The sequence below is a fragment of the Musca autumnalis genome, unplaced genomic scaffold (assembly GCF_047663935.1).
Source record: "Musca autumnalis isolate F117 unplaced genomic scaffold, ASM4766393v1 scaffold_3, whole genome shotgun sequence".
In the NCBI taxonomy this organism is placed as follows: domain Eukaryota; kingdom Metazoa; phylum Arthropoda; class Insecta; order Diptera; family Muscidae; genus Musca; species Musca autumnalis.
Window position 1 is genome coordinate 97,382,010 of NW_027411866.1, and position 72,089 is coordinate 97,454,098.

Here is a 72,089-nt window from a genome sequence, read left to right on the forward strand (position 1 = left end):
TCGCGGATTCTTCGCGATATCTCAAAAATAAAATACGTCAGATCCTTCCCTGGATAAATACGAACATTTTAAGACAAACGCAAAACAAATCGGTTGTAAATTGGTCGAGTTTTTGATTCACGTACGAACGTCATTTGAGTTTTATATAATAGACTAGCTGACCCGGTCCGCGTTGCTGGCCCGTTGTTTGGGTTCTCCGTGTAAACTTTAGTTATCTATCCAGCATTGATACAGCCATAAATAGGCATCCCTCTTGAAACTTCATAATATAAATCAATGTTTTGACATAAATTCCATGTAATGGTATCCCCCAAATTTAAGATATAAAATCTCTTTTATTATATCCTTCACCATAAATTGACAGTTTAAAGCACTTTGTGACCCACATATAATGATCGGTGCACGTCAATTAATATTGCTATATATTGCAGAGAATTGTCAGTATAGGTCCACGTTTTGATGTAGCTCCCATAGAACGGTAGCGGCTGATTTTCGCTATTTTTGAGGATTTAACATCATTATCACACCGAAATGGCTAAAATTTGGTTTTAATGTAATTAGAGAGGAGAGCATAAATATTCGTATCGACCGAAAGACACGCCTTTTTATTTGCTCTCGGTATGCAACAGTTATAGGTTCACGTTTTGATATAGCTCCCATAAAGCAGTACCTCCCGATTTTCGATAGTTTGGAGATATAGTCACTTTTGGGGGTCGTAAGCAGTCTTGCAGAGAATTTTCAGTATACGTCCTCGTTTTGATATAGCTCCCATAGAAGGGTGGCGCCTGATTTTCGCTATTTTTGGTGGATTTAACCACTGGATAGTGACATCTCAAGTTATCGGGATTTTACTGTATTCCAAAATGTGGAGTTGATCGCGCTATCCCACTTATTGTTTATTGTTCACCGTTTATAGCATTTTTTAGGCACGCAAAATTATGTATATTATCTGAAATAATAAATGTTTGAACATTTTGTGATGACCGCGATATTTCACTTCCGCGAAGACCATTCAGGGTCAAGACGGTAATTACAGTAGTATAGCAAACAATCTGTAAACAATACGTACAAAAATATCATGGACTTAAAAAAAAAAAAATAAGGAGAACCTTCGGTCCCTACACTTAGCCATATTAAAATAGCTCACAACCGCGCTATCCCACTTGTTCAAGCTAGTGTTCACAACATTTTTGTGTCACGCTTACTAAAATTATGTATAATAATTGAAAGAATACATTTTTGAAAATATTGTGATGACCGCGATCATTCAGGGAAAACAATCTGTAAACAATACGTTCAAAAATATCAAAGATTTCTGATTTTCTTAAAAACATTGTAGGGAGGACCACCGGTCACTATTCTTAGCAGTAAAAAACAGCTTAAGACCGTTCTAATTAATTGAAATAATACATTTTTGAACATTTTGGGATGACCGCGATTTTCACTTCCGCGACGACCATTCAGGGTCAAGACAGTAATTACCATAGCAATGCAAACAATTTGTAAACAATATATTAAAATGTATCTTCAATTTCGCGGTTTTCTTAAACAATTTGTGCGGAGGACCACCGGTCACTACACTTAGCGGGGAAAAAAAATTGATTACGACCTATTCTCAGACCTGAAAACTCCACATACAAAATTTAATAAGATTTCCCAATCGATTTTTCGGAATTTCTATATAGTGACATCTCATGTTATCGGGATTTTACTGTATTCCAAACTATGGCGTTGACCGCGTTATCCCACATATTGAAGCCAGTGTTATATCGGTTTTGTAGTCACTAAAATTTACTAAAATTAGGTATATTATCTGAAATAATACATTTTTGAATAATTTGGGATGACCGCGATATTTCACTTCCGCGACGACCATTCAAAAAAATATATAGCCTATTTTCACCACCGGTGTTCCCAGTACATTATCTGAAATTTTCAAGAAAATCTATTCAGCCGTTTTTGAGTCTATTCGGAACATACAAACAAACAAACATACTAACATACACACATTGCCTTTTATATATTAGATAAGAATGACTCAATATTGACAATTTTACATCATATATATTATTATTGGTATATTTTTATTTTTCTATTTATTTTTTTAAGGTAAATTTTTATTTTTAACTAGCGGACCCGGCGAACTTCGTCTCGCTATTAAGGAATAAAATTTCATACAAAAACTCAATTTTCGATTTTTCCAATTTTCCGACTTTTCCAGAGAGATTTTCCAAAATTTTCTTCCGTAAAGACCTTCTCCTCGAAAATACGAATAAGTGACAAAAAATTTTACAGAAATCGGCCTAGCCGTTCTCATTTTATGAATTACTATACATTTGTTACACCATTTTTATATATATAGATAGATTATTACATTTATTTCTAAGCATTTTTTTACAGATTATCAATCTTAAAAGTTAAACTATTTATACTTTAATACATTGTATACATTATTTCTTAAAAACTAATCACTTTCAAAATCCAAGTTTTTGATCTGAATTAGTTGGTAGCATTGGATCTTGCATATATCACGGTGTGCCTTAACCAAATTTAAATGGATGGTGCTTACACCTGGGAATGTTTTGCAGATTCTGAAACTACAATGCTCATAGATGAGAAATATCAAGAAACAAAAAAAAATCGCCAGAGGGATTTTCAAATAGATCGCGATTTAAGATCACATTTTTAGGGGTTCTTTAGGTTTTCACGATTTTGCTTGGAAACCTCAAGTCCTATGTAAATTGGCCTAAGGAAAATATATTAGCTGTGAAAATTGTCCACAAGATTGACCTGTATGATATTTTCGTAGGTTTTACCGTTTTTGAGATATAGAAGTTCAAATTGAGACAATGCACTGACTGTATCGCCACCTTATAAAGCAATGCCATTACTTCAATTTCTCAAATTAAACTTATATATCTTGAAAATGGTACAACCTAGGAAAAAATAAATCATATTGAAGACTAAAGATAAAAACCTAAAAATTTGAACTGAACCTCTATAACTCAAAATTTTTAGAACCTACGAAAAACGTAAAGGTCTGTCTTGTAGAGAATTTTCACAGCTACAACATTTTCTTTAAACTAATTTCGATACGACTTGCGGTTTTCAAGCAAAATCGTGAAAACCTAAAAAAAACCCTAAAATTGTGTATATTGATCTCGATTTATTTAAAAATCCCTACGGCGATTTTTTCTGTTTTTTTTTTATTTTTCTTATCTGTGAACATTGCTGTTTCAGAATCCGCGAAATCTTCCCATGTGTAAGTGGTTTCCATCAAAAGTTAGTTAAGGCGCTCTGAGCATGATATTGTTTTATAAGGAGGCGATACAGTCAGTGCATTGTCTCAATTTGAACTTCTATATCTCAAAAACGGTAAAACCTACGAAAATATCATAAAGGTCAATCTTGTGGAAAATTTCCACAGATACAACATTTTCTTTAGGTCCGCTTACATAAGACACGCGGTTTCCAAGCAAAATTGAGAAAACCTAAAGAACCCCTAAAAATGTGAACTTAAATCGCGATTTATTTGAAAATCCCTCGGGCGATTTTTTTGTTTCTCGATATTTCTCTTCTATGAGCATTGTAGTTTCAGAATTTGCAAAAACTTCCCAGGTGTAAGCACCGTCCATTTATAATTAGTTAAGGCGCACCGTGATATCGATGGTTGATAAAAGTACTGCGAGACAAGCTCGATATTTTCGGATCAGAAGAAAATAACAACCTGTTGAAAAGATATCTCATGGTTTCTTCACAACTCATTTCTCTGGTGTACAGTAGCCTCTAGTTCCGAAAGTCCTTATTTCTGGATTCCATGGCCTCCTCAGACAACATTCCTATGGGCAAAGCTGCACATTTATTTATATCAGCACCATGCACTAATATTTTGTGTATGCTTGAAGGTATGTAGAACCAAGGATATAATTTAAAGAAATGAATGAACGTTTCCTCCGTAAATTGTTTAAATAAAATGCATAGGGCTGTCTTAAAAAGTAGATTGATTTTTGTGTACCAAAGGTAATGTCCATGACTCACGTTGATAACAGTAATTTGCCAGTTATCATAATTGCGAATAAAGGTCTCTTACATCTGGAAGTGGACACTGACCCCCCGTGATATCACCTGGGGAGCTGCCTTTAAAACCTGGGAAGTGAGCTAACATGTGCCATGGGTTCACCCATAAGAACGTTAAAATTTGGGTCCAAAAAGCAATATGTTACGTTACATTTGTTACTCAAATGTTACGCCCCGCATCAATACAAAACTACCTTATTAGTACACGCATAATACAACTTCATCATGCATACATAATTTTAACTTCAACGCACATTCTGTGAGTTAGGTTCGGGAATAATTCACGATCACAACAGTCAGACAGATAAGATGTTGGGGTTTCGTCGCCAAGTTTGTGGAGTGCTGGCGTTAAACGAAATATAAGACAAGACGTGTGGCATTGACCGCCGCAGTTACTTAAACCGAATCTAACAACAGTCGTCGGCCCTGCGATTCGTTCGCTCCTTGGGATTTTTTCGCTTCGTTACCTAGCCATTCCCGACTTTTCTCTTTACAGAGTAGCACAGCCGTTCGAAAACAGCCGAGTACCACCATTCACCCGAACGTCATCCAACCGAAAACCGATTGTTCTGCCGAGCCGAGTATTGCCAAGCGAAGTATCGCCAAGTATTGCTGATTCGAGTATTACCGAGCGGTGTATTGCCGAGCCAAGTGTTGCCGACTGACTGTCAACGACCAACCCCATCCAGTATGTCAATGTCTACTTGATACCGAACACGCTGATAAGGTGTACGAATCAGCTAATTAGAACTATCTGGAAGAACGCGTGCCCGACGATTGGAACATGATTTTAGTGTTTCCCGTCCACAAGAAAGGAGATACTCTAACTATAGGGGCATAAACATTCTTCTTTTCGCCTACAAAATAGTGTCAGGGATATAGTGCGAAAGACTATAGCCTATGATCAATTAAATAATTGGAACATATCAATGCGGATTTATACCTGGAAAGTCCACCATTGGCCAGATATTTACGTGTGGCAAATCCTAGTGAAGACCCAATCGATGCAGTTCGACACCTACCACCTTTTTGCCGATTATAAGGAAGCCCTCGACAGCCCCCTACGCCTGATGACATTCCATGCCATGTCTGAATTTGGTATCCCCGCAAAGCCCATTCAGCTTTGTAAGATAACTTTAACTCATAATTGGTCTTCAGTTTAAGTAGGAAATAACCTCGCCGACCAATTCAGTACCAAAAGAGATTCCAGACAAGGAGATAGTCTTTCGTGTGACCTGTTCAAAACCCTGCTATAAAAGGTTATACGAGATGCAAATGTCAACAGAAATGAGACAATCTACAGCAGCAGCCACATGTTACTTGGTTTTGCTGATGATATTGACATCATGGGACGATTAGTAAAGGAGGTAACTGATACATTTAAGAAGTTCGAAGTGGAATCAGCTAAAGTAGGTCTGGCGGTAAACTGCGAAAAGACAAAGTTGATGGTGTCGACGCATACTCGTAATGCGTCCATAGAGCTCGTACCAACTGTTGACGTTGGTTTTAAGGTAAACACAACAAACAACATCAGTTGTGAAATAAATAGGATAATTATATTAGCCAACAGATGCTACTTTAGCTAAGTAAGCAGTTTAACAAGTAAAAAAGTATCAGTCGGCTTTGCCGACAGAGATATACCCTCAGCCTGTGTGGATTGAAATACTTTTTTTCCCAAAAAAGCTTATGTATTTAGGGGGGTTTTCAAATTTTTGGGCGTATGAACCGACAAAAATATGAATAGGATTAAAGCGCAAAATTTTGCGGGAATATCGATAGATAGGGCTTTTTTACCATAGCCTAGGAAAAACATAATATCACCACAAACAGGAAGGACCCTCGAACAGACCCTTAACCACACAAAAATATTGAACATTTGTGTGAGTGGTACCCCAAGGATCGGACAGATAGGGCCCAAGTTTGAACATAAACTAAGTTTCGACAATATTTAGAGAGCCAAAGTTTGGACCTAATCGATTTTTACGTCAATGAGATATCGCGCGCACCATTTTAGCGAATATTTTCGAACTTTTGTGGGGGAGGTACCGGAATGAGTGGACCTATAAGCACCACCTTCGAATTTCATCTAATATTCGAAGAAATATTACGATATCCAAAGTGTTCGAGCTCTCCAGTCACTACATATGGTGCCATAGGGTTTTTTTTACAACTTTCAGGCTGTTTTCTCAAGAAGTATGGACTTGCCACTAAAAAACTTTTACTGTCGTAATTGAGGCAGCGAAAGCAAGTTGCTTCAAAAAAAAAAAAAACAAGTAAAAGTCGTTAAGTTCGGCCGGGCCGAACTTTTTATACCCTCCACCATAAAATAGTCTTAATTAAAATGGGTCCTTTCACAAGTTTAGGTAGAACAACTTTTCGACAATGGATAGACTCCTACTATTGCTTAAATTACACTGTGAACACAAATGTTGGGGCAGAGATAATTCCTTTTGGAGATGAAAGCCCTTGGTGTGTGTATATTAAAAACCCCGAAGGACAGATGCGCCGTGAGTCGAACTTCCGCGTTATGGCGTGATGAAGTTTTTGCAAGAGACCCTGCAAGCCATCATGAATTAGCATAATATCTTTGTTTGTTGTTTTTGTAGAGCACTTAAGCAACAGTGAACAAAGATATAACGCTAGTTCCTGATGGCCCACAGGGTCTCTAACAAAAATTTCATCACACCATAACGGGGAAGTTCGACTCACGGCGGAACTGTCCTTCGGGGTTCATAATATACTCACCAAGGCCTTTCTGCCCAAGAGGAATTTTCCGTGCCCCAGACTTTCACTTCCATTTTGTTGCACAGTGTTATCTAAACTAATCTAAAAAATGTGTTCAGCTAGGTGAAAGGTACCACCTACGGGGCTATATTAAAAAGTCAACCTATCTTTAAAATTTTTGGCGGAAAAGTTTTATAGCTGCAGGGAATTTCAAGAGTCAAATTGAGGGTAGTTTCATCAAAACAATGTAGACCCTCAAAAATGGACCCATGTTGACGAATTTTGGTGAAGAAATTTCGTGACCACTGAAAATTCCCGAAAATCGGGAGGTACAGTTATATGGGGGGATATACCAAAACATGGACCTATATTGACGATGTTTTGAATAGACAAAATTGTAGTTAAAATTCTCAAAATACCGATCATTACAGCTAGTTCGGTTAAAAATTGAAGCTAAAATTCTCAAAATACCGAAAATCGGGAGATACCGTTATATGGGGGCTATACCAAAACATGGAACTATGTTGACGATGTTTCCTTGGAGATGTGTTATGACCACTGAGAACTTCAAATGTCAAATTACAGCTATTTCGGTTAAAAACTGTAGCTAAAATTCTCAAAATACCGAAAATCGGGAGGTACCGTTATATGGGGGCTATACCAAAACATTGACCTATGTTGACGATGTTTGGTGGAGATGTTTCATGACCACTGCGAACCTCAAATGGCAAATTACAGCTAGTTCGGTTAAAAATTGTAGCTAAAATTCTCAAAATACCGAAAATCGGGAGGTACCGATATATGGGGGCTATACCAAAACATGGACCTATGTTGACGATGTTTCGAGGAGATGTTTCATGGCCACTGAGAACAACAAATGTCAAATTGCAGATAGTTCGGTTAAAAATTGTGGCTAAAATTCTCAAAATACCGAAAATTGGGAGGTATCGTTATATGGGGACTATACGAAAACATGGACCTATGTTCATATCCTTTGAGATATAAGTTTGTTGATCACTAGGAATCCTAAGTGCCAAATTATAGCTAATTCGGTCTGCAAATGTGGCGAAGAACGTCAAAATACCTCAAATCCGGAGGTACCGTTATATGGGGGCTATACCAAAGAGTGGACCGATATAGCCCATCTTCGAACTTGACCTGCCTATGGAAAAGAGACCCACGGGTGCAAAATTTCAGCACTCTATCTCAATTATTGCGGACGCTAGAGTGATTACAACAGACGGACAACCGGACAGACGGACATGGCTAGATCGTCTTAGAATTTTCTCCTGATCAAGAATATATATACTTTATATGGTCGCAAATGATTAGTTCGATGTGTTACAAACGGAATGACAAACTTAGTGGTATAAAAAAATCAAAGTGATTCGGGAGCAGATCTTAAATGAATTTATCAAAAAAATTGTGTGGCAAGTACCCAAAGGAGTGGACAAATATAGTCCATATTCGATCCTGACCTATGTATATCTGGTAGATATATTAGGATGTGTAAAGTATGGACCAAATCGGTCACTCCCTTCAAGAGTTATAGTGCGCACAATTTTTCCGAACATTTTTGAACTTTTGTGGGGGAGGTACCTGAAGGAGTGGGCCGATATGGTTTATCTTCGAACTTAAACTAAGGTTGCACAAAATATTACGAAGGCCACATTTTGGACCGAATCGGCAGATCCGTTCGAGAGTTATCTTGCGCTGCAACCACTACACATGGTGTCATAGGGTTTTTTTTCACCTTTCAGGCTATTTTCTCGGGAAGTAGGGACTTGCCCCTGGCTTGTACCGTCGTATGAAGGGCAGTGAATACAAGCTGCTACAACAAAAATCAAAACGATTCGAGAGAAGGCCCTAAACTGAACTTTTCCCAAATTTGTGGGGGGTGGAGGTACCCGAAGGAGTAGACCGATTGAGTCCATATTGAAACCTTATCCATGTCTGGTACACATTTCACAATGTGCAAAGTATGGACCAAATCGGTTACTCCCTTGAAGAGTTATCGTGCGCACACATTTTCCGATCATTTTCGAACTTTTGTGGGGGAGGTACCGGAAGGAGTGGACCGATATAGCTCATCTTCGAACTTAAATTAAGTTTGGACAAAATATTACGAAAGCCAAAATTTGAACTGAATCGGTTCATCCGTTCGAGAGTTATCGTGCGCTCCAGCCAGACAGACAGACAGACGGACGGACATGGTTAAATCAACTCCAAATTGTCTCAAACACATTTCGTCCAAACATACTTGGGGTCTAAAACCATTATTTCGATCATGCGGATTTTGCCCGTATGAAAGTGTATATACCCTTTCTAGCCTAAAGGCTGAGGGTATAAAAACAAAGCCACGTCTCGTGAAACAAAAATAACGCTTTACAAAACACTGATACTACCCGTGCTGATGTATGGGAAGCCTGGGTACTTGCGCAAGCAGACAAGGTAGTGCTTGGTGTGTTTGAGAGGAAAATTCTTCGAAACATCTATGGACCAATCTGCGTTGACGGTGAATATCGACGTCGAGTGAACCACGAGCTGTAGCTGCTATACAACGACGTCAGTATAGATAAACGTATCAGATGCAACGATTACGTTTGCTAAGCTATATCATAAGAATAAGCGATTACGAACCCTCTAAAAAGGCCTATAAACAGACACAGAGATTTGACATTCACATGACGTCGCGTTTTTCGATACAGGATTGGCCGGGAACCAAGCAACAACCAGGACCAATATATTTGTGCTCAGTTTGTCACATCCGCATCTTCGCCCAAATCCAATCTTCGGTAAGATGCAATAGATGTCGGGAGTGGGTGCTGAGTGATTGTTCTGAACTTGTCCATGTATGGTACTACAACAGGGACTTTGTTGCTTAATGCTGCGTGAACACAGACACCAGTGAGTCGTCGACGTCTGATTACGCGATTCCCCCGCAACCGTTGTTGTTTCAAACCTGAAAATGCATCCTTTTTGAAATTATCAATTACCATAATCGCGAATAAAGGTCTACGCGAGATCGATCGATTTACAACTATTAGCACAATTTAAACATGTGTTCCCACCATACTTTCTTTCCACAACTACCGAGTACTATGTTTTGGTTGCCTTCTTCCTAGTTTTCTGCTGCTGTCATAAAAAACTCAAACATTCTCAACGGTTCTTATTTGACATATGTGAAAATGAAAAGAAATCTCTGTTTGAAGCACTCTTTAATGTCATTTTATGGTTTCGTTTTGGTATCTTTTTAATGCGCGATTTTAACAAGAATCACACTTTGTAGAGAACGCCCTCGTTCTCCAACCCGCCAACTGGGTGGTGTCGCCACCAACATGGCAATCACTATGCCAATCACCAGCGAATGTCGTCTCAGGCTGAACATACTCTAAAAACAACCATAAAATTCAAAAGAATCAACAAAGAAATAGAAATTGAAAAAAAAAAATAAGAAAACACACAGAAAAAACGGCTCCATTTCACATCCAGAAACCTCTTTTTATGGAATTTGCGCACACACCAGGTTCGTTAAAAATTAAAGGTGTGTGTTTTTATTACCTCTCCAAGCATTGATGAGGTTGATGGTGATGATGACGGTGTTGTCGATATATCGTACGTTGGTCTAGCGTGTGCTTTTAACTCAAATCAATTCAACTTGAGCTTTCAATTTTTTCTACTGGAGTTTGTTGTGTTTGGTAAATTCTTTGGAAGAAGCTCATAAATTATTGAAATTCCCGACGAAACGGATACATTATTCCAAATGTCATAAATTAAAATTAATACCGATTTATTTATTTCACCTTCTTTTTTTGGTTTCCCTTTGATTTTCCTTCATTTTTTGTAGATGTCCGTTGTTGCGGTAAGATGTTCCTTCCTCTAAGAAGGTTCTTTGTCAAAACACAAAAAAACCGTCTTATTATTTTAGGATTCTACAAGCCACATGGAAGCAACATAATTGATTTTTGTTTTGACTTCTTGTCTTAACCCACTCCCCCAAAACCAATAATAATCAATTTATTGGAATTCTTTGATGAGAATTTATTGATGGGTTTTGCGGTTACCATAAGCAAATCATGCAAATTATTTGAACTTTGGTTTCTTTGTTTGTGGTTGATAAAAACCAAAATCAAATATCTTCACCAATCCACCAATGTCTGAGACGTTATAATTTGTGATTAAAAATTAATTTTGGGTAAATTAGTTTATTGATTAAAAAATAAATTAAGTGAGGAGATTTGAATACCATTTATATTGTTTAAATGGGTAATTAAGATTAATTTTAATGGAAAAGCCATAGTAACATACTGAGTGGAGGAATATATTTGCTCCAGTCGTTTGTCATCTGCATCGCAGAAAAAATGAAACGGTTAAGTTTGACCCGTCCTACCTCTTTATACCCTCCACCACGAATTATTTTGAAGTAAATAGCAACAATTAGTTTCCTTTCGTTTATGAAAGCACTAAGCACTTCCCGCACGTTAAGGTTTATTCCTTGGTGGAGTCGATTATCTTAACTGACAGGAATCATATTATATTGATCATTTTAATTGTGGAGGTTTTCTACTAATTGAGATTCCACTTTAGAACGAAATATGTAGCAAAACCCTTTAAAAGAGCTCATATGGAGCGTCATCGTTGTTCTTTCCTAAGCACTGATCAATATTTAAAATTTTCCGAATTCGGCTTTCGTATTCTCTGACCACACACAAAATTGGAACCCTCGAAATAGATAGAATTGGGTAATACCGGTTCATGGGGATAGATTAAAACCTGGATATACACCTGGATGTATATGGATAGTTCTTTGCGATTATATTTTCTATCTTCTGGGAACACAAAATTCGAAATACGGAAGAAAAGTGTGTCTAAAATCTTCAAAAATTTTAAATCGCGTGGAACCACTATATTGTTCTATACCAAAACGTGGACCTATACTGTCTGATTTTGGGTAGTGGATGTGTTATACCTTTTATAATGGTTTAAACCCCTAGCGAAGACTAGGGTACCGCTCTATGGGGCTATATGAAGACGTGGATTTATAACCACAAATTTCTTGTAGAATATTGTATACACCCAACGAAGGCTAAATGCTAAATTTCAGCCAATTTGTTTGAATGTTGAGCCTCAAACTTTAAAATACCAAAAATCGGGTGATACCCTTTTATGGGGTCTATATGAAAATGTGGAACTATACTGAAAATTCTCTTCTAAAATATTTTATTCCCCCTATACCAAATTTTGTCCATTTCAGTTGTATAATGACCCCGTAATTTTCAAAATATCTATGGGGCTATATGAAGACCTGGACTTATATAACAAATTTGTGATGGTTTTGTTTTGTACTCCCAACGAAGATTAAATACAAAATTTCAGCCATTTCGGTGGGATATAGAGGCCACAACCTTCAAAATACCGAATATCGGGAGGTACCTATACCGACAAATTTCTCCCCAAATTGTTTGGCCACTAACAACTCTATATGCAAAAATTCATCAAATTTGGGCCGAAAAAGTCGATATAAACATTAAAATATCTGAAATCGGGCTGCACATTTAAATAAGGACTATTTCAAATAGTGAGTGGATGTAGTCAACAATTTTGGTGGAAAAGTTTTTTTTATATAAAATCGGACGGTAGCGGTATATGTCGGTTATTCTAAAACGTGAACCAATATACATAATTTTTGATGGAAATATGAAATGCAAAATGCCAAATTATATCCAATTTAGACTGAAAAGGTATCAGTCAGCTATGCAGACAGAGATATAGTCTCAGCCTCGGACCTGAAGAAAACATGCACAAAGTCGTTAAGTTTTATCCTCCACCATGAAACATTCTTAACAAAATTGGAATAATTAGTTTCCTTTCGTGTTCACAATTTTAGGTGCAAAACTTTTTCGACCACGGATACGCCAAATGCTTACATTATCTATAATTACAATTGTTCCAAAAATATCCCAGACGGGCCAAGGGAGACTTCAAACTTTAAAATAACAAAATTTATCGTTGTTTATCGCCGAGTCCGAACGGCGTCTCTTAATACATCACTTGTAGAGAAGTTTTACATGGCTGAAATACTCAGGAAATGTCGCCAACATTACTGAGGGGTATTTTGTCACCGTTGAAAATTTGGTGTTGCCTGGCCGGGGAGTCGTAGCGTTCAAGGCGGGTGTGCATACCAATGCACCACGGTGGCGCCCGCTTAAATTATCTAATCTAATCTAAAATATGAGTTCAACAAGTTTGTTCCTATCATGACCTATCATGATATTTTTTGGTGGAAACATTTTGTAACTGCAAGGAATCTCAAATGTCAAATTACAGTTGGTTCCGTCAAACAATGTTGCTAAGACCAAAACGTGAACCGATATAGGTTCCGACAACTGAGAACCTCAAATCTCAAATTACGGCTAGTTCTGTATAAAATTTAGGTAAAATCCGAAAGTACCAAAACTTGGACATATATAAACAAATTTTGTGACCACTAAGAACTTCAAATGTCAATTTACAGCAAGTTTGGTTAAAAATTGTAGCTAAAATCATCAAAATCCAAAAAATCGGGGGGCACTGTTAAATGGGGGCTATATCGAAACATGGACCTATGTATATTGACAATTTTTCAAATGTGAAATAACAGAAAGTTTCGTTAAAAATTATAGCTAAAATTCTCAAAATACCGAAAATCGTAAGGTACGTTATATGAGGGTTATACCAAAGCATTTGTTGAAAATTTTTGGTTGAGAAAATGTGGAACCACTAATAACAATAAATATCAGTTTGGTTAAAAATTTTATCTCAAATCTTCAAAATACCGAAAACCGGGACGGTTATATGTGGGCTATATTAAAACGTGGTATACCAATATATCCTATCTTCGAATTTGACCTGCCTATGGCAAAAAGGCACCACTCTGTTGCAAAAATATTGCTTTCCATTTCAGTTATTTTGGACGCTAGAGTGACTACAACAAACGGACAGTGGACATGACTATATAGACTCAATTTTATCCTGATCAAGAATACATCTGTGGTTTTGTTGGAAAACGAAATAAGTCCAAAAATCAAAATTTTCAGGAGAGCGAAAACAATATTTTTTGTAATATTTTCTACATGTCTATGATTTTGTTTTGGATTTTTTTTACATATTCATAGAGTATGTCAATAACAAGCGTTACAGTCATACCGAACTTACGTCGGGAAATAAAACAATTATTTACCTACCTACCACAAAAACGCTCTCTGAGCGTCCGTATTACCCAAATACGTTGAGTCCAAAATCACTTTTAAAACACAAAATCCGCGACCAAACCTTTTTTAAATGTTTCCATTCGTAAAATAAATAATTTTACTTCGCAATAAATTGTATTTCATGTTTTGTTGGTCTTTTGGTTTCAAAATACAAAACACAGATATACATACATACAAAACATATTATAAGTTCTGTCATAGTTGAATTTGTTCAACTTGAAATAAAATACGCTCGACGTACTTCGGTAGTACATATGCATATTCTTATGTGCCTTTATATACCCTAAGCCTTTAGGCTAGAAGGGGTGTATACTGGGGCTACAACCAAAAAAATACCACCACATAGACGTGTAGAGTATGGAAAACTATTATGAAATACGGTGTAAATTTTTCTCTATCGCGAAAAAAGTTTCCGCACCAAATGCATTTAAGTTCAGTAATGCATTTTTTAATTTTATCTGTTAAAACAACATATTTGCTTTTCATTAAAATTTTTATTTTTTGTAATCTAATTTAAAATCTTTATCAAACCGTTCTGGACCAATTTGTTCTCAAATCTCGCCATTTCGGAGCATATTAGGAACTTTTGACATTATTGCAATTTTTGGTTTTTCTTTATAAACTCGTGAATTTTATGTTTATATTTTTTGTATCTGTCGGACAAGAGAATATGGGGTCATTTGCAACGAATTCGCGAAAGTTACAGACTGTTTTTGTTGACTTTGCCTGTGAGAATTGTATTTTTTTCTATAAATATTTATTCAAACAAAGCAAATTTAAAAATTTTGAGTAGAAAAAATATCACAAGGGTTTTAGTTATCGCAGTCGGCGCGGAAACTTTTTTCGCCGAATCGATCTTAGAAACGCGTTTTCGTTATCAGGACAAAATTCCCCACACGGTACTGGTGTGGTATTTTTTTGGTTATACCCCTAATGTCCAATAGGGCTATAACCAAAAAATACCACGCCAGTACCATGTGCGGAATATTGTCCTGATAACGAAAACGCGTATTTTAGTTCGATTCGGTGAAAAAAGTTTCCACACCGACTGCGATTACTAAAGCTCTTTTGATATTTTTTTCTATTTAAAAATTTAAATTTGCTTTGTCTGAAAAAATATTTATAGAAAATAAATACGATTCTCACAGGCAAAGTCAACAAAAACAGTCTGTAACTTTCGCGAATTCGTTGCAAATGACCCCATATTCTCTTGTCCGATAGGAACAAAAAAACATAAACATAAAATTCATGAGTTTATAAAGAAAAACCAAAAATTGCAATAGTGTCAAAAGTTCCTAATATGCTCTGAAATGCCGCGATTTGATAACAAATTTGTCCAGAACGGTTTGATATTGATTTTAAATTAGATTACAAAAAAACACAAATTTTAATAAAAAGCGTATATCAGCAAAAATGTCTAAAATTGTCTTTTCCATTTCAAAAAAATCAAAAAAAATTTTTGATACTACATCAATGATTTTTGGTACATAGATTAAGAAAAAAATCGTCATTCCAAATCTGTTTTCGTTACCAACTTTGATCGTTGCGCGCAAATGATATGACCGTTTTAATTATGCTAATTAGATAAAATTCTAAAAAAATCGCGGCTTAATATAGTAAGCTTTTATATCCTATTATCGTTAACTGAATTCGTACCCTTTTCGATGATGCAAAAATAAATTTGAAAAGTCTCAATGGATTCGCGAAAAATTAAATTTATTAAATAATTTCACGTATTTACAAACATATATTTGAAACAATAGCGCTTATACTTACAAAAAATATATAAAAAAATTATAGCAGCATCCAGACATTGTGAGGAATAAAATGAAACCTAAGTCGTGAAGTTTGGAGCTATATTATTCGTGTTATTTGCAAAAATACAATGAAAATGTGACGAAAAAAATAAAAATTATGTTATTCTAATTTTATTTTTTTATGGTTTTATAGGAAATGTTGAAGAAAAAATGATTGAGTTCTTCGTCATTTTCGTCCAAATTTCACGCAATAATGAAGATATTCCGTTGCAACAACTTTTTCACTTATAGTTTTCCTATTGGCGAATATTTTTAGAACATTATATTAAATCACAAGGAATTCCAATTGTGGCATAACATTAAAATAATGTTATATTGAATATTACAACATTTGAAACGCATAGAAACCGCGTAATAGTGGAAATCACAAGATGCGCATCCGATTTTCCAAAACAGCGAATCAATCCCTCTTATTTGATATACACTTTGTGAAATTCCATTTGACGACCACGATGTAGCATCAGTTGCATGTAAGGGTGCAAAAAACAGTAAAATGCCCATAATTTCCACGAAGTACATTTGCATTTTATGCGCATCCGATTTCAATGATCACCATTAAAAAATACATCATCCTATGTCATTTCAATGCGATCCATCAAGAACCGTGGATGTAGCATCGCACTCAGTTTTTAGAAAAAATCTATTATATCTCCGGATTCGCGAACGTTTTTCAATATCTGTTTTCGCACATTTTAAATATGCGTTTTGCTCTATTTATCTAAGTAGGAATAACACATCTAAAACGCGTCTAAATACGCGATATTTTCAAAAATATTTTTTTGCATATTTTCGAAATTTGAGGGGTATCATATCCGCCGATCTAGTGGATGGATTTAGACACGCAAAGGCTTGTTAGATTCAGAACGTAAAAAAACTAAACTCACGCGGGTTTCCACTGAAATCGAAAGGCATTTGTAAGTTTTGAATCCAAAAAACTGGTTTTTTAAAAAAAATTACGCACAAAAATTTCGACTTTAAGCTGAGATTGTTGTGAACCTTTGAAGGCTACACGCCCTAGTTATACATCAAAAAATGCGTAATCGCGAGTACTACAATCTCATAATCAGTTTTTAAACGAGTACAGTTGCGCGTTCCGATTAGAGCAAAAATTCAAAAAACCCAATTTTTCAGTCTTCAAAATGTCAGCATCCGTTTGAGATTGATGCGGTGGTTATATTAAAAAATCATACATTAGAAACTTCATCTCTGAAGTGTATTCTTTAACTTCTTCTTTGAACATTATACTCTACATTGTATTGTAAAGCCACTAATTGAAAATTGACTTAAAAAAACTCGTTTCCTTCAACGATTTTTTTCTATTTTTTTACATTAATATGACCACAGCTTCCGCTCAAATTATAATTTGAAGAAATCCATCGGTGAATCGTGCTAAAACAGTTTATTTTACCTAAATGCGTTCAAAAGTTATGGTATATTACAACAATTCGCGAGATGCAATACCCCATACCTCAGTTTCAACAGAAGTAAATTTTCTACAAAAAGGCCGATATGTCATTATAACAAATAAAATTAAAAATGCGTTACTGAACTTCAATCCATTTGGTGCGGAAACTTTTTTCGCGATAGAGAAAAAATTACACCTTATTTCATAATAGTTTTTCATGCTCTACACGGCTATGTGGTGGTATTTTTGATATTTGCAAAAAGTTATATCCCTAGTGTATACACTTTGATACGGCCAAAAATGTGCCTCATCGAAATAACGGTTTTGGACCCCAAGTATGTTTGGACGATATTCGTTTCAGACAATTTTGAGTCGATTTAGCCATGTTCGTCCGTCTGTCTGGCTGGCTGGTGCGCACGATAACTATTGAACGGATCAACCGATTCGAACCAAATTTTGGATATCGTAATATTTTGTCCAAACTTAGTTTAAGGTCGAAGATTGGCCATATCAATCCACTCCTTCGGGTACCTCCCCCACAAAAGTTCTAAATGTTTCTGTAAAATAGTGTGAACGATAACTCTTGAAGGGAGCAATCGATTTGTTCTAAACAGTACACATCGTATTTTTCCTTCCATACATAGATCGGGTTCGTATATGGACTATATCGGCCACTCCTTCGGGTACCTCCCACACAAAATTCGGATAAAGTGAACTTTAAGAGCACCTCGCAGATCGTATTTTTTATCGGCAGATTGTCCTTGTGGCTCCTTTTACGACGGTACAACTTTTTTCGGTCGCAAGTCCATACTTCCTGAGGTAATGATCTAAAAGCTCCACTAAACCCTGACGGCACCAAGCAAAATGGAAAATTCGCAAAATAATTCTCGCAAGGAGTTTCTGATTGGTGCAGACTTTGCTCATCGTATTATTTCATCCAGTCATGTGTCAGGTTGGAATATGGACTATATCGGTACCTTCCGCACAAAATTCGGAAAAAGCGAAGTTAAAACTCCTCTTGGATCGTTTTGATTATTTTTTCAGTAGGTTGTCATATTGACCTCATTTACAACGGTTAAATATTTTCCGGAATAAGTCTATACTTCCTGAGATAATGGCCCAAAACCCTGCCAACACATACTAAAATGGTTATTCTGCAAGATAACGTTTTCAAAAGTTTCTTGCATACTTAGTTTTACATAATTTAATATTAATTCGAGTTATCTATGAATCAGAAGTTTGCTTACTAATTTTTTTTTTATACGGCGAAGATTTGGTATTCTCCCACACTACGGTACCTACAGATTCCACGTATTTTAAAGCAAATTCGTTTTGTTGTGATTGTGTTTGGTATGTCTCCGTCAGCACAGTTGACTGATACTTTCTTACTTGTTTTAAATTTTTTAGAAACATGTCTTTGCGTGTGCGTTTTATTTCTTGCAGAAAATGTACACTTGTGTTTATTTTCGGTGAAATTTATTTTACATATTATAACCAAATCTTCATAGAAATAAAAAAAAAAAAACATTTGTTAAAAAAAAAGAATCAGTCGGCTTTGCCGACAGAGATATACCCTCAGCCTATGTGAACTAAAACTTTTATCTACGTACAGATGGAATGTTTGTAGGGTCTTTTCAGAACTGAACTTAGACACGAATGTTGAACTTTTGTGGGCGAGGTACCCTAAAGAGAGGACCGATATATGCCATTTTATAAGTTAACCTAAATATAGGAGGTCCAAAGCTTGGACCAAATTGGTTAAACATTTCAAGAGATATCGCGCATACCATTTTAGTGACATTTTTTTAAATATTCGGAGGAAGTACCGGAAGTTGTGGACCGGAGGCTAAATTTTGGACCGAATCTGCATATAAGTTCGAGAGTTATCTTGCGCTTCAACCACTACGCACGGTGTCATAAGGATTTTTGCACAATTCAGGGTATTTTCGCAGGAAGTATGAACATGTCCCTGATGAAACTTTACAATAATCAAAGCGATTCGAGAGCAGGTCCTAAACTGAACTTTTCCGAAATTTTGTGTGGGAGGTACCCGAAGGAGTGGACCGATTGAGTCCATTTTGAAACCTCAACATCTGGTACAAATTTCACGATGTGCCAAGTATGGACCAAATCGGTTACTCCCTTCTAGAGTTATCGTGCTCACAAATTTTCCGAACATTTTCGAACTTTTTTGGGGGAGGTACCTGAAAAGTGGAGCGATATGGTTCATCATCGAACTTAAACTAAGTTAAGACAAAATGTTACTAACGTCGAATTTTGGACCAAATTAGTTCATTCGTTCGAGAGTTATCGTACGCCCTAGCCAGCCAGGCAGACGGACATTGCTAAATCGACTCCAAATTGTCTGAAACGGACATACTTGGGTTCTGAAACCATTATTTCGATGAGGCACATTTTTCCCGTATGAAATGCGTTACAAACAGAAAAACAAACTTACTATACCCTCTATACTATGGTGGATGGTATAAAAAGCAAACACAATTCCTCTGACGTCTATATGGACATCCCAGACGAACCCTTAGACTGCAATCTTTCTAAACTTTGTGTGAGAATTACCTGAAAGAATGGTTTGACCAAATCGGTTTCTCCCTTTCTTCAGAAAGTATACACTTGCCACCGAAAATAATTGCGTCGTCGTAACAGGGTCCGCAGAAAGGACTTTTTGGAAAAAATGTCAAAACGATCCTGAATGGGTTGTTAAATTGCAGTTTTCTCAAATTTTGTGTGGGAGGTACCCGAATGACGGGACCGATTTAGTCCATATTACAACCTGATACTTGATTAGACGAAATAATACAATGTCCAAAGTTTGGACCAATCAGAAACTCCCCGCGAGAGTTATTTTACTGATTTGCCATTTTAGTTGGTGCCGTCAAGGTTTCTGGGAGCTTTTGGTCCATTAAACTTGACTTTTTTCCAAATAATGTTAAGATCACCTGATACATAGAAAATAATAATTTTGCCATTTTTTTAATAATGTAACTTTTGAGCATTTGTAAACTATATAGAATAAGACCAACATTGTGTACTGTATGGGAATATTTTCTTTTATTGATACATTTGATTGTAATAACTGTGAAGATGGTCTTATTCTCTACTGTTTTCCAAATTATCGGCATCATCATCATCAAAATAATAATAAACTGAAGTATTCCAATTTTTATGATTACAGACTAACTACGGCAAACATTGTAGTCTGCAAATAAAAACAAAAACAAAATTGTACAGTGGCTGTGCAAAGCAATGACTGTAAAATGATCGTATTCACATGTATTTATTGTGTCATTTATTACCTCATGGCATTAATAAAAATAAAATATACGATTCTAATCATAAAATCTGGCAAAACGAATGCCACGACGAATTTGCTGAGATTTGATACTGACCCCAACAATAAACGTTTTTGGCGTTTCGTTTTATTAGTGGCTGCAAACAAACATACTGAACAAAACAAAAAAACTTATGAAAAATTACAACTTCAGCGAAAGATAATCAAAACGACTAAAACCAACCCATAAATTGCGGTCGTTGTAGGAAAAAAAAACAACAACAACAAACAAACAGAGACAACAATTGCTATGGTGGTAAGACCAAGAAAAATTTCCGATTTGGTAATAATTTTAACAATAATTGTACAGAGCAGGCCATGTTAGACCGAAATAAACCCGAACAAGTAATGGAACTCCAAATTCATGAATTTGAATAAAATCAACAGCAACAACAACAACGGCAATCAACAGTCAACAAAACCACAACCAACATCAACTTGGCATTTTAAATTCTTTAACGTCTCTGTTGGCCATTGCTACTGTTCCACAATCAAAGTGAAGAGGATCAAAGGGATGCGCAAGAATGGCGGAACCATAGCCCGAGAAATAAACGATATTAGTTTTCATGCAAATTTCTGTGAAAAAAGGCATAAATAAGAGAAATTAAAAAACAGTTTAGAGTTAAACAACTATTTGCCATTGCTTTTAAATGGTGCTATGAAGGGCACAACAAATTATTTTCATAAATTTTTATGTGAATTTTTAAAAATGAGGTCATTTTGAAAGTTTACAAATTTAAATAGTGGAAGCGAGTTTTTCAGTTTTTAGCACTTATGTTATTTTTAGAATTACCAAAACTGAGGTTACAGGAAGTCCTCATGAGTAGATGATATTATAACTAATTGTACTTTAATTTTATTCTTCAATAAGGGAGTTAAAGGGTGACGTAGGGAATGCTCACACTCCTTATAGAGAAGGTGCCGTTTACGCATTTGCAGATGTAGTTGAAAATTACAAGGCCGACATTACTGCCATAGAGGAAATACGATGGTCACAACAACACCCACGGTGCTCTTGAACCAAATTTTAAATGGAAGGTGCTTACGACTGGAAGGTTTTTGCGGATTCTCAAACTACGATGTTCATAGATGAGAAAAATCAAGAAACAAAAAAAAAAAAAAAAACATAGAGGCGCTTTTTTAATAAATCGCAATTCTTGTAGACGTTTTTAAGGGTTGTTTTAGGTTTTCACGATATCGTAGAGAATCCGGCGATTTTTTGTTTTTTGATTTTTCTCATCTATGAACATCGTAGTTTCAGAATCCGCAAAAACTCCCAGGTGTAAGCACCTTTCATTTAAATTTGGTTCAAGAGCACCGTGCACCTAAGGGTGGTTCACTGCTTTATAGCTGCCATGACACGAAGCATGAGTTTGGCTGCGGATTTGAGGTTGGTCGGAAGGTAAAACATCTAGTCTCCAGCTTCACTCTAGTGAAAGAAAGACTTACTACAATACGGATACCAGCAAAGTTCTTCAACATTAGCTTTATCTGCGATCATGCTCCAACCGATGACAAGGACGAACAGACCAAAGATATATATTCTACGAGCGCTTAGAAAAAAACATATGACAGTTGTCCTGTCCATGACATTAAAATTTTTCTAGGCGATTTTAATGCCAAAATTGGAAAGGAGGATATCTTTGGCCTAAATCGGGAAATTCAGTCTCCATAGTGAAACATCTGACAACGGAATGAGTCTGATAGACTTCGCAGCGACAAAAAACATGGTCGTTAGCAGCACCAGCTTTAAGCATCTCGACATTCATAAGGCACCTGGCTGTCTCCGGATCAGAAAACAAGAAATCAAATTAATCATGTTGTGATCGATGGAAGACATTCATCAAGTGTGTTGGATGTACGTTCGTTCCGAGGAGCAAAAATAGACTCGGACCAATGCTTTGTTGCAGCAAAGGTGCGTACCCGGTTAAACGTAGCGAATAGGGTACGAATAGACACAACACGAAAGTTAAACATCGGTGAGCTACAATCGCAACAATATTCCACTCACCTGTCCCAATTGCTTAATCAAAGCACTCCTTGTCCCGATAACATATCAGTAGAATGGCAAAGTATTGCCCACTCCATGCAAACAGCCGCAAAATTCATACTTGGATACCAGAGACGTCCACCAAGGAATCCATGGTATGACCAGTAGTTTCGTGCTGCTGCCGAAGAGAAAAATTCTGCATATAGGGCTACTCTACAATCAGTAGCAACCTGGAGTTGTCGGAAGAAACGGAGAGAAGAGAAATGGAAAGGCGGGAGTGTGAAGAAATCGAGATGTACAGGAGCCAGAATGAATGGTATTGAATGTATACCGCCCAGCCAAGATGAGCTAAAGTCAGCAATAAATCTACTAAAGAATAAAAAGACAGCATGAAGTGATGGTTTACCTGCCGAGCTGTGTAAAATCGGAGGCGACACGCTGATAAGGTGTATGCATCAGCTAGTTAGCACCACCTGGCAGGAAGAACGCGTACCCGACGATTAGAACCTGAGCATCCTGTGCCCTGTCCACAAGAAAGGAGATAAGACTGTATCCTCCAACTACAGGCGCATACGTTTTCTCCTTATTGCCTACAGGATAGTGTCAGGGATATTGTGCGAACGACTAAAGCCTATGTTCAATAAAATATTTAGACCATACCAACGCCGCTTTAGACCTTGTATGTCCAACATTGACCAAATATTTACCCTGCGGCAAATCCTGGAGAAGACCCAAGAGATGCAGATCGACACCTACCACCCTTTTATCGATTATAAAACAGCCTGCGACAGCCACCTACCTTAAAAGGTATTTCAAGGCAAGCCTGAATTCTGTATCCCTGCAAAGATCATTAGGTTTTGTAGAATGACATTAACTGATACTCGGTCCGTAGTTAACAGTTCAGTACCAAAAGAGGTTTCGGACAAGGTGACAGCCTTTCAAGTGACCTATTCAACTTCCTGCTGGAAGAGGTTATAGAAGATACAAATATCAAAAGAAATGGCACAATCTACAGCAACAGCCACATGTTACTTACTTATGCTGATGAGTTGACATCATGGGACGATGAGTAAAGGAAGTAACTGATACCTTTAAGCAGGTCGAAGGAGAATCTGCAAAAGTGGGTCCTGGCGGTAAACGGCGAAAAGACAACGTTGATTGTGTCAACGCGCAATGCGTCCATAGAGCTCGGACGAACAGTGGAAGTTGGTCCCTATAATATTGAAGTGGTAAAATTCTTCGCCTACCTCGAAACCACGAACTTTATCTGGAGAAATGAAGATATTTTCTTAGTTCGGCTTATGGAACAAATGTTCTGTAATGTGCCAGCTAAGTAATTAAGGGCGTTAATTTTAAACTATAATGGGACACTTACTTATGATGCTATCTAAGAAGCCCGGTGCGCGACCTAGCTTTGGGGCGACTTCCTGCATTTCCCTTGTATGTTCCCTGGCCGTGCGTTTGTATATGGTAAAAACCAAAAATGTTTTACAATCGATGAATCCGAGTTTCACCCTTTCAGAATTCACGAACTGTTAACATCTTCTTCTTCTATATATATAAAGTAGAAAAATGGTTGTACGTTTGTTTGTTTGATGTTTATGGACTCAAAAACCGCTGAACCGATCAGAGTCCTGAAAATAACATAGGCTATAAACATTTTTGAAGTTCCGCTTTGATCAAGAGATATTGCTTCAGAATCGGAGGTACCTCCAAAAAAATTCGATTTTTTATGCAAATATCTATAGAGTGGTAACAGATAATGTCTGCAAATTTTGGATGTGTAAAGGAATTTGGTCTAGAGATAAATTTGTCAAATAATATTGAAATCGGTTCAGATTTGGATATAGCTCCCATATATATTTTCGGCCGATATCATGTATTTTAAGCATTAAACACACTTTGTATGTCCAATTTCAATGAAATTTGGAGTGTGTGACGGAGTTGGGCCTTGAAATAAATTTGCCAAATTATAGTGAAATCGGTTCAGATTTGGATATATATATTTTAGTCCGATTTCATGTATTTGATGCAACAAGCACGCTATGTTTACCCGATTTAATGAAAGTTGGAATGTGTGACGAAAATTGGCCTACAAATAAATGTATCAAAATATATTTTACCTTATTCGGGGTAGCGAAGCGCACCGGGTTCTGCTAGTATTCTGTATGGAATGCCTGAAATTCTTTTAAATAAAGTGTTTTAGAAGGGATACCATAATGTCGATCATTAAAATTTATTTTCGTGGAAGCTGTGTTGGCATAAATGTAGAAAAATGGGTTGAAGCCAACAAGTTTTTTATGTTCCCTTCTAATTTTTGCCTTAACCTTACATTTTATAGACCTATGCCCAAAGAAAGAATTACAGAATACTCCATGGGCAGCATGACACTGATGTATGATTTTTCGATATATCCAGTGCATCCTCCTAAAATGGATGCTGACATTTTGAAGTCGGTATTTCGGGGTTTATTGAATTTTTTTAATAGTTTTAGAGTTTATGGTGCATCTACGGATGGATGTCAAATGCTGTTACTGATATATGCATACTTTTTCTCAATACAACAAATAAGAAATTTAAAATATAAATAAAAACCGCTATAACTTCTGCGCGTTTCGGCCAATTTTTGAACGCGAACAGAATTGAAACCAAATTTTTTTCCTTAACCTCTATACCAAAAATCGTAGATGTGCACGCAATTTTTTTTTAATTCTTTTCAAATACGGAGGGTATAATTAAATTTGTCATTTCGTTTGCAACACAACGAAATATTCATCGGAGACCCTATAAAGTATAAATATTCTTGATCAGGGTAAAACACTATGTCGATATAACCATGTCCGTCTGTCCGTTCTTTTGTTGAAATCAAGATACAGCTCGCAATTTTAAAGACAGAGCCTATTACTCCTAGTATATTTGGTATTGCAAATGGACTATATCGGTCCACGTTTTGATAGAACCGTACCACTCGAGTTTCCGTATTTTGAAGTTTTAGCTCCATTATCACACCGAATTGGCTGAAATTTGGTACTTAGTGTTCGTTGGAGGTATACAACATTTTCCCTTCATATAGCACCCATAGAACGGTACCTCCCGATTTTCATAGTCGTGATGGTTGTGACGTCAATATCCCACCGAAAAAACTGAAATTTGTTATTTATTCTTCCATGGGGTAATAAAATATTCCAGAAGAGAATTATCAGTATAGGTTCGCGGGTTCCTGTATCCCCCATAGAAGCATACCTCTTGATTTTCGGTATTTTGGAGGTTTTACTGAAATATCGGAAATTTGGTATTTAGTCTTCTTTGAGTCCAAAAATGCGTAGGTATAGATCGACGTTTAGATATAGCCCCCATGGAACTGTAGCCCTGAATTTCGGTATTTTGAAGGTTATCCACACTTGAAACTCGAACATTGTGCCACATTGTTTTATCCAAATTGATAAAATTTGGTTTTTAGTCTTCTTCATAAACGAAAGGAAACTAATTGTTTCATTTTACTTCAATACAACTCGTGGTAGAGGGTGTAACAATTTCAGCCTGGCGAAATTAAAGCCGTATTTACTTGTTCTTCTTAAAATTTTTAAATCAATTATAAATTGTATAATGAAATAAAGAATATCGATGAAATTAAAGTTATTTTTTAATTGTCTTATACATTTGAAATAAAAATTGTAAATAAAAAAATTAAATTTTTAAAACGGACATAACTCCCATTTGGAGTTACGTCTGCAAGTTGGGTCGGACATAGCCTATTTCAAAATATTCTTACACTCATACCTCGATTTGCGTTGTTTCGATTTGCGTTAAGAAAAACTATAATAGATTTCTTCGATTTGCGCTACTGATTCGATTTGCGTTATTAATCTATATTAATAAAAGAGTAGAGTGACTGATTCACTGACTGACTGATTGATTCATCAACGCCCAGACAAAACGGCTGAAGCTAGAATCATGAAATTTTGGGTGAGGGTCACTCTTGGTCCGAAGGTGACAGATAAGGCTTGGTTTTTGGAAATTCGAACTGGAAGGGTACTAAAAGTACTAAAAGGTACTAAATATGGTACCGTTTGTATTTGGCGAACCGGTAAAGCTAGAACTTTGAAATTTGGAATGAAGGTCACTGATGGAGAGTTAGAAAGGTGTACCAAAGGGTTTTTAGAAATTCGAACTATAAGTGTACGAAAAGTACTAAAGTGTACTAAATTTGGTGCCAATTCGTACTTTGCGAACGGATAAAGGTTATAGGTTGAAATTTGGTGTGAGAATCAAGGTTAAAAGGTACGGTTGACATAAGGAGGTGGTTTAGGAAAAGTGTACACATGTGTACGAAAAGTACTAAATGGTACTAAATTTGGTACAATTATGATTTGTGCGAACGGATAGAGCTGGAATCCTGAAATTTTGAATTAAGGCTACTGTTGGAGAGTAGAATGGACGTAGTTTTGAAAATTCGTACTTATGGGTGCGAAAAGTACTAAATGGTACTAAATTTGGTACCCTTATGATTTGGGCGAACGGATAGAGTTGGAATCCTGAAATTTTGAACTAAGGTTACTGTTGCAGAGTAAAATGGAAGTAGTTTTGAACATTCGTACTTATGGGTACGAAAAGTACTAAAGGGTACTAAATTTGGTACAATTTGTATAAAGGTTGAACGGATAGAGCTGGAATCCTGAAATTTTGAATTAAGGCTACTGTTGGAGAGTAGAATGGACGTAGTTTTGAAAATTCGTACTTATGGGTGCGAAAAGTACTAAATGGTACTAAATTTGGTACCCTTATGATTTGGGCGAACGGATAGAGTTGGAATCCTGAAATTTTGAACTAAGGTTACTGTTGGAGAGTAAAATGGAAGTAGTTTTGAACATTCGTACTTATGGGTACGAAAAGTACTAAAGGGTACTAAATTTGGTACAATTTGGATGTAGGTTGAACGGATAGAGCTGGAATCCTGAAATGTTTGAATTAAGGCTACAGTTGGAGGGTAGCATGGAAGTAGTTTTAAAAATTCGTACTTATGGGTACGAAAAGTACTAAATTGTACTAAATTTGGTACAATTACGACGTGGGCGAACGGATGGAGGTGGAATCCTGAAATTTTGAACTAAGGCTACTGTTAGAGGGTAGAATGGACGTAGTTTTGAAAATTCGTACATATGGGCACGAAAAGTACTAAATGGTACTAAATTTGGTACACTTATGATTTGGGCGAACGGATAGAGTTGGAATCCTGAAATTTTGAACTAAGGCTACTGTTCGAGAGTAAAATGGAAGTAGTTTGAAAATTCGTACTTATGGGTACAAAAAGTACTAAATGGTACTAAATTTGGTACAATTTGGATATAGGTTGAACGGATACAGCTGGAATCCTAAAATTTTTGAATTAAAGCTACAGTTGGAGGGTAGCATGGGAGTAGTTTTGAAAATTCGTACTTATGGGTACGAAAAGTAATAAATGATACTAAAATTGGTGCAATTATGATTCAGGCGAACGGATAGAGTTGGAATCCTGATGTTAGAGAGTAGAAAGGAAGTAGTTATGAAAATTCGTACATATGGGTACGAAAAGTACTAAAGGGTACAAAATTTGGTACAATTTGGATATAGGCTGAACGGATATAGTTGGAATCCTGAAATTTGAATTAAGGCTGCTGTTAGAGAGTAGAATGGAAGCAGTTTTGAAAATTCGTACTTACGTGTACGACAAGTACTAAATGGTACTAAATTTTGTACAATTTGGATTTAGGCTGAGCGGATAGAGCTGGAAACCTGAAATTTTGAATTAAGGCTGCAGTTGGAGGGTTAAATTGAAGTAGTTTTGAAAATTCGTACCCATGGGTATGAAAAGTACTAAATGGTACTAAATTTGGTACAATTACGATTTGGGCGAATGGATAGAGCTGGAATCCTGAAATTTTGAACTAAGGTTACTGTTGGTGAGTAGAATGGAAGTAGTTTTGAAAATTCGTACTTATGGGTACGCAATGTACTAAATGATACTAAATTTAGTACAATTATGATTTAAGCGAACGGATAGTGCTGGAATCCTGAAATTTTGGATTAAAGATATAGTTGGAGGGTAGAATGGAAGTAGTTTTTAAAATTCGTTCTTATGGGTACGAAAAGTACTAAATTTGGTACAATTACGATTTGGGCGAACGGATGGAGCTGGAATCCTGAAATTTTGACCCAGGCTACTGTTGGAGAGTAGAACGAAAGTAGTTTTGAAAATTCGTACTTATGGGTACGAAAATTACTATATGGTACTGCATTTGGTACAATTACGATTTAGGCGAATAGATAGAGCTGGAATCCTAAAATTTTGAAATAAGGCTACTGTTGGAGAGTAGCATGAAAGTAGTTTTGAAAATTCGTACTTATGGATACGAAAAGTACTAAATGATACTAAATTTGGAACAATTACGATTTAGGCGAACGGATAGAGCTGGAATCCTGAAATTTGAATTAAGGCTGCTATTAGAGAGTGGAACGGAAGTTGTTTTGAAAATTCGTATTTATGGGTACGAAAAGTACTAAATGATACTAAGTTTGGTACAATTACGATTTGGGCGAACGGATGGAGCTGGAATCCTGAAATTTTGAACTAAGGCTTCTGTTCGAGAGTAAAATGGAAGTAGTTTGAAAATTCGTACTTATGGGTACAAAAAGTACTAAATGGTACTAAATTTGGTACAATTTGGATATAGGTTGAACGGATACAGCTGGAATCCTAAAATTTTTGAATTAAAGCTACAGTTGGAGGGTAGCATGGGAGTAGTTTTGAAAATTCGTACTTATGGGTACGAAAAGTAATAAATGATACTAAAATTGGTGCAATTATGATTCAGGCGAACGGATAGAGTTGGAATCCTGATGTTAGAGAGTAGAAAGGAAGTAGTTTTGAAAATTCGTACATATGGGTACGAAAAGTACTAAAGGGTACAAAATTTGGTACAATTTGGATATAGGCTGAACGGATATAGTTGGAATCCTGAAATTTGAATTAAGGCTGCTGTTAGAGAGTAGAATGGAAGCAGTTTTGAAAATTCGTACTTATGTGTACGACAAGTACTAAATGGTACTAAATTTTGTACAATTTGGATTTAGGCTGAGCGGATAGAGCTGGAATCCTGAAATTTTGATTTAAGGCTGCAGTTGGAGGGTTAAATTGAAGTAGTTTTGAAAATTCGTACTCATGGGTATGAAAAGTACTAAATGGTACTAAATTTGGTACAATTACGATTTGGGCGAATGGATAGAGCTGGAATCCTGAAATTTTGAACTAAGGTTACTGTTGGTGAGTAGAATGGAAGTAGTTTTGAAAATTCGTACTTATGGGTACGCAATGTACTAAATGATACTAAATTTAGTACAATTATGATTTAAGCGAACGGATAGTGCTGGAATCCTGAAATTTTGGATTAAAGATATAGTTGGAGGGTAGAATGGAAGTAGTTTTTAAAATTCGTTCTTATGGGTACGAAAAGTACTAAATTTGGTACAATTACGATTTGGGCGAACGGATGGAGCTGGAATCCTGAAATTTTGACCCAGGCTACTGTTGGAGAGTAGAACGAAAGTAGTTTTGAAAATTCGTACTTATGGGTACGAAAATTACTATATGGTACTGCATTTGGTACAATTACGATTTGGGCGAATAGATAGAGCTGGAATCCTAAAATTTTGAAATAAGGCTACTGTTGGAGAGTAGCATGAAAGTAGTTTTGAAAATTCGTACTTATGGATACGAAAAGTACTAAATAATACTAAATTTGGAACAATTACGATTTAGGCGAACGGATAGAGCTGGAATCCTGAAATTTGAATTAAGGCTGCAATTAGAGAGTGGAACGGAAGTAGTTTTGAAAATTCGTATTTATGGGTACGAAAAGTACTAAATGATACTAAGTTTGGTACAATTACGATTTGGGCGAACGGATGGAGCTGGAATCCTGAAATTTTGAACTAAGGCTATTCTTGGAGAGTAGAACGAAAGTAGTTTTGAATATTCGTACTTATGGGTACGAAAAGTACTAAATTATACTAAATTTGGAACAATTACGATTTAGGCGAACGGATAGAGCTGGAATCCTGAAATTTGAATTAAGGCTGATGTTAGAGAATAGAATGGAAATAGTTTTGAAAATTCGTACTTATGGGTACGAAAAGTACTAAGTGGTACTAAATTTGGTACAATTACGATTTGGGTGAACAGATAGAGTTGGAATCTCGAAATTTGAAGTTGAGACTACTGGTGGAGTGTAGGATTGAGGAAGTTTTGGAAATTCGTACTTATGTGTACGAACAGTACTAAGTGGTAGTAAATTTAGTACAATTTGTATTTGGGTGAACGGATAGAGCTTGATTCCTCAAATTTAGACTGAGTGTCGCTGATGAAGTGACCAAAGTACTAAATGGTACAACATTTGGTTCGATGGTGATTTGAGTGAACGAATCCTGAATTCGTAATTGAGATTATTGTTGAAGTATAGAATTGAGGTAATCTTGGAAATTTTTACTTATGTGTACGAACAGTGCTAAATGGTACTATATATAGTACAAATTGGATTTGGGTGAACGCATAGAGCTGGAATCCTCAAATTCGGAATTGACATTACTGTTGCAGTGTAGAACTAAGGAGTTTTGGAAATTCGTACTTAGAGTACAAAAAGTACTAAATGGTACTAAATTTTGTACAATGGGGATTTGGGTGAATGGATAAAACTGGAATCCTGAAATGTGGAATTGAGATTTTTGTTGGAGTGTAGGATTGTGGTTGTTTTGGAATTTCGTACTTATGAGAACGAAAAGTATTACATTTCGTACAATTGGGATTTGGAATCTGGAATCCTGAAATTTGGAATTGAGATTATTGTTGAAGAGTAGGATTGAGGTAGTTTTGGAAATTCGTACTTATGGGTACGAAGAGTACTTAATGGCACTCAATTTGTTGTTGGGTGTAGAGACAGTGCTGAAATCTGTATTCTTTGGATTTAGGGTGAGTATTGGTGTGCAAAGTTGGTATCGCTGTTAATATGTAAGGGTGAGATACTGCTGATCTTTTTCAAATCGAACTAAAGAGGATTCGAACAGTACTAAAATAACAATAAATATTGATTAAAATTGGTATTAGTGCAATAAAATTTTCAGTGTTCGCCATTTTCATATTTTATACTGTTTATTTGTTTTTTACATCCTTTCCGCATACGAAGTAGCGGGCACTTTGCTAGTAACTTATATTGCTGACTTTAAATTTTGTGAAAGAGTTATTCAAAACATGTGGAAACATGTGTTGCGACTTGCGTCAGAATCTACTCAGTATCTACTTATTTCAGTGGTTACCATCTACCTATTTCAGTGGTTACAAAATAACCAGACATTTCGCGCGACATGCCCTTGTTAAAATAATGCGTGGGAAAGGAGGTTTGTAATGAGGATTTTTGCTTTGGTTAATTGCCATATAACGCAGTTACAACATCACAATAACTTCTTTATAAGTACAACATTCGAAGAATTTAGAATCCACTACCCAATATACCTGATGAGATGCATAACTAACAGCGACCGTTGCATAGTTTGGTGTTTGTGTGAGAAACCAATTTGATTTTGTCTTTCATACTAGAAAATAATACAAAATTATTTTAAAAATGATCTTCATCCTATAAGCAAACTTAAAAACTCTATGCCTTTTCTAATATCTTTGCAATTTATTCCTTACATTTTAGCGTCTCTAATATTTTATCCCATATAGTCCCATATCATTGAACTATTATGAATCAGGTTGCAATCACTGACATGAGAGACCTTTCTGGGATATTTGTGGAACAATTATTATTGTAATTTTCTCACTGTCCGTATATTAACATTTTCGAAATTCTTTCTTATAACCCTAAAATGTCGCACCTTGTTTAACATTTAAACAGTAGTCCCATTTTAATCATAAAAACCTCAACTACAATTTAATTTCCTTTTAACCGTTATTATTCTCTGGCAAGTTGGTTGGTTATTTCAATGGGGGTGTTATAAGTTAAAAATATCAAATGATTCTATTGTATCGACTTTGTATTTTATTTCGATGGTGTTGTTTAGTTATTCTTCAATAGTTTTTAGTTTGTCTTTTTTCGTTTTTAAATCATTATTATTGTTTTTATTACAAAGTCGACAGTCATTGCCATTCAATTGTGCAAAATAATAACTTTATTATTAAATGTTGTTGTTGCTGTCTCCGTTGCCTTTTGTTTTTAGCCAATTATGAAAAGAAAAATTAACATCACAACTTCGGTGGCAGCGACAAAATCTGCCAATGCCTTCAAGGAAAACGGAAAGAAAAAAGAAACAACAACAAATGGAAGTGTTCATTCAAATTCGAATACAATGCCAATAGATTGTCGTCGGCTATAGAAAATGTTCGATATTTAATAAACCACCGACGACGATGAACAATGGGCACCGATCGAAACAATGGAAACATAGGAAATATGACCTTCACTTTTATTATGACAAGGAGTGAAAAAAACTAAAGTAGCAGAACAAAAAAGATATAAGTTTAATGGTTTTGCCTAAAAATCTAAAAGAATTTTTGGAACATTTACAGTGGTATAATGGGTAAAGAAATCCGCCATTACTACTCCCAAATCTGAATGAAAAAGGAGATCATGTTTGAAATATAACCCGATTAAAGAGAAATTTCAAAGACAAAACAAAAAATATTCTGAACAAACAATCTATTATTGTATAAAAACACATTTGCATTTGAAAAACTAAAAGTTCTAGAACAGAGAACCCATTCCACAGTCCATATGTCTGAAGAGCTGCAAAACTAACAGCGAAATCAGGTTACATAATTGGGTGACTGTGTGGGTTCGAGCCCTTGGCTTTCCTTTTTCACTTGGAAAAAATTTCAATAATAGGTACAAAAATTTTTATGTGTACAATTTTTCTGTTTAAAATTCTCTTCAGACACGTCAATAAAATAGAGAAATTATAACCACAGCCACAATCTTCCAAATACCGAAAATCGGAAGGTATTGTTCTATGGGGGGCTATAGAAAGGCCTGAACTTAACTGAAAAATTTTAGGTGGAAAGTTTTTTACCCCCAAGGAAGACTTAATGCCAAATTCAGCCATTTCGGAGGGATGTTGTGGCCAAAACGGGAGGTACCGTTCTATGGGGGCTATATGAAGACGCGGACCTATACCGACAATTTTCATATGGAAAGTTTTATACCCTAAATGAAGACTAAATACCAAATGTCAGCCATTTTGGTGGGATATTGAGGCTACAACCTTCAAAATACCGAAAATCGGGAGATACCGTTCTATGGGGGCTATATGAATCCGTGGACTTATACCGAAAAATTTCATGGGGAAAGTTCTATACCCCCAACGAAGACTAAATGCCAATTTTCAATCATTTCGGTGGGATATTGAGGCTACAACTTTCAAAATACCGAAAATCCGGAGATACCGTTCTATGGGGCTATATGAAGGCGTGGACCTATGCTTACAAATTTCAGGTGGAAAGTTTTATACTCTTAACGAAGACTTAATACAAAATGTCATCCATTTCAGTGTGATGTTGAGGCCACCACCCTTAAAATATCGGAAATCGGGAGGTATCGTTCTATGGGGGTATATGAAGCCGTGGGTCTCTGCGGACAAATTTCAGGTCTAAAATTTCATACCCCTAACGAAGACTTAATACAGAATTTCAGTCAGTTCGGTGGGATATTTAGGCCACAAATCCTTGCGTATATTTTTGCATATGCTCATTTTATGCCAATATGTAAAAATATGACAAAATATGCGCGATATGCTAAATATGCAAAAACGTCTGGGCCTAATTCGTTTTATTTTGTGATAAAACGAGTTTCCGTATAATCAGATTTTCTCTACGATCATCCTAACCATATATGCATTTGCATAGGATAACGATGTCTAATCATAAACTATTTTGAACTAAAATGGAATCATTGGTGAAATCGGGTGACACGGTTGTGTGGGGGTTACACCAAAACGTTGACATATGCCCACAAGCTTGGTTGGTTCTCAAAACACCGAAAATCTGGAGGTACGATTATGTGGGAGATATATTTACAAAAACATGGACATTTGTTGAAAATGTTTAGTGCTGAAGTTTCCTAATTCCAGGGAACCTCAAATGCAGGTAGTTCAATTAAACGATTTATCTAAAAACCTTCAAAATGCCTAAAATCGGGAGGTATCGTTGTATGGGGGCTATTCCAAAACGTGGACCTATTTCCAGAATTGAGAAATTTTGTGACCATTAGGAACGTAAAATGTCACATTGTTCAGTTAAAAATTTAGCCAAAACCCTCAAAATATTTAAAATCGGGAGGTACCTTACTAAGGGGATATACCAAAATATGGACCTATGTTGACAAGTTTTGATGGAGAAGACTTTTGACCACTGGGAACCTGAAATATCATATAACACACAGTTAAGTCGAAAATCGGCAGGAACTGTTATATTGGCGATATACTAAAACATGGACCCATGTTGAAATATATTTATACCCTATACCACAATGTGGAAAAGGGTATTATAAGTTTGTTTTGGTATATATTCATGTAACACCGCGAAATATTCGTCGGAGACCCCCAATGTGGTATACCAATCTTCATATCTCGACGAGATAAAGCGATTTTGAGATGTGTGTCCGTCCGTCAGTCCGTCCGTCCGTCCGTCTGTCCATTATAAATTGTAAACACGCTCCAGGCCGCAATTATGGACCGATCGTCACGAAATTTTGTATGGAGGTTGGGTTCAGATCAGAATAGATCCCTATTCTTATTGGTGATGATCGTGAAATATTTAGCGGGTGAAATGGACCAAATACATAATATTTATCCAATTTTCTAGCGGCTCTGTAGGTCTCAATAATAGTCCGATCAACGCGTAATTTTAAATAAGGTAAGAGTATATCACAAAGGAGAAGCTTGCAATTTGAGATGGCGATCGGATAATATTTAGAGGGTTAAATGGACCAAAACTTTTGTGTGAAAATTGTGAAAATTTTTAATATACAGCTTATATCTTAATTTCTGGAAGTGACATTCCGGACAAGTGAGATATACTTGAAAGTGGAACGCTTGACCTTTCAATTGATGTCAATTATGTTGGTGTGCATGATCAGATAACAGAGTTACAGCCTAATATATTCCGATATTTGTTTGTAGTGTAATAATAAACTCGCTAGAAGTCGCAACTATACATCAATAGTCACGAAATTTTGCACCGGGTAAGAGTATAGGTCGAAAAAGATGCCTACAATTTTGAATGATGATCTGATATTCTTTAGCGGGTGAAATGGACCATTACTTATGTATGAAAAATATAAAAAATTTATTTTTGGTCGATATTTTAATTGCTTCAGGATATATATATTTCGCAAAGTAGCCTACATATGGGAAAAACTACTGACCTTTACTCTGATGTAAATTGCAATAAAGTGTTTGCTAGATAACGGGCCTACTGCCTAATATATAATGGGTTCTGTGTAGAGAAACACATTTTTATCCCATGCTACATATTGTCTCTCCAAAAGTTTATGTAACACCACGAAATATTCGTCCTAGACCCCTTATTTGGTATGCCAAAATTCATATCTCGACGAGATAAGGCGATTTAGCGATGTGTGTCCGTCCTTAAAAAATTGTAAACAAGCTTAAGACCGCAATTATGGACCGATTGTAGCGAATTTCTTAAGGAAGTTGGGTTCGGGCTAGAATAGATATGATTAGTTTTTGGTGATGATCGTGAAATGTTCAGGGGATGAAATGGACCAAAAACAAAATTTTAACCAATTTTGTAGCGGCTCTGTAGGTCAAAAAAATAACCCGCAAAATTTTAAACAAAGTTTGAATTTATGATGAAGAAGAAGCGCACAAACCAACGTGAAGATCAGATAATACTTAGCGGGTTAAATGGACTGAAACTTTTGTGTGAAATTGGTAAAAATTTCAATAACGTAGCGGTTAAACAACGGAAGTAGTAGTACTACATTAGTAGGTTTCATTACATTTTAGTTTGTGTGAACTAAATTTTTCTTCCCTGCTATAAAAATGTCTTCGTCATGCTAGATAACTTTTTGGTTTTGGTCATAAGTATTATACATTACATCTCTGATATTTGATAATTAAATTTTCACAATCATTGAAAATAAGTTCAGTGGAGAGCGATTGTCCAGGGATAGTGGTATAGGGTATCCCATGGTCGGCTCCGTCCGACTATAGACTTTTCTTACTTGTTTTTTTATAAATTTCGTAAGTCTAGGGAACCTCAAAACTGAAATAACGGGTAGTTATAAAAAAAAAACAAAAGCCTCAAAATACAGAAAATGGTGTGATGCCCTTAAATGGGGGTTATATTACAACGTGGATCTATGTTGACATTTTTTGGCGGAGAAATTTCGTGACGGCACGGAACATCAAATGTCAAATTACGAGTAGTTCAGTCAATAAATATAGCTCAAATCCTGAAAGTATCGATCTTACTTCTTAACCTATCTATGGAAAAAATACTCGGGTGCATAAATATAGAGTTCTAGCTCAATTATTTTGGACGCTAGCGTGATCACAACAGACGGACATGACTAGATCGACTCAGTATTTTATCCTGATCCATACTATGTTGGAGGGTATAATTAAATTTTAAATTTTAAAAAGAATAAATTCAATTGAAGACTCGAATTACAAATATAAATACATTTCAAAACTCTTATGACCTGTCTCACTAAGACGATCCGAATACAAATTTGTTCCAAACTTATGGTTTTGAAAAATATTTGATTCACACGGTGCTCTTGAACCAAATTTAAATGGTAGGTGCTTACACCTGGGAAGGTTTTGCGGATTCTGAAACTACAATATTCATCGATGAGAAAAATCGAAAAACATGAAAAAATAAACAATCGCCAGAGCGAGATTCAAGTTGATATTTTTAAGGATTTTTTAGGTTTTCACGATGGAAAGATTGACTTGTAGCTGTGAAAGATTGACTTTTATGATATCTTCGTAGTTTTTACCGTTATTGAGATATAGTAGTTCAAATAAGGACAAGGGGTTGACTGTATCGCCTCCTTATAGTACAATGTTATACACAGTGCACCTTAACTAACATTAAATGAAAACCTCTTACAACACTAATGTTTATAGATGAGAGAAACATCCAAAAACAAGAAAACATCGCTGGATGGATTTTTGAATAAATCTCGATCAAAGTTCACATAATATGGAGGGTATAATTAAATTTGTCATTCCTTTTGTAACAGTTCGAAATATTCATCGGAGACCCTATAAAATATATACTATATATTCTTGATCAGGGTAAAATTCTAAGTCGATGTAACCAAGTCCGTCTGTCCGTCCGTTTGTTGAAATCAAGATACAGCCTGCAATTTGGCATAGAAATTCCTATTTTCACTAGGATGTTTGGTATTGCAAATGGGCAAATGGGATTTTCGGTATTTTGAAGGTTTTAGCCTTATTATCACATCGAAATGGCCTAAATTTGGCACTTAGTCTTCGTTGGGTGTAAAAAACTGTCTCTCATAAATTTGCCGTATAATTCCACGCCTTCATATAGGCCCCATAGAACTGTACCTCCCGATTTTCGGTATTTTACGTTAATATATACCGACCACCGAAATTGCTGAAATTTGGTATTTGGTCTTTATTTGGGGTAGTAAACGTTCCATATGAAATTTGACGGTATGGGTCCCCGTTTCGATATAGCCCCCATAGAACGGTACCTGCCGATTTTCGGTATTTTGAAGGTTGTAGCCACAATAATCCAACGAAAAGGCAGAAATTTGGTACTTGGTCTTCATTTGGGATATTAAACGTTCCATATGGAATTTGTCGGTAAAGGTGCATGCCTGCTTTGTATAGCCACATGGAACAGTACCTCCCTATATCCGGTATTTTGAATGTTGTGGCCCCAATATTACACCGAAATGGCTGAATTGTGGTATTTGGTCGTCATTTAGGGTACTACACTTTCCATATGAAAATTGTCGGTATAGGTCCACACCGTCATATAGCTCCATAGAACGGTACCACCCGATTTTCGGTATTTTTAAGGTTTAAACCTCATTATAACAATAGTTGAAATTTATTACTTAGTGTTCGTTGAGGGTATACAACTTTCCCCCAGAGATTTGTAGGTATAGGTCCACGGCTTCATATAGCCCCCATAGAACGATACCTCCCGATTTTCGGTATTTTGAAGGTTGTGGACACAGCAACCCTCCGAAATGGCTGAAATTTGGTATTTAGTATTTGTTCAAAGTAAAGGTCTTTCTCACTGAAATTCGTCGGTATAGTTTAACATTTCGATATAGCCCCATAGAACGGTACCTCCCGATTTTCCCACCCGATCCCACCGAAAAACTGAAATTTGTTATTTGGTCTTCCATGGGGTTTTAAAATATTTCAGAAGAAAATTATCAGTATATGTTCCCATATCCCCCATAGTATCGTACCTCTTGATTATCGGCATTTTAAAAGTTTCACCGAGAAATTGGAAATTTGGTATTTAGGCTTCTTTGAGTTTAAAAACTTTCCGTCAGATATTTGTAGGTATAGATCGACGTTTTCATATAGCCCACATGGAGCTGTACCTCCAGAATTTGTTTTGCTATTTTGACCTTTAAGGAGAGTTTCTACAGAGTTCGTAATCTCTAGAAAGTTGTTTATTGATATGTAAGGGACATTTTCGCGAACAATGCCAAACCTTCTCCACTAATAAAGTTGTTGTTTTAAATATTAAAACAACAAAAGGGATTAAGCCAGACTATTTTGAAAAATCAAAATTGTTTTCTTTATGACAAGGGCTACAACTTTGCCTCTGAGAGTAATTCAAATTTCTGGAAGATATGATCCTGAAAAAATGATGGCTTTTGACTTCAAAGCATCTAACCTTTGCATGCCTATAACCGCGAACTAAGTCAGCCGACTTATTGCTGTCTTTACCTCATCTTGGCTGGGCGGTATACATCCAATACCATCTTCTGGGATTGGATCTGTCGAATCTTCGCCGTCTTCGCTACTATCGGATACCAACAGTTTGGAGAAATGTTCTTCCCATATCCTGAGCACACTGTTATCTGTTACCAAATTACCTTGCTGGTCTCTACAGGAGGATGTGCCTGTACCAAAGCCATCAGTTGGATGTTTCACTCTTTGGTAGAACTTTCGGACTTCATTCTGGCTCCTGTACATCTCGATTTTTTCACACTCCCGTCTCTGGTATCCAAGTATTGATTTTGCGGCTGTTTGCATGGAGTGGGCAATATTTTTACCATCATTAAGCAATTGGGCTAATTGAGTGGAATATGCCGTGAGTATCTGTTGTGTTTGCAGCTTACCGATATCCAACTTCCGCGTTGTATCTGTTCGCGCTTTATTTGCAACGTTTAGACGGGTACGTACCTTTGCTGCAATAAGGTAGTGGTCCGAATCTATGTTTGCTCCTCGGAACAATCGTACATACAACACGCTCCATGAATGTTTTCCATCTATCACAACATGATCAATTTGATTACTTTTTATTTGATCTGGAGACAGCCAGTTGCCCATATGAATGTCGAGATGCTTAAATCTGGTACTGCTAATTACCATGTTTTTGCAGCTGCAAAGTCGATCAGCCTCATACCATTGTCAGATTTTTCACTGTGGAGACTGAATTTCCCGACTGTTGGGTCAAAGATATTCTCCTTTCCAATTTTGACATTAAAATCGTCTAGAATAATTTTAATGCCATGGGCAGGGCAACGGTCATAAGTTTCTTTTAAGCGCTCGTAAAATATATCTTTGGTCTGTTCGTCCTTGTCTTCAGTGGGAGAATTGCAGCTTTTAATCGAATTGCAGCGAGTCATTCATTCACAGGGGTGAAGCTGGAGACCAGATGTTTTAACCTCCGACCAAATACAAATCCACAACCAAACTAATGCGTTGTGTCATGGCAGCTATAATACAGCGGGTCACCTTCAGGTGTTGTTGTGACGCCTTTCCCAATCCATCGTATTTCCTGTATGGCAGTAACGTCGGCCTTGTACTTTTCAAGTGCATCTGCCAATGCGTAAACTGCACCTTCTCTATAAAGAGTGCGAACATTCCAGGTGCAGATTCGCAGATCATGGTCCTTAAAACGTTTGCGGGGGTCGTCAACTTTAGAGGGGTTTGTTTTTATTTTCTTTCGATTTTTCATAGTAGGCTGCTTTTTCGAGGGGAGGGTTACTAACCCGAGGCCCAAACCCAAGTTTTTAACGTTCCTATGGGTGAACGCGCGTAACATGTTTACTTACTACCTTTAACGGGTGTTAAAGGCAGCTCCCAAGTTGACACCACGGGGAGGTCAGTGTCTACTTGAGATGAAAGACGGACCAAGATAAATCCTGGGCTTTGCCATGTTAAAACCGCTCAGGACCGTTCCTTGGTATTTTCAAAACACTAGTCAAATAACTTGTGAGGTTTAACTTTTTCTTCAAGAGGAATGATGAGAAGATATAATTTTCGAAGATTTAAGTTTATATATAAAGTTGAGGAGGAGTATTTATGCAAATGTGACTGGATAATTTTATATATGCAAATAAAAGATTAAATAATTAATTCTGACTGCCATATTTATTTACCCCAATTAAAGGAAATCTCTTTAAAAATACTGTCTTAAATATTTCAACATGCATCCCCTTTGAATCCGCATTTAAGCAGAAATAAATGCAATTGACATTTTCATCGAATCACTGTATTTAAATTGTATTCTTGTGATTCGTTGTTCAATATGGTGAATTTAATATTTTATTTATAAAATATTTGCCAGAATGGCGCTAATGAACACGTCCATACATTTTGCTATTGCTTGTTTGGGTTGTTGTTAACTTTATTGGATTTAAATAACTTAATAATAACACACAAAAATATGACCTAAATTGTCGACTATGAAAACAATAAAACAACCAAAACTAAAAAACAAAATGCTTCCACAACCAACAACAAACAGCAAACGGACAAAAAAGAACAAAATACAACTAAATTTAAATGGAATTCGAGATTCAATAAAATAAACTATTTATGGGGATTATGTTGAAATTATTCAGCTGAGTTCAGTTGGTAAAATTGATTGCCTGCGATTTCAGTTATATCAATAGAAGAAAAAAAAATCATTGCATTTGTACGCTACTTGCAGAGAGTGGAGTAATAGCGTCAACGTTTAGTCAACGTTTTACAGATTTTTTAATATGGCTTAGGTCGTTTCTGTCAAAAGTATAAAGAACGACCGATCCAAATTCGAACTAGTTTGGCCTTTGTATTTTAGCCTTTTCCTTTCAGCAAGAAACCCATCCGCCTATGCACCTAGGTCTTTTATCCAAAATCTTTTGCACAAATAACACTGTGAACACAAATTTTGGGGCAGAGATAATTCCTTTTAGAGATGAAAGCCCTTGGTGAGTATATTAAGAATCCCAAAGTGAGTATATTAAGAATCCGCCGTGAGTCGAACTTCCGCGTTATGGCGTGATGAAGTTTTTGCTAGAGACCCGGTAAGCCATCAGGAATTAGCGTTATATCTTTGTTCACTGTTGTTTTAGCTTATTTTTGAGATGACATGTCTTCAGTCAAATCGAATGAGGATTATTTTCGTAGGGCACTTCGACCTTTTAACTCGTTTCCTTCAATGTCGTTTTCATCCTTTATTTTAAGAGACGCTGTAAAATTACCACAATATGGCGTTTTTCAGCTTCGACATTTTCTTCAAAAATGTCGATCAAAAATTTTTGGGTACGGCTCTCATTGACAAGGCCTTTCTTCTTCAACAAAGCTCAATGCTTTGGTATAGCCCCCTTATAACAGTAGCTACCAATCTTCAAATTTTTTTTCGTATGTTTAAGATTTTACTTACAGTTTTGAAATAGGTGTAATTTGACATTTTAGGTTTTTAGTGGTCACAACACGTATCTTCCATGTCATATATATTCTTGATCAGCATAAAATTCTAAGTCAATATAACCGTGGCGGTCTGTCCGTCCACTGACTGTTTTCTGAAGATACAGCTTGCAATTTTTAACATAGAGCATTGTAATTTGGTAAGATGTTTCTATTACTCTTAGGATGTTTGGTGTTGAAAATGGGTTATATCGGTCCACGTTTTGATATAGCCCAATAGAACGGTACCTCCCGATTTTGGGTATTTCGATACCATTTCGGTATGGTAATGAGGCTATACCATACCGAAATGGCTGTAATTTGGTACTTAGTCTCCGTGAAGGGTATTAAACTTTTCAGCTGAAATCTGTCGGTATAGGTTCACGTCCTCATATAGCCCCATAGAACAGTACCTCCCGATTTTTAATATTTTGAAGGTTGTGGCCACAATATCCCACCGAAATGACTGAAATTTTGTATTTAGTCTTTGGTTTTTTGTCTTTTACCTGAAATTTTTCGGTATATGTCAACGTCATGATATAGCCCCTATAGAACGATACCTCCCGATTTTCGGTATTTTGAAGGTTATGGCCTCTCTGTCCCACAAAAATGACTGAAATTTGGTGTTTAGTCTTTGGTTTTTAGTATTCCACCTGAAATTTGTCGGTATAGGCACACTTCCTGATATAACCCTCTTGATATAACGGTACCTCTTGGTATTTTTAAAAGTTCTACCCTCAATATCCCATCGAAATGGCTGAAATTTGACATTTAGTCTTTGTTGGGGAAATGAAACTTTTCTCCTGAAATTTGTCGGTATAGGTCCACGTCCTCATATGGCCCCCATAGAACAGTACCTCCCGATTATCGGTACTTTGAAGGTTGTGACCTCAATATCCCACCGAATTGGCTGAAATTTGTTATTTAGTCTTTGGTGGGGGTATAACATTTTTCACCTGAGATTTGTTGGTATAGGTCCACGTCCAACATGGAGAGGTACCTCTCGATTTTCGTATTTCGCAGGTTGTGGCTTCAATAGCCCAATATCTGGAAATGACTGAAAATTGGTTTTTAGTCTTGGATTTGGGTATAAAAATTTCCATTAGAAATTTGTCGGTACAGGTCCACGTCTTCATATAGCCCCCATTGAAGGTTTTAGCCTCAATATTTCACCGATATAGCTGAAATTTGGCACGTAGTCGTCGTTGAACGTATAAAACTTTCCATGTGAAATTTGTCGGTATAGATCCACGTCCTTATATGGCCTCCATTAAACAGTGTTTCCCGAAATTCGGTATTTTGATGGTTATGACCTCAATATCCCACTGAAATTGCTGAAATTTGGTATTTAGTCTCACCTGAGATTTGCCGTTTTGGTCCACATCCTTATATAGTACCCATAGAACGTGTGGCTTCAATATTCCACTGAAATGGCTGAAATGTGGTATTTGGTCTTCGTTCTGGGTATACAACTTTCCATCTTAAATTTGTCAGTATAGATACACGCCTTCATATAGGCCCCATAGAACGGTACCTCCCGATATTCGGTATACCGGATGCCCCCATTGGCTTCGAGCCCTTTAAACGTTCAGATCTGTTGAAGGAAGATCAACAAAAGGTGGTTAATATCCCTCTCATCCCTTTGGTTCATTTGAGATGATAAATTTGCCAGATCTAACGCAGCATTGATTGACCAAATAATTTCAGGGACGATGGGTTTAATCGCTAGATGCAAATTTTTAAGGCAATGGGGAATATAAATTTTAGTTTTTTCTCCTTTTTTGTGGACGCAAACAGAATGTTTAAGGTCTAATCATCTCGTATGCATCGCTCCCGCCAGATTGTACGAACTCAGCTTGGATAGTACAATATCGATCCCCTTGCACCTTTATTATTCTACAGGCGGATTATTGCTGTCTTGACTGCATTTTGACTGGACGGTGTCTGTATCTGTTATCAAATTAGCTTCTATAGAGGCTTAACTATAATGGTATAATTTTCCCTGTTTTTTCATTATTGATTTTTTTCTAAGGATAAACGTTTGCTATTGATTCACTCCAAAGTCGATCTCCTCCTCCTGTAGGGGATTCTCATCAATTGAATCTTTCATAAAAACCAAAACGAAAAGAATAATTCACCCATCAATTTATGTTTCGTTGTGGTTTTCATTTTTCAATTAGATACCAACTATGAAACTTAATACCACTCAACAACTCAGCTCAAAACAAACTAAACAAAAAAATGAGAAAAAAAATCTTGAATTCAATCGCAAAAAATAGACAATTTGAAACGATAGTATTGTTGTTGTTGATTGTGCTGTTGTTCTTGGTACCTCGAATTCAGTTCAGAGACAAAATACAATTCAATAAAACTTGACAAAACAACACCAGAAACAATGAGAATATTTGCCAGCAACATTTAACGAACAATAATGACAAACAATATTGCAAATAAATACAAAAAACAACAAAAACAACAGCATAAAGAGGAACTGTGCCAGAGTTTGTTGGGTTCCGATTACATTCTATTGGTGCCAATTTTAGTATATTAAGACAGTAAAATGTTATTGAAGAGTTGCCACATGCAGGAAATGTGGATCTAAAGTGAAATCTGAGATAAAAAATATTTTAGTTGTAGTTTCCCACAGGCAAGAAAATATCTTTAAAAAAGTAAAAAAGCGTTAAGTTCGGCCTGGCCATAAAATATTCTGAACTAATATGGAATAACTAGCAAAGTGCAGGCAACATCGTATGCGGATAGGATATAAAAAATAGAAAATATTGTTGAACTAATACCAATTTTAATTGTTTGCACCAAATCTGTAACCTCCTACAGCCTATCAAATACCCGACTCCGAGCCCAAGCACTACCACGTTTGTCGATCAATTTATTGGGAAAACACTATGTCACAGACTACTGTAAACGCCCTTAAGCGACAGGGTAACGTCAATCCAACACACCGAGTTAGAAAAGTTCGTCCAACAGGGTCAGTTAAAATAGAATACCACGGGGTTTGTTTATTGGTGATTGTCTGATTTATTTGTCGTAGACCACTTGGAACACACGTGAATCACTGTACATGCTGTCCGTTTTGGCAAATGGAAACACACTGTATTATTAATTTGGTTCTTGTTGGGAGCCCAATTGGCAGAAATGAAACGCACTGGACTTCCTAGTATGTAATTCCAAATTGATAAACGAATTTATTTTAATACACTGTTCACAAACTAATAAAATAGAAAAAATGAGATGCGGCAAAGAAAGAAAAAAGTAAACAAAACAGAGAGTTGACACTTGTTATTGGTGGTTCTCATAAGCAGAGATGAGAAAATGTAAATCTAATGATATCTTAAACTAATACTGCATTTACATCATCTACTCTATAATTTAGTTTTATCTGTCTGCTCCCTGCTTACGAGAACATTAATCAATATTTATAAAATACTAGCGGACCCGGCGAACTTCGTCTCGCTATTAAGGAATAAAATTTCATACAAAAACTCATTTTTCGATTTTTCCAATTTTCCGACTTTTCCAGAGAGATTTTCCAAAACTTTCTTCCGTAAAGACCTTCTCCTCGAAAATACGAATAACTGACAAAAAATTTTACAGAAATCGGCCTAGCCGTTCTCATTTTATGAATTACTATACATTTTTTACACCATTTTTATACATATAGAAGATTAATCATTATTATAAAATATAAAACCATCTCCATATCTTAATCCCACATACCAAAAGTGACTCAAACAACAAATTTTAGAATTCCAGCTCTGTTCCTACACTTGATACAATATTTAGACAACATTAGTACTGTTTGTAAATTTATGGCACGTATTTCTTAAAACACGTCCATATACCAACGTTACACTAACTCTAAAAAATACAGTAGACTTAAATCCAAATTTCAGGAATCTAGCGCTATCCAATCACCCAAATCCAAGTTGTACCAAGTTGTACCATAAGTACGAATTCCCGAAACTACTTCAAACCTATAGTCAAAAAAAACCAAACCTATAGTCCAAAAAAAAAAAAAAAATAAACGTTTTAACCACCGGGAACCATAAATGCCGAATGACATCCAATTTTTCCCGAAATCGTATATTAAATAAAACATAAAAAAAACTGAAACATCACAACTAAGATTTGCCAGGCCGATCTTGTTATAGCCTCCACCACGAGTTGTATTGAAGTAAAATGGAACAGTTAGTTTCCATTCGTTTATGAAGAAGACTAAATACCAAATTTCAGCAAGTTCGGTAAAACAATGTCACTAACTTTTAAAATACCGAAATTCGGGAGGTACCGTTCTATGGAGCTATATCAAAACGTCAATCTATACCTAAAAATTTGTGGCGGAAAGTTTTTAGACTCAAAAAAGACTAATTATCAAATTTCCGATATTCCGGTAAAACCTTTAAAATACTGAAAATCAAGAGCTACGCTTCTATGGGTGATATAGGAAACCGCGGATTTATACTGATAATTCTCTTCTGGAATATTTGATAACCCCATGGAATACTAAATAACAAATTTCAGTCTTTCGGTGGGATATTGTCGTCAAAAGAAGTACGAAAATCGGGAGGTACCGTTCTATGGGGGCTATATCGAAACGTGGACCTATACCGACGAATTTCAGTCAGAAAAGCTTTTAACACCAACAAAGACTGAATAACAAATTTCATCCATTTCCGTGGGTTGCTACGACCGCAACCTTCAAAATACCGATTTTCGGTACCGTTCTATGGGGTCTATATAAAGGCTTGAAACTATACCGACTAATTTCATATGGACCGTTTAATATCCCATTGAGGCCCCAACTTTAAAAATATCGAAAATAGGGAGGCACCGTTATATGGGGAATATACTAAGGCGTGGACCTATACCGACAAGTATATGGGGGAAAGTTTTATATCCCCAACGAAGAACAAATACAAATTTCAGCCATTTCTGAAGATTATTGAGTCCACAACAGTGAAAACACCGAAAATCGTGAGGTAAGTTCTATTGGGGCTATATTAAGGCGTGGACCTATACCGACAAATTTCATATGGATTGTCTAATACCCTAAATGAAGACCAAATACCAAATTTCGGACATTTTGGCGGATTATTGAGCCCATAACTTTCAAAATACCGGAAATAGGGAGGTACAGTTCTATGTGGGCTATATTAAGGTGTGGGCCTATACCGACAAGTTTCTGGGCGAAAGTTGTATACCCCCAACGAAGACTAATATTGAGGCCACAACCTTAAAAACACCGAAAATCGGGAGCAATGTTCTATGGATGATATATGAAGGCGTGGTACCACCCGATTTTCGGTATTTTGAAGGTTTTTGCCTCATTACCAGGGTATGGACAAAACTTTCCACCTGAATTTGGTCGGTATAAGTTAACGGCTTCATTTAGCCCCCATAGAACGGTACCTCCCGATTTTCGGTATTTTCAAGATTGTGTCCTCAATATCCCACCGAAATGGGGGTATAAAACTTTCCGCCTGAAATTGGTCGGCATAGATCTACGGCTTCATTTAGATCCCATAGAACAGTACCTGCCTATTTTCGGTATTTTGAAGGTTGTGGCCACAAAAGCCCACAGAAATTGCTGAAATTTGGTATTTAGTCATTGTTGAAGGCAAAATCCTTTCTGACTGAAATTCGTCGCGGTAGGTCTACGTCTTCATATAGCCCCCATAGAACGGTACCTCCCGATTTTCGTAATTCTAAAGGTTGTGACGTCAATATCTCACAGAAAAACTAAAATTTGTTATTTAGTCTTCCATGGGGTTGTAAAGTATTCCAGAAGAGAATTATCAGTATAGGTCCGCAGGTTCCTATATCCTCATAGAAGCGTACCTCTTGATTTTCAGTATTTTGAAGGTTATACTGAAATATCCGAAATTTGGTATTTAGTATTTAGTCATTGAGTCTAAAAACTTTCCACCAGAAATTTGTAGTTATAGATCGATGTTTTGATATAGCACCCATGGAACGATACCTCCCGAATTTGGTATTTTGATGGTTAGCCACATTGTTTTATCAAACTTGCTGAAATTTGGTATTTAGTCTTCATAAACAAAAGGAAACTAATTGTTCTATTTTACATCAATACAAATCGCTGTGGAGGGTATAATAAGTTTGGCCTGGACGAACTTAACGCAGTTCTTTCTTGTTTTAAGATAATTTTTTCTCCAAAATTAGTCACGTTTGTAAGCCTTTCGAAAAATTGTTTATATGATGACATACATAAAATAAAATATTCCATATAAGTTCAGAGTAAATCCTTCAAGGTGGAGGGTATAAATGGTTTGGCCCGGCGGAAAGTAACGTTTTTTTTTTCAGTTGTTTTAACTCCAAGTGTAAATGAGAGCCATCAATGTTTTAAGGAAGGAATGGGAATAAGTGAAGCTATACTAAGCGTTCAAATATATAACAGAAATACCGAGATGTTCATATAGATTTCTATATGTGTGTCATTGACTATGAAAACGCTTTTGATACTGTCAGTCATGATAAGCTAATGCATATCAATGTATAAGAAACTTACATATATTGGAACCAATATAACTGGGGAACTTTAAAAAATTTGTAAGAAATAATACGTTGTACAATGTTTGGACCTCTTAAATACTACCCAGTTTAGTTGGTGTAGGCAGGCGTTTTTATCTCAGGAAGTATGCCCATGAAAAAGTACGCCGTTGTAACAGCATCCGCAAAGAAGAACTTGTTCCATAAAATACTTTTATGTCGATTAGTGATACGGCTATAAAGCCTAGATTAAAAGGCGGACGGGAAAAAAACGAAAAACATTTAAGGGTCTATTACATTTTCCTCTGGCAAGAAGTATTCAAGGTATACTAGACCTTAAAATTCCTTAACCAATGCACTACCAAAGAATTCTTAACGAAATGGAAATATTTACTGAGCACTACACCACGCACGTAACTGTAAATACCCATGATCTATGAAAACTAAAATACCTCTAACTTTGAACTTATGCTCCATCCACCTGACACTTTGGCAATCCTATTCAGGAGGCGCTGTAAATTGATGATTCAACACTTGCAACAATTGTTCGACAAGACCCCTAACACAACAGGCAGAAAACCCATTGCCACGCCACTCAAACATGCTTCAGTACATTGAGTTGGAGTTAGTCGGTGGAGTTGGTGGTGGAGTTGGTGGTGGCGATGATGGAGTTGCTTATAGCCGACCAGTTAAGCCAGGCAACAACACTTTTAGCCACAGCATCAGATTGACTTGGGTCATTGTTGCCGCTAGCTGAGAACTACCACCAAAATGTTATGGAATGAAACGATCGATTCGGTATGAAACAAAAGAGGCGAAAATGCAGCGAAAAAATCAATGTTATTAATGATAATAATAAAATTTAAATATTATTGCAAAATGATATGAAGACCATTACTCATGTCATATTTACGTTATGACCCAAGCAAACTGCTAGCCAACCAACTAGCCTGCCTGCTTGCCTTCCTGCATTCGAACGAATATAAACTCGAGGCATTTAAGTATTGGCTATAAAAATACTTTGTTGTCGTGAATTTGATTGCAAATTGAAATAGATTACAGTAAATGGCAAATATTTTTTGTGTTTTCATCTGTAAAAACTTAAATAAGCAACCTTTAATGACTTGGAGGATTATTTGCGGAGGAATGCAACGTAAATAAATAGCCTTAACAACAAGTATGGGAATATTAGAAAGGAAATGTTTGGAAAATGAAGATAACCAGATTGAATTTTTTATGTTTTTTTAGGAAAATTACTTAAAATAAATTACATTGCTAATAAAGTGAATAGCTGATGGAGGGGATGAAGGGTGCCAACATGTTTAATAATGAAGCTGAGCTGAAAATCTATTGACTTAATAGTGAACATTTTAAAAAGAGGTGAAATTAATTCGTAACAATATTTTGAAGTATTTCACAACATATTTATGGGTAAATGTCGATATCATAGGGTCTTTGCACTACTATTATAGGTTTGGTTCTGTAGGACGTAGATTTGTTGAACTAGATGACGTTAGAGAATATACCAAGGGACGGTCCTGAACGCCTAGGATGTTTGGTATTGAAAATGTAGCCGATTCGGTCCACGTTTTGATACAGTCCCCATAGAACGGTACCTCCCTATTTTCGGTATTTGAAGGTTTTAGCTTCATTAGCGAAATGGATGAAATTTGATACTAAGACTTCGTTGGGTATATAAAACTTTTCACCAGAAATTTGTCGATGTAGGTCCACGTCCTCATATAACCCCCATAGAAATTAACCTCCCGATTTTCGGTATTTTGAAGGCTTTAGCCTCAATATCCCACCGGAATGGCTGATATTTAATATTAAATAGCCCCTATATATTTAATAGTCGCTATAGAACGGTACCTCCCGATGTTCGGTATTTTGAAGATTGTGGTCTGAATACTGCACCGTAATGGAAGAAATTGGGTATTTAGTCTATGTTGGGGGTGAAGAACTTTCTGCCTGAAATTCGTCGGTATAGGTCCACGTTTTGATAAAGCCCCCATATAATGGTACCTCCGTATTTTCGGTATTTGGAAGATTGTCAATATCCTCAATATCCCACCGAAATGACTGAAATTTGGTATTTCGTCTTCGATGTGGGTATAAAACTTTCCACCAGAAAATTGCCAGTATAAGCTCATGTCTTCGTGTAGCAACCATAGAAGGTTATCTACTAATTTTCGGTATTGACACGACTTTTTCGGTATTTTGAAGGATATGGCCTCAATATCCCACCGAAATGGCTCAAATTTTGTTATTTCGTTTTCATTGATGGTATAAGAGTTTCCACCAGAAATTTGTTATTATAGGTCCACGTCTTCGTATAGCCCCATAGAACGGTATCTCCCGATTTTCTGTATTTTGAAAGTTTTATCCCCAATATCCCACCGAGATGGCTAAAATTTAGCATTTTGTCATATTTGGGGATTTAACATCTTCCGCCTGAAGTTTGTCGGTATAGGTCCACGGCTTCATATACCCCCCATAGAACAGTTTGTCGCCTGGAATTTGTCGGTATAGGTCCACGGCTTCATATACCCCCCTTAGAACGGTGCCTCCTGATTTTCGGTATTTTGAAGGTTGTGGCCTCAATATCCCACCGAAATGGCTGAAATTTGGTATTTAGTTTTCGTTGATGGTCTAAAACATTCCATTTGAAATTAGTCGGTATAGGACCACATCTTCGTGTAACTCCCATAAAACCGTTTTGATATGTATGTACGTACGGTCGTTGTTCTGCTTAATCTGGCTCTGGGTCTATCTCCAGTTCTAGGAATGTGGCTGCTTCGATGGGATGTAACCAGAGATCTACTTGAGTTAGTTGAGTAGGTTTGGCAGGGCAGTTGAAAAGGTGCTGTGTGACGTGCGGGCTTGTACCGCATGTTGGGCAGATGTTTTGCACGCTGGGCAGATGTCCTTGCCCTACCTGAATTCAAACGCCAGGACCATCCCGAGTGTATTTCAGCCAAAACTACTCTGATTTGTCGTGACAACTGACGCTCCTCATCTGCGATAGATGTGGGATGTTCCCCGAGGACCGCACTCACACGATAGTTGTTTATGGCACCTGTGAATACATCTGTTTGAATGCTTTTTAAACATGTTAGGATGGCTCTAACGGGAACACCCAAGCAAGTTTGAATATTTGTCCATCGCCTTACACTTATATTCGTGGACCTATTTCGTTATATGTTGCAAAGGTTTCTTTATCTGCACCCCAAGTGCATCATCTTCTGCAGGAAGATATCTAATGCGAAGTAGTACTCCTCTCTTCGCCCTGTCGCTCGCGACGTGCTCGACAAACTGTCGATTAACATAATTTACGCACTTCTTCGAATCATCAGCGTTATGTCCCCAAACGTGACAGAGGTCCTATCTTCTTCCTTTCCAGGGTTCGAGAGTGATTTAACCGTGGCCCGGCTCCAATGTTGCAACTCTTCAGATGATTATGCCCCATGTTCCTCTTATGCTCACCGACCAACCTTTTAATTTCCAGTCTCAGCTCCCTGACTCTGAGATTGGTACGACAAAGCTCATTACGCTCGTTTGGTAATCACGCCGCTTCTGTTGGGAATTTTGGTCTCACTTCGGGTATTCGACCAGCAGGAATAAGAGAGAGGGAGAGATAGAGGCGGCAGCAGTGATGAACATCAGAAGGGTTGGGTAGATCTCTGAAGCGGTGATTAGTGAACTCTGCGAAACTAGGTAAATTAGCATTCCCAGGATCTGGATCTCTACAGCGGTGCACAGTGGATGTGTCCAACAACAAACATCAAAAAATTAATGTCCTCATTGTAAGAATTTAAAGATGCTTCAGAACTTTCAAAATTTTTCGAAACGATTGCTTAGGTCTGAATTATTCCCCCATTGGATTAACTTCATCATTGCCTTTGAGAGTAATGTTTACAAAACGCACTGACAGCTTGCGAAATTTACTGATCGCTACCAATGTCATGATTTCATACCGGCAAAGGGATTTATCAATTGGCTTTTCAGTTTTTGAAATGATGATTTTCTAGTGAAAACCTGAACTCTTTAAGCATCGAGTATTCTCGTGTTAATGAGAATGATGCTCACTTTTCGGCTTTCCCAAAAAACGCACGATTCAAATAGGAAATCATCGATTTCTATAAGTTGATATAACATCAACGCATTTACCTGTGAATACGTTGGAATTTAAAAATACCAAAATAAAAATAAATGTGCGTGCCTTCGTTGTTTTTTGTTTGTTTTGTTATAGTTGAAGATTCAATCAACTTTTTCTTCCAATTTTTTCGGGGTTCTTAAGGAGAAAAAGAAAAAATGGTTATATTATATTAAAGGACTATTATTCACGACTTCAATTAAATGAAATTAATTAGTAAATTTTCTATGCTGCGTTTTTCTACTTATAAGAATTCCTCTAAATTGCAAGGGTTGCCAAATATTTTGGTTAAAATATTGGCCATAATGAAAATATTTAATATAGATCTACGGATTTCCGTAAAGTTTTGGTTACTTTCCAGAGACGCCACTAGTACCAAATTGAAGCCAAAGGTCTGTAGATTTCAAAACTGTTTAGACTTTTTGCGGATATTTGCGGTTTTAGCAGTAATGACCAAAAGTTTATCTCGGTTTTTAGGTGTTGAATTTATATTTTTTGGAATATTTTGTTTTTCAAACGCCAAACCGTCTTTGTCTCTCTTGTTCGACCTACGCTTGAATATAGATGCGTGCTTTGGAGTCCATTCTATAAATGCTCTTCTGATAAAATAGAATCCATTCAAATTCAATTTCTTTTTTTTTTGCACTTAGAGGCTTGCAATGGAATACGAATGTATGAATTAAGTAATCCGTTTCGGTCCATTTTCGAGGTCTATTACCAACTGTATAATATTATACCCTTTTATGATACTGTGGAAGTAATAAAAAATGCTATTTTACGTACATAGATTGTGGTGTATGGTGATGTTTGTTTGTATTTGTATTTCTTGTAATAAGTTGTTTAATGTATTATCGGCTGAAAATGTTTGTAGCCGAGAGTTCCCACCTTTTATATCCCTCCATAGTACGGACTATGGGGTGTACGCGCTCCCTTCGTCATGGGGAGTTGGCCCCCTCGCTCGGCAGGGGCGGGAAAGAGAGGCGTGGGACGATCAAAAAAAATATTATCCGTTCAATATAATGTTTTTTTGTGCTATTAGCGATTTTTATTATCATGCTAAATTGGAGCCGCACTGAAGACTCTTGAATGAAAATGAACAAGTTTTGGGGGTATTCACTATGGACCACGCCAAAACTTTGAGATTTTCCTGCACAGAAAACCAAAAATACATTATTACAGGTGATTCTGCAGAAAAGGTGATCAAATTTTATAAAGTACCGAAAAATGGATGGTAACCCCATATGGAGGCTGTGGTCAAAAATGGACCGACATCACATTTCTTTATAAGGTGGTGTTCTGAACTCTGAGTTCATTATTAAAATCTTTTCGGTTTAAATATTTGGTTGACATCTTTCGAAATAAATCGAGATATAAATCATATAGGAAGTAAACCAAATCAAGGACCAATATTGAAAATTTTTCGCGGGTAGGTTTATTATGCAATAAGAACTACTGGTACCAAATCACAGCAAATTCGGTTGAACAATGTGTTGGTAACAGTAAATTACTTCAATATATGATGATTCGTTACATGGGAACATCGCGAAAACTTGGACCTAGGACTGTAATATTTTTGTTACATAGTTTTTAGGTCAAAAGGACCAATTGATAAAAATGTCAGTTCGATATATTATCTAGAAGTATTTTTGTCACACCTTCGCATGTAAAGTGCCACCTTCCAAAAGCGGGGTAATGCTGAGCCTATAACCTGGAGTAGAGCTATTTATCGGCGGGATGTATACGTTCAGCAACTCTACCTCGGCAGTTCCACACCTGATTGACCATACATTCCTAAACATTCCATGTATTGGTCATTAGATCCTGGCTCAATCGAGATAGCTCTGCAATGAAGAGACTGGATCAGTAGGAAAGGCAATCCCCCACCTCCACTTCTGGAGTTATCCTTCCTTCGTATGTTGTAACCATCACAACGCCGCGATCATGATTTTCCTTCGACTCAGCAAAGGAAAAGGATGCATTTTCAGGGATTGGAACATCAACGGCTTGTATTAAGTGTTGGATGCTTTGCCGGAGAGTCGCGTATTCTGAAGGAGACTACTCAGTGGGGGGCTGGGTTCACGCAGCATGCAGCAACATAGTCCTTGTCATTGTCCTCGCATAGACGAGTCCGGAACAATCCCTGAGATATACCCACTCCCGGCATCTATTGCATCTCGCCGAAGTTTTACTATGGTGGATGCGGATGTAAAAATTGGTTCAGGGTTTCCCTCCATCTGGGCACAGACCAAAATAATCTGGAACAGGTATTCCAGGACATTCATCCAATGTGCTGGATGTACTTCATATTGATCAGAGTAGCAAAGATCGCAGCAAACTAGAGACTTGTAGAGGCTTACAAGGTAGTTTGGTAACAGATACATGTAGCGGGCGCAGTTATAGAGAGGATATTATCCCATGCTGTAAACATGACGTAAATACAGAAAGAAACCGGCAGATGATTCCTGCCATAGATTTTACGACATTATTTTTAGCGTTCACTTTAAGTTGGATGTAGGCGCATCCACTTTATGTTTGTTGTAGGCGGTACATTTGTGGCTCTCGTCGCCTGTAGTCCCGTTATTATTGTACGGAGATTAATGGTAACAAATCTCACTTCAATGACTAGTAATGACATGGGCTAAACACTCCTCAGTGGGTTAAGCACATAACATAATATTCCACAACTTTGTTTACAACAAAGTATTTATTTTTCATTTTACAGTGGCATGCCACCACCATGATCTGATCACTTGTGTACCACCACATAAATCTTTATCGAACTCCTAAAACTTTGCAAATTCAAGGCCCTTACACTGATGACCTTTAAGTGTGCGGTATTTGTTTAACGACAAGAAAGAAAAAAACATTAACCGGCATTAGCTCTAGACCGTTTGGCCTCTCTTCATCAATTATGGGATTCACACAATAGATTTTGCATTCACCACTTCATGTTGTGGTGCTGATTACAGCTGTGTTATTCCGTTGTTCCCACCAGTCCAACACTCACACAAAAAAGAGACCCAACCCTTTCTGCAACAAAGACCGCAGTCGAGAGTACTTAAACATTTTATTAGGAGCTACGGCAATAAATGAAGAAAAGTAGCGACGAAGTGTGGAATAAAGAAAGAAGTACAGCTTATATTTTTACAATTCCAAAAACTAATCAATACACGTTGTTCGCCAGTGGTAATAAAACCGCAGATTACTTTTGGCGACTGCCGCTGCTGCTGCTTGAAGTTGTTACTGCTCCAAAGAGCATATGCGGTCTATACAGCGATGAAATACGCGTGCAATTCCATAGCAATGAGTGTATGTTGTGTAGTATAGTAGGGGCTTAACTGAATGCGATTTGTACAAAGCGATAATAAAACGATTTGGGAATAAGGCTGGTTGGTATGCTGTTTATTGTAAGAAAATCGAAAAGTATAAGTAGAATGTATATGGTGTTTCTGGAATTGTAGATCGCTTGGGGGTTACCCTACTTTTAAGAAAGTGTCATATTAAGTATATTTTAATAAATATTTCTTCTTTAAAATTAATTGCCTGCCTTACGTCTATTTCTGATATGATGTTATTGTGAAAGAAAATAAAGCTTCTTATTTTTAAAGTAAGACCAGCTTATTCACAGATTTGTTGTCTTCAACTTAAAAAAAACAACAAGTTTTTAAAGTGGTTGTAGTTAAAATTGATTTACTTTAGGGAGGGGCAGAGAAGACTAGTTTCGTCCAACGCCATTTGGACTCATCACTTCCCTTAGTTCGTTGTATTGAAACAAAGAACTCTTCCCCAATTTTATGACGACTCGAGCTCAAGAATAAATGTGACCGACGAATTCGTTTAAATGCGAATTCAACAGAAACATTCAAAAACTCTCGTAGCCGCATATGCAAACCAAATTAACACATCACAACAAAACTGCCAAAGTGCATCTGAAAATAAAGCGTGGCAAACGAAAAGGAAAGAATAAAGAGTTTGTTTAGCGACAGTTTGAAGTCCAGAACAAAAATGTGTCCTCTGCTTCATCCTCGACCATTGGGGCATTTTTGTACTGTATAAACACTGGAGTTTTAATAAACCTTTTATAACGATAGTTTTATCTAAGGCTGAGGTATGCTAAGTCGCAGCCAAGGTCAGCTTAAGAACCCACGAACCTTAGGAGAATACATGAGTGGTAATTAACGTTGTGCCAATTTAGTTCAATTGATCGATCTAGTTTACTATGTAGTTCCAATACCGATATCACTAATTGTATGCAAAAATTACGTATTGTGTGTGAATTCATGCGTTCGTATGTACGATATCACTCATACGTTTAGGAACTACGACGGACAGTGAACTAGGAACTAGATTGCCCATCTGTAGTGGTAAAATGCAATTCTTCATTTTTACTTCTTGGTGTTTAATTTATAATTTATTAACATGTGGATGTGTAAGTGATATGGAGTTATACAAGGTGGCGCAAAAGTAAACTTCTTATGTTTTTTGGCTGTAATTTAAAAAAAAAATGAAAAACTTTGATTTTTCTTGTGGATTATTTTTATTTGGTCTTTTAATTTTTTTAAATTAATTCGAGAATATGATGTCAGATAAATGGCCGCGCCACAGTGTATTGTCATTTGAGCCCTTTTTATGGCATTTTCCATCACTTTGGCCAAAACTTCCGGCGATAGGTCCTCACATTCTTGACGGATGTTGTCTTTAAGAGCTGAAAGAGTCTGAGGCTTGTTAACATAAACCCGCGACTTCAAAAAGCCCCACAAAAAGAAGTCTGGAGCGGTCAAATCAGGCGATCTTGCTGGCCAGTGCAAATCGCCAAAACGGGAGATTAGGCGCCCGGGAAATGCATCCTTCAGCATATCGGTTGTGGCACGTGCAGTGTGTGCCGTTGCACCGTCCTGTTGAACCATATGTTTTCCAATCCCAATTCATCAAGTTTCGGCAAAAAGTACTCGTTGATCATTGCTCTGTAGCGCTCACCATTCACAGTAACCTTTTGGCCCGCGACTTCTTCGAAGAAAAAAGTTCCGATGACTCCTCCAGCGAAAACAGCACAGCCATACAGTGACTTTGAGCGGGTCTAATGGCTCTTCATGGGTTACACGTGGACTTTCAGTGCCCCAGAAGCGTAAATTCTGCTTATTTACGTACCAGCTAAGATGGAAATGCTCATCATCACTCATGGTTATTTTTGATGAAAAACCGACCGATTATTGGTCAAATAAATAGTCACCAATATTCCGCGTTCTGGAGCAGTGTAGCGTAATATTGTTTATTAACGTGTATTTCGCATGTGTTTACTACACAAATGTCAAAACAGAACTGACATTAGGGGCCAATCGCAAAATGTATATAATTTTCTGATAGGAGGATTACTTTTGCTCCACTTTGTACTTAGATATGTTGATTTTTCGTCTCAGCTGGGTAGAATCTTACTGTGGGCTCGCAGGCAATCATCTTCGGAGGACACGAGGGGGCGATCTTTGTAAAGTTGTGATACTCGACTCGGCGGTGCTCGGGTGGCAGGTGTCGGCTGGAGCGAACGCTGTGGTTGTGGTTGGTGTGTTGATACTCGGCTGTATTAATCGCTCTAAGTGACTCGGCTAGAGTAGGAGTGCTGATGATACTCGGCTAAGTGTATTTTTGCTGGTGTAGACGTGTTGAACTGACTCGATGTGGTGTATTCGGGTTGATGATGGCTTGGCTGTAGTCTCGGATGTGGACGATTGGATGTTGTATTCGAGTATAGTAGTGGGGTTTGGTTTATTCAGCCAGAAACGAGAAGACGATCGTATGAAACGGGAAGCTAACGAATCGAGGAAACTAACGAATCGCTAAAGTATATATTGCCACTATACTCAATATATCAAAAGAAGATTTATATTAACAATAGAATCTATCAAAGGCAAATGCAGACAACGGTCACTGCAGCAGTACACTATATATTAAGGTGAGGTGTGTATGAAGTTGATATAGCAAGTAATGGTAAATTAAATAATGGTCAAGAATAAAGACTTCAGTTTACTTTTCAGGCACAGTTTCTTCGTTTAAATGGAATATTGAGCATAGATTAAAACCTACAATTCTGAAATACAGATTTTGTGTAACTTTGAATTTCCATAACGTTGATATTAGCGCACGATAACTCCGGAAGGGAGTAAAAATTTATTTAGTCCAACACTTTGCACGTCATTATATTTCTTCGAGACAAAGATTAGGTTCTACTATGCAAAGAAATAAACTTGGATCTTATGTAAATTTTATGCCAGGTGGTCCTCGCGGCCTTAATTGCAACAGTATAATTTTTTTTAGGACATGTATGTACATATATACAAGAAATACATATATGTATGTATATACGTATTTCTTGTAGAAAACTTACGGCCTCCGATCCACTTCTTCTTCCACTACCTCCATAAAAGATCAAACATTTTGGCTGGTTGGTACAGGTTGATACCTGTTCGAGAGTTGTTGGTTTTTTTATACTTTATATGTTTTTCAACCTAATTATCTGTAAATTGGCATTACGGGACCTCTATGATTACTTTAACGATTATCTATCACAAAATAAAACAAGTAAGAATGGGGTTAAGTTCGGCCGGGCCGAATTTGTTTTACCCTCCACCATGAGATGTATTGAAGTAAAGTGGAACAATTAGTCTCATTTCGTTTATGAAGAAAACTAAATACCAAATTTCAGCAAGTTCGGTAAAAAATGTGGCTAACCTTCAAAATGCCGAAATTCGGGAGGTACCGTTTCTTGGGGCTATGTCAAAACGTCGATCTATATCTACAAATTTCTGGCGGCAAGGTTTTAGACTCAAAGAAGACTTAATACCAAATTTCCGATATTTCGGTCAAAACTTCAAAATAGCGAACATCAAGAGGTACGCTTCTATGGGGGATGTAGGAACCCGCGTACCTTTACCAATAATTCTCTTCTGGAATATTTGATAACCCCATGGCAGACTAAATAAAAAATTCAATCTTTCGGTGCTTTCGGTCTTGACCTATACCGACGATTTTCAGTCAGAAAGGTTTTTACCTCCAATAAAAAATAAGTACAAAATTTCAGACAATTTTAATCATCTTCTTTATTTTCAAATCTGTTAGCCCGACATAAGCGATAAATTTATATGTATGTTAAGCTATTTAATTATATATTCTAAGGATTATGCAAACGTAAACGACTTTCTATTTCTTGCAGCCGAGATGTATTTAATAAGCTCACCAAAATATATGAAGATCGGTACTAAGCCATATTTATACAAGGTAGAAGTCACAATCAGCTGTACACTTACTTTTTTTGTAAATTTAGTTTTCAAAATGTAATAGGGTCTCACTCATGAAATTTCGAAATTTGCTGCCGTAAAATACTGCTTTTCATCCTAAACGTGTAATAAAAATGCCCTACGACAGTTCTGAATGTTTTATATTTACATTTTGATTCAAATTTGTTCTATTTTACAGGATTTTCCAAATGTATTTATGTTTTTCCTGATAAAATTTTTGGAAAATTTTACTGAAGGTGCTCCTTGTTGTCCTGTTTAAAGCGACATAATGCTTTTCGTGGGCAAGTCCATGCTTTCGGGTATAATGGCCTAAAAGTTTACAAAACAAAGGCTGGTGACGCGATAAGAAGTGACTCACATTGTAATCTTGCACATTGTAATATTTCTTTCAAACTTAAATCAAGTTCAATGGTAAACTACAGATGTATATAGGACAACGACTTCCAATTTCTCCCGTACAACAGTTTACAAGTATCGCTTAAGTGCGGTGTAAAGGCTGTTCGATGGTTGTTTTAAAAGTTCACCGACGACAGTCCTTATGATTCTGAGTCCATACTTCCCCGTGCTCTAAAAATTCCCACGGTGACCAACTAAATTGGCTGGTTAGCACGATACATATGGAAATGAATGATTCCCAACAGGAGATCCACTTTCAAAATGGACTGTGTCAGTTAATTTCTTCATTGAAAGTTTTAATTTTTTTGTTGTCAAGACCATATGTCCAAAAAGCCACATAATTCTAAAAACATCCTATAAATAATATCGGATAAAGTACGAGCAGACACCTGTAAGAAAATTAATGGTAATCCTATATTGAGGCTGTTGTCAAAATTGGACCCATATTACATTTCTTTTTACATAACAGTAAAACACTTCAAATCGGGAAGATTTGCTATACACCAACAACACAGAAACTTGAAGCTAGGACTGCATTATTTTTTCTATATACAAATTTCTACTCTATATATTATCTATAAGTATATTTATATATGATAAGAATGCAACACATAGGGCTAAGGTTTTGCTTTTTTGACGTTTTTTCTCAAAAATGATTTCCTGTAGCGATAATAAATGAACTTTTTTATTAATGCCAAAAATAACGTTCATTACATTTTATTATTAAAAAAAGTCACGAACAAACGTCAATGAAAAAAATGTTTCGAAAAAATCAAAAAATTATTTTATGTTCCACGAATGAATGAACTTTTTGCCTATTAACAACTAAAATAACTTTTATTCCATTTGAATACTGAAAAAGGTCACACACAAGCCACTTTCAATTGATATGATATATGAAATAAAGTTAAAGATGAAATATTTTTTTAATTTATATTTATTAATGCATTTTATTTTGTTTATCAAAATAGTCAGACTTAATCAAATAGTCGTTGTTTTAATATTTTATTAAAACAACTTTAATTTATTAGTGGGAAAAATTGGCGAGGTTTACCAAGGGGTAAGGCAGGGAATACTATAGTTTCAGATCTCGCCACAGATCTTCATCAGTTCCCTTATTTCTTGTTTTTCAACAAGAAACTTTTTATACCCAAGTGTCAATTGCTAGCTCAAATAGATACGTGCGCAAAGAAACACTCTGATCGAGAATTTCTTTGGCACTACCTAAACTCTAGCAACTTCACTTGCAAACAAATCCAAATTTTTCCCACTGCTATGCGTTCGTCGATTCTCGACGAAAAAGCACATAACTAATTTGTTGGTATTGTATACTACAGCAATAAACAACATTTTGACGATGCCCGGTCTCACAATTAGGAGGGTTGGCGTTTTTTGTTTGGGATGTGCCAACGGAACAAAATAGAAGTCGTCATCCCAAACAAAAAACGCCAACCCTCCTAATGCATTTTATCTTAATTTTGATATTAACATTATTTTTGACATATTTATATGTAATATGAATACTGTAGGCATCACCCAGTGGTGAGCCTAAATTAAAATAATATACTTTGAAATAATATGATGGTTTTTTGTGATTATTATTCTAAATTGTTTATAAGATCTTGTGGGGCAGTTCTTCTCAGTCTTCTAAACGTTTCTGTGTTTGCCATTAAGTCGGCTGCGAGAGGATTCAGGTGTGATTCAATTCTCAGCTTGTAGTTTTGTAGTTGGTATGTAATCTCTTCCTTTACTGTTTTTATACTTATCTCCTCATTGAGCCGTTTATTCGTGATGTAGTACGGAGCACCAGCAATTTTACGTAGTGTTTTGGATTGAAATTGCTGAATAATTTTTATTGTTGTATTGGAAGCTGTTCCCCATAATTGTATGCCATATGTTCAAATGGGCTTTGCAATGTATCAGCATATTAGTAATTTATTCTCAAGATACAGTTTTGAATTTGGACCAATCAGAAAGTTCATTTTCTTAAGTTGTTAAGTCCAGAGCTTTCCTCTTTGTTTTCATGTGTATGTTCCAGGTAAGTTTTTATACCCTCCACCATAGTATGGAGGGTATATTAAGTTTGTTTTTCCGTTTGTAACGCATTGAAATACTCATTTGCGACCCTATATAGTATATATATTCTTGATCAGGGTAAAATTCTGAGTCGATCTGTGCACGTCCGTCCGTCTGTGGTAATCACTCTAGCATCCACGAGATAGAACGCTGAAATTTTGGGAAAATGCGTCTTTTGTTTGCAGGCAGGTCAAGTTCGATGATGGGCTATATCGGTCCACGTTTTGGTATATCCCCCATATAACGGTACCCCCGATTTACGGTATTTTGCCGTTTTTAGCTACATTTTCAGACCGATTTAGCTATAATTTGACATTTAGGGTTCTTAAGTGTCAGTCAACTTATATAACAAAAGTTGTGGACATAGGTCCACGTTTTGGTATAGCCCCCATATAACGGTACCCCCCGATTTACGGTATTCTGACGTTTTTAGCTACATTTTCAGACCGATGTAAATATAATTTGACATTTAGGGTTCTTAAGTGTCAATAAACTTATTTAAAAAAATTTGTGGACATAGGTCCACGTTTTGGTATAGCCCCCATATAACGGTACCCCCCGATTTACGGTATTTTGCCGTTTTTAGCTACATTTTCAGACCGATTTAGCTATAATTTGACATTTAGGGCTCTTAAGCGTCACTAAACTTATATAACAAAACTTGTGGACATAGATCCACGTTTTGGTATAGCCCTCATATTACGGTACCCCCCAATTTACGGTATTTTGACGTTTTTAGCTACATTTTCAGACCGATTTAGCTATTATTTGACATTTAGGGCTCTTAAGCGTCACTAAACTTATATAACAAAACTATAACGGTACCCCCCGATTTCAGGTATTTTGACGATTTAAGTCGCATTTCTAGACCGAATTAGCTATAATTTGATATTTAGGGTTCTTAGTGAACAAAAAGCTTATATTCGAAAAAAATATTAACATAGGTACATGTTTTGGTATAGCCCCATATAACGGTACCTCCTGATTTTCGGTATTTTGAGATTTTTACCTACAAGTTTTACCCGAATTAGCTGTAATTTGAACATTTGACATTAGAAGTTCTTAGTGGTCACCACACCTCTCCACCAAAATTATCTGAAATTTTGGGAAAATGCGTCTTTTTTTGCAGGCAGGTCAAGTTCGATGATGGGTTGTATCGGTCCACGTTTTGGTATCGTTTGGTACCGATGACATTTAGGGTTCTTAAATGTCAATAAACTTATATAACAAAACTTGTGGACATAGGTCCCCGTTTTGGTATAGCCCCCATATAACGGTACCCTCCAATTTGCGGTATTTTGACGTTTTTAGCTACATTTTCAGACCAATGTAGCTATAATTTAACATTTATGGTTCTTAAGTATCAATAAACTTATATAACAAAAGTTGTGGACATAGGTTCACGTTTTGGTATAGCCCCCATATAACGGTACCCCCGATTTATGGCATTTTGACGTTTTTAGTTACATTTTCTGACCGATTTAGCTATAAATTGACATTTAGGGTTCTTAAATGTCAATAAACTTATATAACTAGTGGACATAGGTCCATGTTTTGGAATAGCCCACATATAACGTTACCGCCCGATTTCAGGTATTTTGACGTTTAAATTTACATTTCTAGACCGAATTAGCTATAATTTGATATTTAGGGTTCTTAATGACCAAAAAACTTATATTCGAAATAATTATGAACGAAAGTTCGATGTTTTGGTATAGCCCCATATAACAATACCTCGGTATAACGGATTTCGGTATCCCCATATAACGGATTTTCGGTATTTTGAGAATTTTACCTACAAGTTTTAACCGAATTATGTGTAATTTGAACATTTGACATTTGAAATTCTTAGTGGTCACCACACCTCTCCACCAAAAATTGTCAAGAAAGGTCGATGTATTGATAAAGCTCCCATATAAAAGTACCTCCCGATTTTCAGTAATTTGATGATTTTAGCTACAATATTAAATCGAACTAGCAGTAATTTGATATTTGAAGTTCCTAGTGGTCACAACACCTCTCCATAAAAAATTGTCAACATAGGTCCATATTCGGATATAGCTCCCATATAATGGTACCTCCCAATTTTCAGTAATTGGCAATTTTAGCTACAATTTTTAACCGAACTAACTGTAATTTGACATTTGAAGGTTGTAGTGGTCACCACACATCTGCATCAACAATTTTCAACATTGCCCCAATTTAACGATACTTCCCGATTTTCGGTACTTTGAGGATTTTGCTTAAAATGTTTAACCACGTAGGTCCAGGTTTTGGTATAGCCCCAAAACAAACTTCCCAATTTTCCGTACCTTAGCTTTATTTTTTGAAGGAACTTTCTTTAATTTGAAACTTAAAAGCCAACAAAAATTCTGCAACAAAAATTGTTCATTTGAGTTCATATTTTCGTATAGCTCACATACCTCCGAACTAGCTGTTAATGACATTTGAAGTTCCCACGTTATGTACCGATTTTCGGTATTTTGAGGATTCTAGCTACAATTTTTAACCGAATTAGGAGTTATTTGACATTAAAGGCTCCCATCAAAAACGTACCCACTTAAAGTTGGGGACAGGAATGAAAACTAATTATTCCATTTTAGTTTAGAATATTTTATGGTGGAGGGTATGAAAAGTTCGGCCCGGCCGAAATTAACGCTTTTTTACTTGTTTTATCTAAGTAGAGCCCAAGATATTGGACAGTATTGCACTGACGAAGCTCTATTTGGTTCATTTGTAATGCGTGAGGATTTCCACTAGAGTTGTGCCAACGGAATTATATGGAGTCCCAATAGCCCACATTTTTTCTTTGGACAAACTGCGTATACTTAACATCGCACGTTATATTTCATGATGTTACTCATACGTTTTGGAACTAGTACAAGGAACTAGGAACTAGATTACCCAACTCTAATTTCCAGGACTTTAACCATGTACACAGTGTACGTAAGCAATCTTGGAGCAAGTTACTTGAGGTTACTGGATTTTTATCGACTGCAAGGACAGCTGTATCGTCATCGAAAGTACCGATAATGGTAGATTCGGATTGTGGAAGATAAGATGGGAATAAAAGTACAAAATTGGTCCCAGTACACTTCCTTTGGGCACGCCAGCTCGTATGCTTTTTACAGTGTTTTATTTAACTTGCTTTGGTGTCCGTTTAGTTCAAATCTGGTAACTCATTTTTAACACAGTTGCTGTAGACCAACCGAACTGAAACTTTGCACACTTTTCAGATTTGGATGACAATACATGAATATGAAATCAAAACCAATATTGGTCCATTTTACAGTGTTTTATTTAACTTGCTTTTCAAACCTGGTAACTCATTTCCACACAGTTGCAGTTGACCAATCGAACTGAAACTTTGCACACAATACATGAATATGAATCCAAAACCTATATGAGTCCATTTCTTCCTATAGCCTCCATATAGCGGTACCACCCGATTCAGTTCAAATCTAGTAAATCATTTTTAACGCAGTTGCAGTTGACCAATCGAACCGAAACTTTTCACATTTTTTCAGACTTGGATGACAATACATGAATATGGGTCAATTTTTTCCTATAGCCCCATGTAGCTGTGCCATGCGATTTCAGGTATTTTGAGGATTTTATCTTAATTTTTAGCCCGAATTTGCTGTCATTTGACATTTGGGATTCCCAATGATACAGACATTTCCCCACTAAAAATTGTGAACATAGGTCCAGGTTTTGGTAGCCCCAATTGGCTGTAACTTGGCATTTGGAGTTCCCAGTGGTGCAGGAACTTCCCCACCAGTGTGAGCATAGATTTCAAGTGTTTTACGGTTTTATCTTCATTTTTAGGTTTTATCTTCATTTGGCTGTTACTTGCATCTGGAGTTCCCAATGGTACAGAAACTTCTCCACACAAAATTGTGGACATAGGTCCAGGTTTTGGTATAGCCCCAATATAGCGGCACCACCCGATTTCAAGTACTTTAAGGATTTTATCTAAATGTTTAGGCCGAAGTGGCTGTAACTTGGCACTTGGAGTTCCCAATGGGACAGAAACTTCCCCACCAAAAATTGTGGACATAGGTCCAGGTTTTGGTGTAGCACCTATAAACAGTACCACCCGATTTCAGGCATTTTAAAGTTTGTATATATATTTTAGGCCTAAATTGGCTGTAATTTGGTTATGGGGTTCTCAGTGAACAAAAAAAAACATTATTTACTAACAATCTAAAAATAAAAGATAAAAAATGCACTTAAAACTAGAAAATAATTTGTAGCTTAGCCTCAATAAGTACTTTCTTTCTCATGATGGAATCTCTCAAATAAAACGTTTGTATTTAAATTAAAAATGGTGGCATATTTAAACGGCAAGCGTTTTATTTGAGAGACTCCATTATAAGAAAGAATGTACTTATTGAGGCTAAGCGACAAATTATTTTCTAGTTTTAAGTGCATTTATAAATAAAACACTGAAACTTATTTTTTTAATTATTTTTTGGTACAGTTTTCTTCTCCTGTAAAGACGAACCATGTAATATGGCAACAGATACAGACGATGTTGCAGAACAAATCCCAGAAGATGAAAGCTATAAAACGCTTATAGAATAATATCCCCATGCGCTGTAGCCCGGGCTGCGCAGTTAGAGTCTAGCAAATTTTGCTGGAATTGGAGTCGTGAACAAAAGCTCTACTCGGACTTCGGTCTAATTATACCGGTTGTGGCCTCAATATTCCTATGAAATGGCTAAAGTTTGGTATTTAGTCTTCGCTGGGGGTATAAAACTTCCCCCCAGATTTTGTTAGTATAGGTCCACGCCTTTATATAGCCCCCATAGAACGGTACCTCCCGATTGCCGGTATTTTGCAGGTTGTGGCCTCAATTTTCCTCCAAAATGGCTAAAATTTGGTATTTAGTCTTCGCTGGGGGTATAAAACGTTCCACCGGAATTTTGTTGGTATAGGTCTACGCCCTCATATAGCGTCCATGGAACGGTACCTCCAGATTTTCGATATTTTGAAGAATGTGGCCTTAATATTCCTCCCAATTAGCTGAAATTTGGTGTTTAGTCATCTAAAACTTCCCATATGACATTTGTGTGTAGCTCCACGCCTTCATATAGCCCCCATTGAACGGTACCTGCCGATTTTTTTTTTAAAGTTGTTGCCTCAATATTACACCGAATTGGCTGAAATTTCGTGTTTAGTCTTCATTTTGGGTATAAAACTTTAAATATGAAATTTGTCGGTGTAGGTCCACGTCTTTATATATAGCCCCCATAGAACGGTACCTCCCGATTTTCGTAATTCTAAAGATTGTGACGTCAATTTTGTTATTTAGTCTTCCAGGGGTTTATAAACTATTCCTAAAAAGAATTATTAGTATATGTCCACGTCTTCCTTTATCTCCCATAGAAGCATACCTCTTAATGTTTGGTATTTTTTAGGTTTTAGACACATTATCTTACCAAAATATCGGAATTTTGGTAATTAGTCTTCTTCTAAGGTTACAAAACATTATTACACGTACAAAACATCGCTTACAATAAGACATTACAGGTCCACGTTTCAATATAACCCCTATCTAAGGGTAGCCCCCCCAAAATTTACTCGAAAAAACCTATCCATATTCATATATCAAGGTATAAGTCTAACCAAGATTGCTGCAATTTAACGTTGTGTGTCGTCAGTGGATACAAAATCTCAATTCGGAAAAATGTAAATTTTGGTCCATATTTTGCAAAGATAGTATTATCATCAGTTATGAAACTCGGCTCCTACAAGGAATAGCCTTCTTAGGGTTTCATAAAAACAGTTTGAGACACGGAGACTATGTACATCTTACTGGAGATTGCTATACGATTTGACAACAAATGTATACCTTAAAAAACGAAAAGATGGGTCAAACATTATTCGGAGGTCAGACTTAGGTAATGGTATCGGGCCATGCGTTCATTGAACTCTCACCAACTTTTGATTTTGGTAAATACAATTGTCAGGTGGTAAATGCCTTTATCAACCTAAGCAGCAGTGGCTACTTTGGACTAAGTAAATAGTCTAAAAAAATCACAGTCTACAAAATATTCGACCAAATGATTGTAAATATGGTGGTATACTTACGAGTAGTATTTTATGCAATATATAGCACCAATGCTGTAATATAAAGTACTTAAAAAAAATATATTTGAAAATTATTACTTCAAACGTGTACGTGTTGCAATGCTATAATAGCAAAATTCAAAGAATCGGACTCAAAATAATATTCAATAAATGAGCATGCGTGCGATTATATGTTTGAAGCATTTCTTTGTTTTCTTTTTTTCCAAATGTCTATCATATGGAACTAGATAAATGACTCACAATCTTCACTCAGAAGTTTTGACAGCTTTAGTGATATGATGTGGCGCATATGCCAATCACATCGGTCATATTTTCAGTCTAGTTAACTGTGACACAGTGGTTATAATTGATCAGAATATAAAACATTTTTTTTATATCTAAGCATTTGTCGTTCTATTCCCGGGTCGCAAAGGAACATTATATTTAAAATGGAACCCCATATACCAGTGCCACCTCACTATAGTGGATACAATTAGTTACAACAATTACCTAATCCACGTGCAAACTTCAAGATAAATAATAACAGGATAGCAAAATTCATTGTTAAAATATTTAAATTTTCACTCCCGCCGTGAAAATATGATCCATATATAATTTGCGAAGCGCTAAAAAAATTCGACCAAAACTATTGTTGTACGCCCATCTGGTTCCCTTCATTCCAAAGTGCACAATTGACAGCCACTGGTTGACTGATCCGAAAAAAAAAAAAACAAAAAAGGAGAAAAATCTCAATTCATATTCGAATATGTTTTTCGCGCACCATGGCACACCATATCATTGGTGTCGTTGTGGCATACATACATAAAGTTATGCATGCCAATTGCGTTACGTTATGGCATAGAGAACCGACTGCAAAACGCATTCACTTCACTTGGTGTCGAAAACGTTTTAATAACCGAGGGGACATCAACGAGTCTCATTGAAGTCCGTCAACAAGTTGTAAGTGAATGTCGTCAGTTCTTCAACATGGAGACATCATTGGAATACATAATAAATTCAAAAAAAGGCAATGATCGCAAACTGAACAAGTTTATTTAGTCACAAACTAAAAAAATTATGAATTCCACTTAAAAAAAGTTCGACCGCTGACGCACCATCACATATTCATTCTCATCTTGCAAGACATTGCAATCTGATTTAACATAGTTTCAATTTTACAACGTGACAGATTGTTCGCAGAAAATTTAATAATTTTCAAGTGAATTTCATGGCGAAATCACGCAGCACTTTTAGTGATGACTGCTGACACCATCACAACCACCAGCACCATGTTCCTTTGGACAATGGGTGGTAAATAAAACTACTGGAGAATGCAATATTTTGTTTAAAAAAGATCGTTAATTGGTTGGTATCGTTGTCGATGTGATACGAAACATGTTGAAATAAACAAACATCCTGCGTGATAAAATTTGTATATATATTTGGAGATAGTAATCAGAGTATATTATGTTCATAAAAATTGTGTATGTAATAATCTCCTTTGTTGTTGTTGTTAAATGTCGTTATTTGGACGAGGATACCCCGTTTTCTGCGGTATTTTCAGCAACGTGTAGTGCTCAAAGTCGCCTCAAGTCTGTTTCATGATCCATTTAAATTTGTGATAAATATTGTCGCCTCTTTGTGTTTCTAAATCAAATCCGGAATCTATCAGCTCTTGATATAGCTCTAGACCATATTTTACTATTTTTACCCACATTTTCGTTATCATTGTCCACCAGAAATATTTTTTCAATTTTTTTTAAGAAGATGGGTGATCTGTCTGTAAAGGTTTTGCTATATTCATCGTAAATATACGTGGGAAAATATAGAATACCCATACAGATAGTTCCGTCAAAAATTGTAGCTAAAATCCCCAAAATACCGAAAATTGGTAGGTACCGATATATGAGGGATATACAAAAACATGGGCCCTTGTTCACAGTTTTTGATGGGGATGTTTTGTGAACACAGGTAGTTCGGTTACAAATTGTAGCTAAAATCCTCAAAATGCCGAAAATCTGGAGGTACCGTTATATGAGGGCTATACCAAAACGTTGACCTATTTTGACAATTTTTGGAGCAGATATTTTGTGTCTGGGAACCCCAAACGTCAATTTACAGGTATTTCGGTTAAAAATTGTAGCTAAAATCCGACAAATACCAAAATCGGGAGGAACCGTTATATGGAGGCTATGTCAAAACGTGGACCTATGTTGACAATTTTTGGTGGGGAAGTGTTGTGAACACTAAGAACCTTAAGTGATAAATTACAGTTATTCCGGTTAAACATTGTAGCTAAAATCCTCAAAATACCAAAAAATCGGGAGGTACCGTTATATGAGGGATATACCAAATCTTGGGCCTTTGTTCACAGTTTTTGGTGGAGATGTTTTGAGATCATTAGGAACCTCAACTGTTAAATTACAGGTAGTTCGGTTAAAAATTTTACCAATATAGGGGGGTCTATACCAAAACATGGACATATGTTGACAAATTTTGGTGGAGTAGTTTTGTGGCCATTGGTAACCCCAAACGTCAAAAAATATAGGGGGTCTATACCAAAACATGGACCTATGTTGACAATGTTTGTAGGCGATGTTTTGTGACCACTTTGAACTCCAAATGTCAATCTATAGGTGGTTCGGTTAAAATACCGAAAATCGGGAGGTACCCTGGGAGCTATGCCAAAACATGGACCTATGTTGACAATGTTTGGTGGAGTAGTTTTGTGGCCATTGGGAACCCCAAACTTCAAGTAATAGGTAGTTCGGTTAAAAAATTTACCTAAAATCAAACCAAAACACGGACCTATGTTCACAGTTTTTGTGGATATGTTTTTTTCCACTGGGAACCCCAAATGCCAAATTACTGGTAGTTTGGTCAAAAAATTTTGCTAAAATCCCCAAAATACCGAAAACCCGGAGTACCGTTAAATAGGGGCCACACCAAAACAGGGACCTATATTGACGGTTTTTGTCAATTACAGGTAGTTTGGTTAAAAATTGTA